Source organism: Oncorhynchus nerka, unplaced genomic scaffold, assembly GCF_034236695.1.
Source record: "Oncorhynchus nerka isolate Pitt River unplaced genomic scaffold, Oner_Uvic_2.0 unplaced_scaffold_696, whole genome shotgun sequence".
Classification (NCBI taxonomy): domain Eukaryota; kingdom Metazoa; phylum Chordata; class Actinopteri; order Salmoniformes; family Salmonidae; genus Oncorhynchus; species Oncorhynchus nerka.
Window position 1 is genome coordinate 156394 of NW_027040474.1, and position 72089 is coordinate 228482.

At 43.4% G+C, this 72089-nt stretch overlaps 2 protein-coding genes and 1 pseudogene across 2 annotated transcripts in view; all 3 read right to left on the reverse strand.

Moving 5' to 3' along the window:
- Positions 1–612, reverse strand: part of LOC135571204 (gastrula zinc finger protein XlCGF17.1-like) — a 4178-nt gene extending 3566 nt beyond the window's left edge. Inside the window, exon 1 of the mRNA XM_065016996.1 lies at positions 1–612. This exon is cut by the window's left edge and continues 94 nt beyond it. Coding sequence (XP_064873068.1) covers positions 1–336 — 336 coding nt within the window. The 5' untranslated portion in view covers positions 337–612.
- Positions 613–11026: 10414 nt separating this feature from the next.
- Positions 11027–28840, reverse strand: LOC135571202 (deleted in malignant brain tumors 1 protein-like). Its single transcript, XM_065016994.1, has 8 exons — positions 28693–28840; positions 15617–15646; positions 15077–15385; positions 14343–14648; positions 13940–14218; positions 13169–13483; positions 12977–13065; positions 11027–12853 (listed from the first exon to the last, which is right to left on the reverse strand). The coding sequence occupies exons 1-8, from the start codon at positions 28781–28783 to the stop codon at positions 12719–12721; spliced, it is 1554 nt and encodes a 517-aa protein (XP_064873066.1). The 5' UTR covers positions 28784–28840; the 3' UTR covers positions 11027–12718.
- A 17216-nt stretch (positions 28841–46056) lies between these two features.
- On the reverse strand, positions 46057–50387 carry LOC135571200 (deleted in malignant brain tumors 1 protein-like; annotated as a pseudogene).
- Between the last annotated feature and the right edge of the window lie 21702 nt (positions 50388–72089).

Sequence of the window (72089 nt, forward strand, 5' to 3'; positions counted from 1 at the left end):
GCCCAGATGTCCAGTTTCCTCCTCTTCGTCCTCCTCCTCCTTTTTCGATGTGACAGTCATCTCCCCCTCCCCCTCTTTCACTCCAAAAACTGCATCCTCCTCTCTCTCCGCTTCCTCTTCTTTTACTGTAACATCCTCCTCCTCTTTCACTCTGAACGAGTCTTCCTTTTCTTTCACTGAAACGTCTTTCTCTTCTTTCACGGGAACAGCCTCACCCTCTACTTGTTTTTGTATTGTAACATCCTTCTCTTCCTCCTCCTCTTTCAGGAGAACTTCTTTCTCCGTCCAGAAGACCTCCTCTTCTTTATCAGGAGGAGAGCAGCTTAGTGAACTCATGGTCGGAGATGTTCGCTAGCTAGCATTAGCGACTAGCCTAGTTCTAAGCTAATTTAGCAAACCAGCTAGCTGACAAACCACGTAAATATATAATTAAATGGGCCAACACGTACATACGACAGAAGTGTGTTTAATACACAGCGACGAATGTACACCAAAACAGTGTAAAGAGAGTGAATGTTGTAGCTATGTTTGCTAGAAAGCTACCGAGGTGTCTAACTGTTGTTGTTGAAGGAGCGTCCCGTCCACTAGATTATACGTCACACTGGCAGCGTCGCCTGAACGTAAAAGACGCACATCGCCATCTGCTGACTGGAGGGGCAACGCAGTTGAGGAACCAAAAGTTTATTTTTAATTTATTTCATTAAAGTTGATTATCATATTAAGTCGTTCAAAGAAAAGCATGTGTTGATTGATTCGTTTTTAATGAGTGATAATTTAAAACAAACTCAAGACCCACTACATATTTACATTGAACCATAGTTCTGACATGGATCATTTTGACCCCAGAGGCATATATTTTATCACAGCCAAAATGTGGTTCATTCAATTCATCCAACATAACACATTCAAATCCTTTGGAGTCATTTTGACTCCAGCCAAAAGCACCTTTGATAAATAGGACGTTTATTTCAAATCAAAATCACATTTTATTGGTCACATACACGTGTTTAGCAAATGTTATTGCAGGTGTAGCAAAATGCTTGTGTTTCTAGCTCCGACAGTGCAGTAATATCTAACAAGTAATATCTAATAATTTCACAACATATACCCAATACACACAAATCTAAGTATTTGAATGTAGGTTTCTCTGTAGACATGATCCATCCCACCAGAGGGTGGAGGGACACCTGTATCAGTGGTTTTGACCAGATAGACACCTGCAGACACACAGTATAGTGCCTCCCATGTTCTCTCCTAAGATTGGACTTTCTATACCACGTATCACCTGACTGTGTACAAAACTGCCAATGATAGAAACCTCTTCCAGTGGTATACAGTGTATTCATTAAGTATTCAGACCCTTCACTTATTCCACATTTAGTTACGTTACAGCCTCATTATAAAATAGAATGATTTCCCCCCTCATCAATCTAAACACAATACCCCATAATGACAAACCAAAAACTGGTTTTTAGACATTTTTGCAAATGTATTTACTTAAGTGTTCAGACCCTTTGCTATGAGACTCCAAATTGAGATCAGATGCATCCTGATTCCATTAATCATCCTAGAGATGTTTCTACAACTTGATTGGAGTCCACCTGTGTAAATTCAATATATTAGACATGATTTGGAAAGGCACACACCTGTCTATATAAGGTGTGTGCCTTTCCAAGACAATTGTCAAGTAATTTTAACATTCATTACAGACGTCAATTGTTGTACAACATCATGGCTACGCTGTTGGCATCACCTTTTACAGTGGATTTCTGCTGTTGTGGGCCTTTAACCATCTGTCTGACTTGTTGTTCACACAGGAGAGAGACGTGACTATCGTGGATCCTCTGGGGAGAATCAACATCATGATGCTAACGAGGCAGAGAAGAGTCTCTCCAGATCACATCACCTCAAGAAACAGCAGCAGAGACCCACAGGGAATAAATCTCATTGCTTCTCAGACTGTGGGAAAGGTTGCAAATCTTCATAAGAACTTAAAATCCACCAGCGAGTACACACAGGAGAGAAATCTCACCACTGTTTTGATTGTGGGAAGAGTTACTTAAGATCAGAATCACTAAACGTACACATGAGAATTCACACAGGAGAGAAATCGTATAGCTGTGATCAATGTGGGAAGAGTTTTACTCACTCAAGCTGCCTGACAGTACATCTGAGAGCACACAAGGGAGAGAAACCTTACCACTGCTCTGACTGCGGAAAGAGTTTTGTTAGTTCAACAGATCTAAAATCACACCAGAAAATACACACATTAGAGAAACCTTATAACTGTACTCAATGTGGGAAGTGGTTTAATCACTCAAGCTGGCTGATAGTACATCTGAGAGCACACACAGGAGTGAAACCTTATAGCTGTGATCAATGTGGGAAGAGTTTTGTTACATCTAGGCATCTGACTATACACCAGTGAACACACACAGGAGAGAAATCTTACAGCTGTAGTCAATGTGGGAAGAGTTTTATTCAGTCAAGTAGCCTGATATCACACCAGAGAACACACACAGGAGAGAAACCTCATAGCTGGGATCAATGTCACAAGAGATACTCTGATAAAATATCTCTGATCAAACATCAGAAAATACATACATGAAGTAGTTGTTTCATGATATCAATGAAATGTCACAATGTAGAATGTTTTAACATTGTAGTGGGAGTATTTTAATGATGTCACGATGTAGAATGTTTTAACATTGTAGTAGGAGTATTTTAATGATGTCACAATGTAGAATGTTTTAACATTGTAGTAGGAGTATTTTAATGATGTCACAATGTAGAATGTTTTAACATTGTAGTTGGAGTACAAAGGATTTGAATTTGTTAAAAGTCCATATTGATACAGAAACACTAAACCATGATTTAGATGTATTAAGAACAAGTTGATTGACAAAGTCATGAAAAATTAAATAAACCATATTTTGGCTGTGATAAAAGATATGCCTCTGGGGTCAAAATGATCCATGTCAGAACTATGGTTCAATGTAAATATGTAGTGGGTCTTGAGTTTGTTTTAAATTGTCACTCATTATAAATGAATCAATCAACACATACTTCTCTTTGAACGACTTAATACAATATTACACTTTTATGAAGTAAATGAAAATAAACTTTTGGTTCCTCAACTGTGTTGCCCCTCCAGTCAGCAGAAGACGATGTGAGTGTATTTTAATTTAAGTTGATATATTTATTTTCTTATTCAAAATACAGACATCATACAAAACAGAACTAGTATCAACTAGAAAATACTAAAACACACAAAATATCAATGAAGTAATAAACAATTCACTATTTTAGTGAAATTGTTATCACTCTGAAAAAATCTATAATGATTCAGGAAAATGTTTTTCTTGTTGTTATTCACTAGGGTTAATGTTTTAATAAAATATTTAAATTCAATCAGAACAATTGTAATTTTGGTATAGAATTTTGGAATGTTTGTTTGTGCATAAAGTATTTGGCAACAAGTATTAAAAAATGCACAATCAATTTCAGTGGTTTTGTTGTCATTGCAATAGTAACATATTATATCCTTCATGTTAAACATGGGCAGTGTTCATAATGGTAAATAAGTATCTTACAAGGTTTTCCCAAAATTCTGACACAAATGTACATTAAAGAACAAGTGGGACAGATTCTCACCTTTTTCACAGAAAACACAGATATCATCAACAGCCACATGTGGACATCATAGAATTACATGGATATATCTGATGTAACATGTTAAAGTGCTCTTCCTTAACCTTGTTTGTTATACAGTATTTGTAAAGCCTTAACCAGGCATGTTTCCAGACAAGGTCAGGAATAATAAGCAGGGTCCACAAACACTTTCCTCTCGGTGGAAGTTGCTTTTGTGAACGGAGAATTTGTCTTATATATTTATTACAACAAGATTTCTCAAGTAAACCCACGCCTTCCAATCTGAGTTCTGGATCAACTTTGTGATCATTACCAAAGATAAGATGGGTTTTCATTAGTGTAGTTAGACCCCTGGGAACGGCTCTGAGTTCTGGATCAACTTTGTGATCATTACCAAAGATAAGATGGGTTTTCGTTAGTGTAGTTAGACCCCTGGGAACGGCTCTGAGTTCTGGATCAACTTTGTGATCATTACCAAAGATAAGATGGGTTTTCATTAGTGTAGTTAGACCCCTGGGAACGGCCCTGAGTTCTGGATCAACTTTGTGATCATTACCAAAGATAAGATGGGTTTTCATTAGTGTAGTTAGACCCCTGGGAACGGCTCTGAGTTCTGGATCAACTTTGTGATCATTACCAAAGATAAGATGGGTTTTCATTAGTGTAGTTTAGACCCCTGGGAACGGCCCTGAGTTCTGGATCAACTTTGTGATCATTACCAAAGATAAGATGGGTTTTCGTTAGTGTAGTTAGACCCCTGGGAACGGCTCTGAGTTCTGGATCAACTTTGTGATCATTACCAAAGATAAGATGGGTTTTCATTAGTGTAGTTAGACCCCTGGGAACGGCCCTGAGTTCTGGATCAACTTTGTGATCATTACCAAAGATAAGATGAGTTTTCATTAGTGTAGTTAGACCCCTGGGAACGGCTCTGAGTTCTGGATCAACTTTGTGATCATTACCAAAGAGAAGATGGGTTTTCATTAGTGTAGTTAGACCCCTGGGAACGGCTCTGAGTTCTGGATCAACTTTGTGATCATTACCAAAGAGAAGATGGGTTTTCATTAGTGTAGTTAGACCCCTGGGAACGGCCCTGAGTTCTGGATCAACTTTGTGATCATTACCAAAGAGAAGATGGGTTTTCATTAGTGTAGTTAGACCCCTGGGAACGGCCCTGAGTTCTGGATCAACTTTGTGATCATTACCAAAGAGAAGATTAGTTTTCATTAGTGTAGTTAGACCCCTGGGAACGGCTCTGAGTTCTGGATCAACTTTGTGATCATTACCAAAGATAAGATGAGTTTTCATTAGTGTAGTTAGACCCCTGGGAACGGCCCTGAGTTCTGGATCAACTTTGTGATCATTACCAAAGAGAAGATGGGTTTTCATTAGTGTAGTTAGACCCCTGGGAACGGCTCTGAGTTCTGGATCAACTTTGTGATCATTACCAAAGATAAGATGAGTTTTCATTAGTGTAGTTAGACCCCTGGGAACGGCCCTGAGTTCTGGATCAACTTTGTGATCATTACCAAAGAGAAGATGGGTTTTCATTAGTGTAGTTAGACCCCTGGGAACGGCTCTGACCACAGAAATAAACTCTCTGAAAGGTATTGGAAACCCTTTCAATGTTATAAATTGTTCATATGTGAGAATATTACCTCTGTTGTCAAAAACATCAAGAACAAAGTCGTTATTCCTCTCATGCCAGCTGGGGTAGAACAAGGACTTATTCCTTACAGTTATGTCTGAATTATTCCACAAAGGAGCTTTATGTGGGGAAAAATGTGCAGGAAACCTATTTTCCAGGCCATTAAAGCTGGTTGGTGAAACCTAGACAATTTAGTGGGTAATCTTTCAGGAATATAATTACATTTCAGTAAAAATTGAAGACCTCTCAACTTATGAAACACATGATTTGGAATGAAATACCATATTGAATCAGTATTGATCAAACATCTTTTCAAACAGTTGATCTTGAAAGTGTTATTTATGTCACAAAGTCCAACACTTCCAGACCTCCTTCATCTCTTTTATTAGGGGACTGACTCTTTTAGTTTGTGAGATGTATTTTTCCAGATGAAGTCAAGAAAGGTCTTATTGATCTCTTTACAAGTAGCAGGATTTACACATAAAGATAATGAGGGGTCCACAAAACCAGCCAGTCCCTCTGCCTTGGACAGAAGTACTCTCCCAAGTATAGAAACATCTCTTTGTAGACAATTATTACATATATTTTTGGTAAAAACACACATTCTTAATTTTAGGAGAGAAATTCATATGTTGTCTGACTAAATGTTTTTTGACAGATGTATTCCTCAATATTTAACATAGACTTTTACAGGAATATTTTCTATTTCTTTATCATCAGAGTCAAATAAACATAAGATTTCTGTACTATATAAACACTGCTAATCCAACAATAGTGCTAGGTGTCTGTACTATAAAAACACTGCTAATCCAACAATAGTGTAGGTGTCTGTACTATATAAACACTGCTAATACAACAATAGTGCTAGGTGTCTGTACTATATAAACACTGCTAATACAACAATAGTGCTAGGTGTCTGTACTATATAAACACTGCTAATACAACAATAGTGCTAGGTGTCTGTACTATATAAACACTGCTAATACAACAATAGTGCTAGGTGTCTGTACTATATAAACACTGTTAATACAACAATAGTGCTAGGTGTCTGTACTATATAAACACTGCTAATCCAACAATAGTGCTAGGTGTCTGTACTATATAAACACTGCTAATCCAACAATAGTGCTAGGTGTCTGTACTACATAAATACTGCTAATTCAACAATAGTGCTAGGTGTCTGTACTATATAAACACTGCTAATACAACAATAGTACTAGGTGTCTGTACTACATAAATACTGCTAATACAACAATAGTGCTAGGTGTCTGTACTATATAAACACTGCTAATCCAACAATAGTGCTAGGTGTCTCTACTATATAAACACTGCTAATACAACAATAGTGCTAGGTGTCTGTACTATATAAACACTGCTAATCAACAAACTACTGTCTGTAATATAACACTGCTAATCCAACAATAGTACTAGGTGTCTGTACTATATAAACACTGCTAATACAACAATAGTGCTAGGTGTCTGTACTATATAAACACTGCTAATACAACAATAGTGCTAGGTGTCTCTACTATATAAACACTGCTAATACAACAATAGTGCTAGGTGTCTGTACTATATAAACACTGCTAATCCAACAATAGTGCTAGGTGTCTGTACTATATAAACACTGCTAATCCAACAATAGTGCTAGGTGTCTGTACTATATAAACACTGCTAATACAACAATAGTGCTAGGTGTCTGTACTATATAAACACTGCTAATCCAACAATAGTGCTAGGTGTCTGTACTATATAAATACTGCTAATACAACAATAGTGCTAGGTGTCTGTACTATATAAACACTGCTAATACAACAATAGTGCTAGGTGTCTGTACTATATAACCACTGCTAATCCAACAATAGTGTAGGTGTCTGTACTATATAAACACTGCTAATCCAACAATAGTGCTAGGTGTCTACGATATAAACACTGCTAATCCAACAATAGTGCTAGGTGTCTGTACTATATAAACACTGCTAATCCAACAATAGTACTAGGTGTCTGTACTATATAAACACTGGTAATACAACAATAGTGCTAGGTGTCTGTACTATATAAACACTGCTAATACAACAATAGTGCTAGGTGTCTGTACTATATAAACACTGCTAATACAACAATAGTGCTAGGTGTCTGTACTATATAAACACTGCTAATCCAACAATAGTGCTAGGTGTCTGTACTATATAAACACTGCTAATCCAACAATAGTGCTAGGTGTCTGTACTATATAAACACTGCTAATACAACAATAGTGCTAGGTGTCTGTACTATATAAACACTGCTAATCCAACAATAGTGCTAGGTGTCTGTACTATATAAATACTGCTAATACAACAATAGTGCTAGGTGTCTGTACTATATAAACACTGCTAATACAACAATAGTGCTAGGTGTCTGTACTATATAAACACTGCTAATCCAACAATAGTGCTAGGTGTCTGTTCTATATAAACACTGCTAATTCAACAATAGTGCTAGGTGTCTGTACTATATAAACACTGCTAATCCAACAATAGTGCTAGGTGTCTGTACTATATAAACACTGCTAATCCAACAATAGTGCTAGGTGTCTGTACTATATAAACACTGTTAATCCAACAATAGTGCTAGGTGTCTGTACTATATAAACACTGCTAATACAACAATAGTGCTAGGTGTCTGTTCTATATAAACACTGCTAATACAACAATAGTGCTAGGTGTCTACTATATAAACACTGCTAATACAACAATAGTGCTAGGTGTCTGTACTATATAAACACTGCTAATCCAACAATAGTGCTAGGTGTCTGTACTATATAAACACTGCTAATACAACAATAGTGCTAGGTGTCTGTACTATATAAACACTGCTAATACAACAATAGTGCTAGGTGTCTGTACTATATAAACACTGCTAATCCAACAATAGTGCTAGGTGTCTGTACTATATAAACACTACTAATCCAACAATAGTGCTAGGTGTCTGTACTATATAAACACTGCTAATACAACAATAGTGCTAGGTGTCTGTACTATATAAACACTGCTAATACAACAATAGTGCTAGGTGTCTGTACTATATAAACACTGCTAATCCAACAATAGTGCTAGGTGTCTGTACTATATAAACACTACTAATCCAACAATAGTGCTAGGTGTCTGTACTATATAAACACTGCTAATACAACAATAGTGCTAGGTGTCTGTACTATATAAACACTGCTAATCCAACAATAGTGCTAGGTGTCTACTATATAAACAGATAAATTCTGAAACCTGTTTCTTCGTCAGTCTCTCTGTTTCAATAATAGTAATACTATTATCCTACTGAACAGTACAGCTTTGGTTAGTCTACTATTATCCTACTGAACAGTACAGCTTGGGTTGGTCTACTATTATCCTACTGAACAGTACAGCTTGGGTTGGTCTACTATTATCCTACTGAACAGTACAGCTTGGGTTGGTCTACTATTATCCTACTGAACAGTACAGCTTGGGTTGGTCTACTATTATCCTACTGAACAGTACAGCTTGGGTTGGTCTACTATTATCCTACTGAACAGTACAGCTTGGGTTGGTCTACTATTATCCTACTGAACAGTACAGCTTGGGTGGGTCTACTATTATCCTACTGAACAGTACAGCTTGGGTTGGTCTACTATTATCCTACTGAACAGTACAGCTTGGGTGGGTCTACTATTATCCTACTGAACAGTACAGCTTGGGTTGGTCTACTATTATCCTACTGAACAGTACAGCTTGGGTGGGTCTACTATTATCCTACTGAACAGTACAGCTTGGGTTGGTCTACTATTATCCTACTGAACAGTACAGCTTGGGTGGGTCTACTATTATCCTACTGAACAGTACAGCTTGGGTTGGTCTACTATTATCCTACTGAACAGTACAGCTTGGGTGGGTCTACTATTATCCTACTGAACAGTACAGCTTTGGTTGGTCTACTATTATCCCACTGAACAGTACAGCTTGGGTTGGTCTACTATTATCCTACTGAACAGTACAGCTTGGGTTGGTCTACTATTATCCTACTGAACAGTACAGCTTGGGTTGGTCTACTATTATCCTACTGAACAGTACAGCTTGGGTTGGTCTGACTGTGAAAGACCAATATGTGATTCATCATTTAGGTCATTCAGAGTGTGTATCACTGTTTCTGGTGCTTTTCACACAGGGTGCCTTTCCTTCTCTGGGACGTTTGGAAAATGTTTTACTAAATTAGAGTACTGAACACCCCGACACCACTGACCTACACAGCAGCTTTCAACATACCAGTATTTAGTTTGGAAACTTTAAAAACAAATGCTGGTATAAATTATACAATATTAAAATACGTCAAATTATCAATAATTCTTCTAAACTGGTTGCAATGCTGTGAAAAACAGTTATACTGCACTACAGTGCTAAAATAATAGATATTCTCAAAGTTGAGCTTGTCTTTGCAGAGGGACTGATGATGTGCTGCCAGTATATTATCCTGTTAGGACAAAAGTAATACAGCATTTACTCTTGAATAATGTATGGTGTCCTGTGAGGTACAAATTGCACGGAGTGAGGAAGATCAACAAGAGGTTTTGGCTCCCTTTAACAACGGTAATTTGGAGATCCTCCGGCCAGGGGTGCGTCCCAAAAGTATTTACTGCTTCCTGAAGTGTGCACTCGTTCACTACTCCCCATAAAGTGTAGTAGCATTGGATTGGTGAAGGTATAGGTTATTGAGTGAGTTTCCATACTAATCTATTCCTGTCAAATCCTGTCCATGAAGGGAAGTGATCAAGCGCACACTTTGGGAGAAAGGAGAGATTATTGGGGCAGAGACCAGGTATGTAGACTGACCCTAACTTAAGGAAAGCTTTGACTATGTCCAGACTCAGTGAGCATAGCCTTGCTATTGAGAAAGGCTGCCGTAGGCAGACCTCAAATGAAATGAAATTGTTTTAGTTTCAAGCCCCTAACTAATAATGTAGTTAAAACAAATATGGATAAGAAGTCATTAAAGAGCAACAGTAAAATAACAATAGCAAGACTATATACAGGTCAGTACCTGGCTCTCCAGAGAAGACATGCTATGTGCACACAGCCCACAAAATGAGGTGGAAACTGAGATGCACTTCCTAACGTCCTGCCAAATGTATGACCAGTTAATTCATACTGTATGTTGTAGTCTGTCCAAGAGGGGAATCACACAGACTGATCTCAGTTAATTCATACTGTAAGTTGTAGTCTGTCCAAGAGGGGAATCACACAGACTGATCTCAGTTAATTCATACTGTATGTTGTAGTCTGTCCAAGAGGGGAATCACACAGACTGATCTCAGTTAATTCATACTGTAAGTTGTAGTCTGTCCAAGAGGGGAATCACACAGACTGATCTCAGTTAATTCATACTGTATGTTGTAGTCTGTCCAAGAGGGGAATCACACAGACTGATCTCAGTTCATTCATACTGTATGTTGTAGTCTGTCCAAGAGGGGAATCACACAGACTGATCTCAGTTAATTCATACTGTATGTTGTAGTCTGTCCAAGAGGGGAATCACACAGACTGATCTCAGTCAATTCATACTGTATGTTGTAGTCTGTCCAAGAGGAGAATCACACAGACTGATCTCAGTTAATTCATACTGTATGTTGTAGTCTGTCCAAGAGGGGAATCACACAGACTGATCTCAGTTAATTCATACTGTATGTTGTAGTCTGTCTAATAATTAAATCACACAAGATTGACAGCCTGTAATTTTATTAAAATCATCCAGTTGATTACATGGCAGTTTAGAGAGCAACATCATAACACTAATCTACATCATAATCAATATCATAACATTTATAATCAATAACATCATTATCTCTATACTACTAACAACATAACACTAATCTACATCATAATCAATATCATAACATTTATAATCAATAACATCATTATCTCTATACTACTAACAACATAACACTAATCTACATCATAATCAATATCATAACGTTTATAATCAATAACATCATGAGAGGTAAACAACAACAAACCCCTTTATTAAAAAATGTTTCAAAATACAAAGAATGAACAGATGATTATAATAATACCTGGACTAATAATGGAAACACTTCAAGATAAAGAATCTAAGAGACACTAAATAAGATAAAGAATCTAAGAGACACTAAATAAGATAAAGAATCTAAGAGACACTAAATAAGATAAAGAATCTAAGAGACACTAAATAAGATAAAGAATCTAAGAGACACTAAATAAGATAAAGAATCTAAGAGACATTAAATAAGATAAAGAATCTAAGAGACACTAAATAAGATAAAGAATCTAAGAGACATTAAATAAGATAAAGAATCTAAGATACACTAAATAAGATAAAGAATCTAAGAGACACTAAATAAGATAAAGAATCTAAGAGACATTAAATAAGATAAAGAATCTAAGAGACACTAAATAAGACAAAAAAATAAAGATAAGAAGCAATACTGGAACATGAAACAGACGTAATTGAGCTGCTCTCTTAAAATAATTAAAAACCGACCCATGTTACCGAATTCCCATGTTACCGAATCCCCATGTTACCCAAACCCCATGTTACCCAGAACCCCATGTTACCCAGAACCCCATGTTACCCAAACCCCATGTTACCCAAACCCCATGTTACCCAAACCCCATGTTACCCAGAACCCCATGTTACCCAAACCCCATGTTACCCAAACCCCATGTTACCCAAACCCCATGTTACCGAATTCCCATGTTACCGAATCCCCATGTTACCCAAACCCCATGTTTCCCAAAACCCCATGTTACCCAGAACCCCATGTTACCCAGAACCCCATGTTACCCAAACCCCATGTTACCCAGAACCCCATGTTACCCAGAACCCCATGTTACCCAAACCCCATGTTACCCAAACCCCATGTTACCCAGAACCCCATGTTACCCAAACCCCATGTTACCCAGAACCCCATGTTACCCAAACCCCATGTTACCCAAAACCCCATGTTACCCAAACCCCATGTAACCCAAACCCCATGTAACCCAAAACCCCATGTTACACAAACCCCATGTTAACCAAAATCCCATGTTACCCCAAGGTACCTCAAACCCCATGTTACCCCAAACCCCATGTTACCCCAAGTTACCTCAAACCCCATGTTAACTATAACCCCATGTTACCCAAAACACCTTGTTACCCAAAACCCCATGTTTCTCTGGTGGTAAAAACCAAACTAAATGAATAATGGTGGTTGCAGTCACTCCTTTTAGATTTCTTCCAAGGTTCTAGAAAGATAAACTAATTCTGAACTTGTTATTAAAATTAGAACCACTTCAGATTTGTCACCACATTTTAAACACCAGTCCACTGCTGACCATCAATTTAAAACACAAAACTGACCTACGATCAGAATGTAGGGTCAGATTCATTCTACTCCTACTCCGTCCCCTGGGCTGCTCTCTCCTCTCCCGGTCCAGCTTCAGCTCTGGAGCTCAGAGAGACCATCTCCATGGCATTGACATAAAGATCCATGCTGCTCACCCTGTTCACTCTCTTCTGCCTCCTGGTGGGCTAGAGAGACACAGCACCAACAGTCAGACATTTACTCTCTAGTATCTCCATTCTCTCTCCCTCACCCCCTCACCCTCTCCCTCTAGTTTAAATGACTTGTAACGTCTGAGTAAATGTCTTTACCTTGTAGTACAGGTAGGAGGTGGTGATGGCTGTCAGTAGGATCAGCAGCACTACAACGTGTCTGATGATGAAGGCTGGCAGAGGAGAGGCTGCAAACAGAAACACCTTTGATGAGGGGACTGATCATCATCACATAGATCTGTGGGAAATCTGTCAATGACAAAGTTATAAGTCTGGTTCATGTTCAGTTACCTGTGATGGTGAGGGAGAGGAGCTCACTCTCAGAGGAGAAGTTATGAGAGAAAACATAATTGTCATAAACACAGCTGTAGTTCCCTTGGTGGGAGTCATCTGCAGCAGGGAAGAGGAAGGCAGCAGAGTGATTGACAGCTGGCTGGGTTCTGTTGGAGCCGGTGAACGTGAGGAGGAAGGAGCCTCCTGGGTACTGTGGCTGAGTGGAGCAGGTGATGGTGAAGTTGTAGCCCCTGAACATCTCGGGCCCCTGGTGGCCCCTGGAGACCCCTCCCATTGGGTCAGTCAGGAAGATATCAGGCTGGACCAGGAGATCTGTAACAATAAAAGAGAACAAGAAAAACCTCTTCAACTAGTTTCCTATAGATATGACAATAACATCAGCATGTAACAGTGCCAGCCACCCTCCCTCACAGGGCAACATGAGTAGTGGGCCTACAGTCACTGAGACAACATATGTTGATATCAGGCTGAAGCAGGACATCTGGAACAAGAGGAGAGAAAAAGAAAACGTAGCTCCTCAACTACTTTCCTCATTTAGATGTGACAATAACATGACATGTGACAGTGGTAGAGAGTAGAGACGTTCACTGAGATAACACTCACATACAAAGCATTCTGGGATATTTAAGTTGTATTTGATTCCTACTTGACTGAGTGATCTATTTAGTAAAGCAGACTGACAATCTAAACAGTCATCATGAGAGGTGCAGAGGAAGTTGTATGAATGAAGGAAATCAGTTGAATATAATTATAATATGTTGTTATTACCTGAGCAGATCACTGTGAGTCCAGGAAGGAGATCATACGTTCTTATACACTCCCTCAGTGAAGAAACAGACCCATAACAGGAAACTCTAAACCCTCTAGTGGTGTTTCCAGGTAGTACTGAAACAGTGGAGCCACAACCCATCTGTCTACACACTACTGCAGCTACATTCTCCTGGTTCCACACTCCAACTCCCACAATCCTCCACTCTCCCTGGTCGTACCACTCCAATCCACCAGCACAGCGACTGCCTCCTCCCACCAGCCTCACATCATCAGGCTCTGAGAAAAGAAAGAGAGAGACAGTAATCTTACTATTTTCTCACTAAAACACACCTATATTGTCTCTCATATTCTTCACTCCAGATGAGAAACAATGTTGATTGAGTGACAAACTGTTTCTTACCTGAGCAGGTGAGTCCAACAGCATTACCAGGTAGGCAGGTGTTGTTCTCTCTGTCTGAGGTGTCACAGTCCAGGAGAAGGGACTCATTGCCTTTACACTGGAACTCTTTATCCCAGGTCTGACCCCCACCTCCTCCATAGAGCCCCCCCTGTAGAGCTGCAGGAGCCCCACAGCCAACATCCCTACAGACTACCTCTGCATCCTGCCGGTCAAAGTCAGCTTCACACACTGAGGCCCAGGACTGATTGGACTTCACCTCCACTCTCCCAGAGCAGAGACCAGCTCCATCCACAAGCCGCACAGACTCTGGAGAAAAAGAGTTGGTTGAACATTCAATCAGTTTTGTTGATGACACTGTTGAGGACTGAACACAAATATGTTGGATAAAAGATTGTAGTTTGCTATGTTTGATACTGTAAGAGGTAGAAATGGGTTCTTAGTCACTCAGGATCGGGTTGGGAATAATGCAGGCAGGAGACAGGAATAAGTTCACTTCACTTTATAGAAAATAAACAGCTGGACATCCATCAGGCAGCTTCACTTCAGTACCATCTGAACTACAATGATCTGCCCATGAACATCTCCCATAAACCAATATGACAAACACAAATATAATGTTTAAATACATCTGACATCTCTCCCTCTATTTAAATGAAATAAAAACACATAAAACATGATACATGGTAATATTGTATAATGTATAAATAAATCTGTCAATATGACCAGTCTCTTACCTGAACAGATCACATGATGATAATATCCACCATAACAGCCACCAGGTCCTCCTCTGATGTCACACTGTCTAATAGAAGACTCATTTCTCCTACAACTCCACATCGTGACTCCTCTTCTTTCATCTTCAAGCAGAGGTCCTCTAGATACAGTTACAGGATTCCCACAGTCCAGCTCTCTACACACAACCTTAACCTCTTTCATCATGCTCCACCAATTAGAACATACACCTGTCCACTCTCCTCTGTAGAAGACTTCCACTGTCCCAGAACAGGAAGTGGTTCCATTCACCAGTCTGACTGAGAGTTCAGCTGTAAACAGCAGAGAGGAAAACACAGTGGTGAGGACAGATGATGACAGTGATTCTGTTATTCTAACAGCAGTGATGCTTTGTGGTTGACAAGTATTAGTAGTTCCATAAAACACTACTTGTTATTGGGTTTTAGAATGGTTTGTATGGACACATGAATTTCTCCATGTGGGATAATAAAGTTGAATAATATTGAACTGCTATAATCACTGTAGATCTATACTCTACCTACCTGGTGGACTGACGCTTTGAGCCTGGAGATCTGAGGAGAAAGAGAGAGAGAGAGAGGAGAAAGAGAGAGAGAGAGAAAGAGAGAGAGAGACAGAGAGATAGTGAGAAACAAAGGAGAAAGGGAGGAGTCAGAGGAAGAGAGAGACAGAGGTTAAATGAACATCAACATGACCTTTCATGATGTGATGGAGAAGACAGGCTTATCGTTGGTATGGTGCAACAACACCCATGTGTACATACACTATATATACAAAAGTATGTGGACACCCCTTCAAATTAGTGGACTCTATTTCAGCCACACCCCTTCCTGACAGATGTATAAAATCAAGCAGTCAGCCATGCAATCTCCATAGACAAATATTGTCAGTAGAATTGAGTTAATGAACTCCCCCTCTCTTCTCCTCTCCTCCCCTCTCCCCTCCTCGCCCCTCTCCTCCCCTCTCCTCCCACCTCTACTCTTCTCCCCCTCTCTTCTTCTCTTCTCCCCTCTCCTCTCCTCTTCGTCCCTCTCCTCTACTCTTCTCCTCTTCTCCCCTCTCCTCCCACCTCTACTCTTCTCCCCTCCTCCTCCTCTTCAACCCCTCTCTTCTCCTCTTCTCCCCTCTCCTCTGCTCTTCTCCTCTTCTCCCCTCTCCTCCCACCTCTACTCTTCTCCCCCTCTCTTCTCCTCTCCTCTCCTCCCCTCTCCACTCCTCACCCCTCTCTTCCCCTCTCCTCCCCTCTCCTCCCACCTCTACTCTTCTCCCCCTCTCTCCTCCGCTTCAACCCCTCTCTCCTCCTCTTCTCCCCTCTCCACTCCTCGCCCCTCTCCTCCCTTCTCTACTCCTCTTCAACCCCTCTCTTCTCCTCTTCTCCCCCTTCTCCCCCTCTCTTCTCCCCTTCTCCCCCTCAACTTCTCCTCTCCTCCCCTCTCCTCTCCTCGCCCCTCTCCCCTCTCCTCTTCTCCCTTCTCTTCTCCCTCCTCTTCTCCCCCTCGCTTCTCCTCTCCTCCCCTCTCCCCCTCTCCTCTACTCCTCTCCCTTCTCTTCACCCACCCCTCTTCTCCCCTCTTCTCCCATTTCCTCTTCATCGTAGCCCCCCTCTCCTCTTCTCCCCTTCTCCCCCTCTCACTTCATCTTCTCCCCTCTCCTCTTCTCCCCCTTCTCCCCCTCTCTCTTCATCTTCTCCCCCTCTTCTCCCCCTTCTCCCTCTCTCGTCTTCTCCCCTCCCCTCTCCTCTCGTCTTCTCCCGTCCCCTCTCCTCCAGCCTCTTCTCCCTCCCTCTCTTCTCCTCTTCTGACCCTCTCTTCTCCTCTTCTCCCCCTCTCCTCTTCTCCCCCTCTCTTCTCCTCCCCTCCCCTCCCCTTTCCTCTTCTCCTCTCTCTTCTCCCAGTCTCTATTCTCCTCTTCACCCCCTTTTCTCCCCCTCTCCTCTTCTCCCCCTCTCCTCTCCTCTCTCCCCTTCTCCTCTTCTGACCCTCTATTCTCCTCTACTCATTTACCAGTCTCTCTTCTCCTACCCCTCCCCTATTCTCCCCCTCTCCTCTCCTTTTCTCCCAGTCTCTCTTCTCCTATTCTCCCCCTCTCTTCCCTCTACACTTCTCTCCCCTTCTCCTCTCCTCTTCTCCCTCTCTGTTCTCCTCTTCTCCCAATCTCTCTTCTCCCCCTATTTTCTCCTCTTCTCCCCCTTCTCCCTTTCTCCTCTCCCTCTCCTCTTCTTCCCCCTCCCTCCCATCCCTCCCCTCCTCTCTCTCCTCTTCTCCTCTTCTCCCCCTCTCTCTTGTCCTCTTCTCTTCTCCTATTCTGCCTATTATCTACTCTTCTGCCCCTATCTTCCCCCTCATCTCCCCCTCTCCCCCCCTCTTATCCCCCTCTGCCCTTCTCCCCCTCTCTTCTCCTCGTCACCCCTTCTCTTCTCCTCTTCTCCCCCTCTCCTCGCTTCTCCTCTCCTCCACTTCTCCTCTCCTCTACTCCCCCTCGCTTCTCCTCTCCTCCCTTTCTCCTCTCCTCTACTCCCCCATGCTTCTCCTCTCCTTCTCCTCTCCTTTCCTCTATTCTCCTCTTCTCCCCCTCTCTTCTCCTCTCCTCCCCTCCCCTCTCCTCTCCATTTCATTCTGTACTCCAACATCTGCCTGGTATTCAAGATAACACACAACATTGCAGCACCAAATTTGTTTTCTTCAACCTCAGACTTAAATATCAGTGTTCCAATAACCTCCACCAGGACAAACTGCCTTCTCACACAAATCAATAAAGACACGGAATGGTCTCACCTCAACATGGATCTAGTCCAATCAGACGTGTCTCACCTCAACATGGATCTAGTCCAATCAGTCCAATCTAGTCCACGTGTCTCACCTCAACATGGATCTAGTCCAATCAGACGTGTCTCACCAACATGGATCAACATGGATCTGGATCTAGTCCAATCAGACGTGTCTCACCTCAACATGGATCTAGTCCAATCAGACGTCTCACCTCAACATGGATCTAGTCTCACCTCAACAACATGGATCTAGTCCAATCAGATGTGTTCACAACTGATCTAGTCCAATCAGATGTGTTCACACTGATATTGATCTAATAGGCAACAGTGATTTTTTTAATGACACAGAATAAACACTAAAAAGCGCATTACATTTAAATAGCTGTAATAACTCAGCTCTGTACACTATTCTGATTAGATGCTATTTAATGCTGAGTTTGGACACAGGTTTCTATAGGAACACTAAGACACCTGGACCACATATTGAGATGTGCCTTTAGTTAAGTAAATCAGTTGTTACATAAGGTGACAGTTGTAGGTGTCACGACTATCGCCGAAGTCGGTCTCTGTCCTTGTTCTGGCGGTGAAGAAGGATGGCGGTCTGCGCCCGTGCATTGACTATCAAGGTATCAACCAAATCACTGTGAGGTACAGCTACCTGCTGCCTCTCATATCCAGTGCGATAGAGTCAATGCACAGGGCTTCTTCACAAAATTGGATCTCAGTAGCGCTTACAACCTGGTGAGTATCCGGGAGGGGGACGAGTGGAAGACGGCATTTAGTACCACCTCAGGTTTATCCAGGGTTTTGGTCAGGTAGCCAACTACTACCGGAGGTGGATCCAGGGCTTTGGTCAGGTAGCCAACTACTACCGGAGGTTTATCCGGGGCTTTGGTCAGGTAACCAACTACTACCGGAGGTTGATCCAGGGCTTTGATCAGGTAGCCAACTACTACCGGAGGTTTATCCGGGGCTTTGGTCAGGTAGCCAACTACTACCGGAGGTTTATCCAGGGCTTTGGTCAGGTAGCCAACTACTACCGGAGGTTTATCCGGGGCTTTGGTCAGGTAGCCAACTACTACCGGAGGTTAACCGGGGCTTTGGTCAGGTAGCCAACTACTACCGGAGGTTTATCCAGGGCTTTGGTCAGGTAGCCAACTACTACCGGAGGTTGATCCAGGGCTTTGGTCAGGTAGCCAACTACTACCGGAGGTTTATCCGGGGCTTTGGTCAGGCAGCCAACTACTACCGGAGGTTTATCCGGGGCTTTGGTCAGGTAGCCAACTACTACCGGAGGTTTATCCAGGGCTTTGGTCAGGTAGCCAACTACTACCGGAGGTTTATCCAGGGCTTTGGTCAGGTAGCCAACTACTACCGGAGGTTTATCCGGGGCTTTGGTCAGGTAGCCAACTACTACCGGAGGTTTATCCAGGGCTTTGGTCAGGTAGCCAACTACTACCGGAGGTTTATCCGGGGCTTTGGTCAGGTAGCCAACTACTACCGGAGGTTTATCCATGGCTTTGGTCAGGTAGCGACTCCCATTACCCCACTGCTGAAGGGGGGACCGGTGCGACTGCAGTGGACGGCTAAGGCGGACAGGGCTTTTGGTCACCTGAGGGCTCTGTTTACCTCGGCTCCCCTGCTGGCTCATCCGGATCTGGGATAGGAGCCGTGCTCTCTCAGCGCTCGGGTACGCCACTAAAGCTCCGCCCCTGTGCTTTCTTTTCGAAGAAGCTCTGCCAGGCGGAGCGAAACTATGATGTGGGGGACCGGGAGCTGTTGGCTGTTGTCAAGGCTCTGAAGGTGTGGAGACATTGGCTTGAGGGGGCTAAACACCCTTTTCTCATCTGGACTGACCACCGCAATCTGGAGTCCATCCGGGCAGCAAGGAGACTGAACCCTCGCAAGGCAAGGTGGAGACTGAACCCTCACCAGGCAAGGTGGAGACTGAACTCTCGCCAGGCAAGGTGAAGACTGAACCCTCGCCAGGCAAGGTGGAGACTGAACCCTCGCCAGGCAAGGTGGAGACTGAACCCTCGCCAGGCAAGGTGGAGACTGAACCCTCGCCAGGCAAGGTGGAGACTGAACCCTCGCCAGGCAAGGTGGAGACTGAACCCTCGCCAGGCAAGGTGGGCCATGTTTTTTTACCCTTTTTGTTTTCACTGTCCTACAGACCAGGTTCCCAGAATGCTAAGGCAGACACACTGTCCTACAGACCAGGTTCCCAGAACGCTAAGGCAGACGCACTGTCCTACAGACCAGGTTCCCAGAACGCTAAGGCAGACACATTGTCCTACAGACCAGGTTCCCAGAACGCTAAGGCAGACACATTGTCCTACAGACCAGGTTCCCAGAAGGCAGACTAGACCAGGTTCCCAGAACACTAAGGCAGACACACTGTCCTACAGACCAGGTTCCCAGAACGCTAGAAGACACACTGTCCTACAGACCAGGTTCCCAGACACAGACACACTGTCCTACAGACCAGGTTCCCAGAACGCTACGGCAGACACACTGTCCTACAGACCAGGTTCCCAGAATGCTAAGGCAGACGCACTGTCCTACAGACCAGGTTCCCAGAACGCGTGATTTGTGCGTGATTGTTTTATGTATGTTTGGTCTGTTACTGTGGGCTCGGTATTTACGACACGTTATTGGAATATTTGAGTAAAGTTACATGTGTTACTCATCTCTACTGTCCTGACTCCTCTGCACCAGCTACACCCAGAACATTACAGTAGGACTGTTAACCAAGTAGCTGAATTGTCAAAGGCTGAGGTCACCCAAAGAAAAGTAATTCAGAACTTTCTCTGGTGAACAGAATGTCTTGGAAAGACAGACCTTTAGACCTCATAGTTCTGTCCAATATATTGTGGATTTTGTATTATTTATTCTTTCCTTACAAGTCGGGATTTAAATTGATGGACACTCCATGATGTCTCAGTGAAAATGTATTATATATATATTATTATGAAAACAATTTAGAAAACTTCACTCAAATCCTGTTCAAATGTATATAGAGGTATTAGTCTCATGATAGAGTATATAACTGATATTATTCCATTTTAAACAGCCTAACAGGCTCCACCATCTCTAATGATCTGGTCTGCTTGATGATGAACAAAACGTAGACCACAGGATGATTATTATATGACTACCACATCTCTCTACCCCTCACACACAATCCATGTTTGGCAGATGCTCTTTACACACAATCCATGTTTGGCAGATGCTCTTTACACACAATCCATGTTTGGCAGATGCTCTTCACACACAATCCATGTTTGGCAGATGCTCTTTACACACAATCCATGTTTGGCAGATGCTCTTCACACACAATCCATGTTTGGCAGATGCTCTTCACACACAATCCATGTTTGGCAGATGCTCTTCACACACAATCCATGTTTGGCAGATGCTCTTTACACACAATCCATGTTTGGCAGATGCTCTTTTCACACAATCCATGTTTGGCAGATGCTCTTTTCACACAATCCATGTTTGGCAGATGCTCTTTTCATACAATCCATGTTTGGCAGATGCTCTTTTCATACAATCCATGATCTAGGACACACTAACATGACCCCACTATGGAAAGGTGAGTCTCTCAGGAACACAGACAGGTTGTTGTGATCTAGGACACACTAACATGACCCCACTATGGAAAGGTGAGTCTCTCAGGAACACAGACAGGTTGTTGTGATCTAGGACACACTAACATGACCCCACTATGGAAAGGTGAGTCTCTCAGGAACACATACAGGTTGTTGTGATCTAGGACGTCCACAAGCTTTACAAGACTCGTCTGAAGGTCTCCTGGTACCAGTTTAACACATTTATGGAAGTAGATATGGAGTTTAGTTCTTAACAATAAGGGGTTACATTCAAGTAATAAATGATAGTTTCCTGATCTGTCTTATATCTCTCAGATAAAAAACATGATTCAAAAAACAACAACTAAAATCCAAGGTTGAAAAATGTCACAGTGGATGAAAGACAGAGGACACGAAAGTCTCTTCATATCTGGACTTAACAATAAGATATACGGGCCATTTCTGCTGTCAATCAACTGAAAGAGGAAGGAAGAAGGACTTTTCAAAAGACAAATTCAAATGGACCAATTAGAACCTCACACAAAGTATCCAAATCTACACTTGAACCAATTGCCCTTTGTGGGAGTGAAGTGTTAGGTCCACTAACCAATCAAGATTTTTTAAATGGGGCCAACATCCAATTGACATTCTGCAAAAACATTCTCAGAGAAAAAGGCCCAAATAATGCATGTAGGGCAGAATAAGGCCAATATCCGTCACTAATTAATATCCATCACTAATTAATATCCATCACTAATTAATATCAACCACTAATTAATATCCATCACTAATTAACATCCATCACTAATTAATATCCATCACTAATTAATATCCATCACTAATTAATATCCATCACTAATTAATATCCATCACTTCCTAACCTCCTGCCAAATGTACGATGATATAAGATACACATATTTCCCTCAGATTACAAAGACCCCAAAATAATTTGAAAACAAATATAATATTGACAAGCTCCTGTATCTGTTAGGTGAAATACCACAGTGTGTAATCATGTCAGCAGAATGTGTGACCTGTTGTGATGAGAACAGGGTAACCAGTGGAGAACAAACACCACAGTAAATAAAACCTAGGACTAGATTTATCACTTTAGTTCATTTCCCTTGACATTTGTACTTCTACTTTTTGTACACAGAGTTCACGCTCTCCTACACACACCAGCTGGTTGAGAGGACCTTAGTGGAGCAGGCTGGCTGAGAGGGACCTAGTGGAGCAGGCTGGCTGAGAGGGACCTAGTGGAGCAGGCTGGCTGAGAGGGACCTAGTGGAGCAGGCTGGCTGAGAGGGCCCTAGTGGAGCCAGATGGCTGAGAGGGACCTAGTGGAGCAGGCTGGCTGAGAGGGACCTAGTGGAGCAGGCTGGCTGAGAGGGACCTAGTGGAGCCTGGTGGCTGAGAGGGGCCTAGTGGAGCCTGGTGGCTGAGAGGGCCCTAGTGGAGCCTGGTGGCTGAGAGGGGCCTAGTGGAGCCTGGTGGCTGAGAGGGGCCTAGTGGAGCCTGGTGGCTGAGAGGGCCCTAGTGGAGCCTGGTGGCTGAGAGGGGCCCAGTGGAGCCTGGTGGCTGAGAGGGCCCTAGTGGAGCCAGGTGGCTGAGAGGGCCCTAGTGGAGCCAGGTGGCTGAGAGGGCCCTAGTGGAGCCAGGTGGCTGAGAGGGCCCTAGTGGAGCCAGGTGGCTGAGAGGGTCCTAGTGGAGCCAGGTGGCTGAGAGGGCCTATGGTGGCAAAATTATGTTTATGTTTATCTGTTATGTTTATCTAGTGTATCTATGTATTTAATTAAAGTCACATGATGTTCTGATGAGATTTGCTCCCTCTGCTAGAACACTTCCCCTTTGTCTACATGACTGACTCATGGTTCTGGACTCACAGCCAAATGCTGTTTCTCCATATCCTGTTATTTAGCAGTAGACTGAACTAAGCTGTGAGAGACGAGCAGGACAAATGGTTGTGGTTCTCTTGAGAAACAGTGTTGAGACATTGAGCACTGAGAAATGGTGTGACATTTCTCAACAAGACCTCACCACAAAAGTCACAATGTGGAAAGATGAACATCTCTCTGCAAAGGAGTTTATATATAATTTAATACATTTGCTTTCTTATATTTCTGTTTCCTCAATTCTTCAGTTCCATAGGTCAGGGTCAAGCTGAGCTGAGCCAATAGTGGAAGAGGTTACTGGTTATGATGAAATCACTACTGGTTATGATGACATCACTACTGGTTATGATGACATCACTACTGGTTATGATGACATCACTACTGGTTATGATGACATAACTGATGAGAAGTCTGTAGTGAAAAGATATTCAGTTGACTTCATGTTAGTCTGTCAGCCCTATATCTGTTGACATCTCCCACCCTCTCCTCCCCTTATCTCTCGCCCTCCCCACCCCCTCCTCTCTCTCTTTTGACATCTCCCTCCCTCCCTCTCCTCCCCTTATCTCTCGCCCTCCCCACCCCCTCCTCTCTCTCTTTTGACATCTCCCTCCCTCTCCTCCCCTTATCTCTCGCCCTCCCCACCCCCTCCTCTCTCTCTTTTGACATCTCTCGCCCCCCACCCCCTCTCTCTTTTGACATCTCCCTCCCTCTCCTCCCCTTATCTCTCGCCCTCCCCACCCCCTCCTCTCTCTCTTTTGACATCTCCCTCCCTCTCCTCCCCTTATCTCTTGCCCTCCTCACCCCCTCCTCTCTCTCTCTTTTGACATCTCCCTCCCTCTCCTCCCTTTATCTCTTGCCCTCCCCCACCCCCACCCCCTCCTCTCTCTCTTTTGACATCTCCCTCCCTCTCCTCCCCTTATCTCTTGCCCTCCCCACCCCTCCTCTCTCTCTCTTTTGACATCTCCCTCCCTCTCCTCCCCTTATCTCTTGCCCTCCCCACCCCCTCCTCTCTCTCTCTTTTGACATCTCCCTCCCTCTCCTCCCCTTATCTCTCGCCCTCCCCACCCCCTCCTCTCTCTCTTTTGACATCTCCCTCCCTCTCCTCCCCTTATCTCTCGCCCTCCCCACCCCTCCTCTCTCTCTTTGACATCTCCCTCCCTCTCCTCCCCTTATCTCTCGCCCTCCCCACCCCCTCCTCTCTCTCTCTTTTGACATCTCCTTCCCTCTCCTCCCCTTATCTCTTGCCCTCCCCACCCCCTCCTCTCTCTCTCTTTTGACATCTCCCTCCCTCTCCTCCCCTTATATCTCGCCCTCCTCACCCCCTCCTCTCTCTCTGCTCCTCTCAATTAGATTCAATTTAAGTTTTTTTTTTGGCATGGGAAACATATTAACATTGCCAAAGCAAGTTAACTAGTTAATATACAAAAGTGAACTAAACAATGAAAATGAACGGTAAACATTACACTGACAGAAGTTCCCAAAGAATAAAGACATATCAAAGGTCATATTATATATATACAGTATTGTAACGATGTGCAAATGGTTAAAGTCCACAAGGGAAAAGAAATAAACAAATATGGGTTGTATTACAATGGTGTTTGTTCTTCACTGGTTGACCTTTTCTTGTTGCAACAGGTCACAAATATTGCTGGCTATGCTCACTGAGTCTGTACATAGTCAAAGCTTTCCTTAAGTTTGGGTCAGTCACAGTGGTCAGGTATTCTGCCACTGTGTACTCTCTGTTTAGGGCCAAATAGCATTCTAGTTTGCTCTGTTTTTTGTTGTTGTTAATTCTTTCCAATGTGTCAAGTAATTTTATTTTTGTTTTCTCATGATTTGGTTGGGTCTAATTGTGTTGCTGTCACAGACATCTAGGTTCCCCCTGATCTAACATAACCCCAATATAATATATAATATATCCTCTCATTCATTTACATAGAGACAGATCCAATCAATCATTGACACACTGAATATACAACAGTCAGATGCATGACATCATCACCAATGTTCCCTCTAACTTTCTCCGTCACTGAGCAGATTTCAGGTCTTCCAGTGTGTGTTTACTGTGAACACTGAGGCTGTACCCCCTTTAACTTACAGTTCTAACAGTGTGTGTTTACTGTGAACACTGAGGCTGTACCCCCTTTAACTTACAGTTATAACAGTGTGTGTTTACTGTGAACACTGAGGCTGTACCCCCTTTAACTTACAGTTATAACAGTGTGTGTTTACTGTGAACACTGAGGCTGTACCCCCTTTAACTTACAGTTCTAACAGTGTCTGTTTACTGTGAACACTGAGGCTGTACCCCCTTTAACTTACAGTTCTAACAGTGTGTGTTTACTGTGAACACTGAGGCTGTACCCCCTTTAACTAACAGTTAACAGTGGACAAGTGGGCTACTGTGGCTATTTGATCATAATGTAGATCTACCAGAGTGACCTACCATCAAAAACTATGGAGAAAATACATCCCATAACATTTAAACATGGAAACAGCTGTTCTGTCATTCAGTCTACAGTAGCAGCCAATGTGTGGTGTTCAACGTAGACCTACATCCCATAACATTTGAACATGGAAACAGCTGTTCTGTCATTCAGTCTACAGTAGCAGCCAATGTGTGGTGTTCAACGTAGACCTACATCCCATAACATTTAAACATGGAAACAGCTGTTCTGTCATTCAGTCTACAGTAGCAGCCAATGTGTGGTGTTCAACGTAGACCTACATCCCATAACATTTTAACATGGAAACAGCTGTTCTGTCATTCAGTCTACAGTAGTAGCCAATGTGATGGTATTATCAGGGAAACTCTAGAACAGTGATGGTGTTAACAAGGAAAACTCTAGAACAGTGATGGTGTTAACAGGGAAAACTCTAGAACAGAGATGGTGTTAACAGGGAAAACTCTAGAACAGTGATGGTGTTAACAGGGGAAACTCTGGAACAGAGATGGTGTTAACAGGGAAAACTCTAGAACAGTGATGGTATTAACAGGGAAACTCTAGAACAGTGATGGTGTTAACAGGGAAAACTCTAGAACAGAGATGGTGTTAACGGGGGAAACTATAGAACAGTGATGGTGTTAACAGGGAAAACTCTAGAACAGTGATGGTGTTAACAGGGAAAACTCTAGAACAGAGATGGTGTTAAAAGGGAAAACTCTAGAACAGTGATGGTGTTAACAGGGAAAACTCTAGAACAGAGATGGTGTTAAAAGGGAAAACTCTAGAACAGTGATGGTGTTAAAAGGGAAAACTCTAGAACAAAGATCTAAAGCAAAGATTTTTTGTTGATTGATTGACAATTAATAACTGTAGTTATACAATTCCAGGTTACTATGACTAGACCATATCAACACCATACCACTCCTGGTTACTATGACGACACCATGTCAACACCATACCATTCCAGGTTACTATGACTAAACCATATCAACACCATACCACTCCTGGTTACTATGACTAGACCATATCAACACCATACCACTCCTGGTTACTATGACTAGACCATATCAACACCATACCACTCCTGGTTACTATGACTACACAATATCAACAGCATACCACTCCTGGTTACTATGACTAGACCATATCAACACCATACCACTCCTGGTTACTATGACTAGACCATATCAACACCATACAACTCCTGGTTACTATGACTACACAATATCAACACCATACCACTCTTGGTTACTATGACTGCACCATATCAACACTATACCACTCCTGGTTACTATGACTACACCATATCAACACCATACCACTCCTGGTTACTATGACTAGACCATATCAACACCATACCACTCCTGGTTACTATGACTACACAATATCAACACCATACCACTCCTGGTTACTATGACTGCACCATATCAACACTATACCACTCCTGGTTACTATGACTACACCATATCAGCACCATATCAACACTATACCACTCCTGGTTACTATGACTACACCATATCAACACCATACCACTCCTGGTTACTATGACTAGACCATATCAACACCATACCACTCTTGGTTACTTTGACACAAGGCTTTATCGTGGGTTTTTACAGAAGTGTTTGTCGATCCACTAGGAATACCATGGAGATCGACCAGTTCGCGATCAACCGGTTGGTGACCAGCTGCTCTAGAAAAGTTAGTGAAGTTCAATCTCGTGCTTCTCGCTATTGGCTGATTTATCTGCAGCTTAGAGAGAACATTGTGTCACACCCTGATCTGTTTCACCTGTCTTTGTGATTATCTCCACCCCCTTCCAGGTGAAGCCCATCTTCTCCATTATCCCCTGTGTATTTATGCCTGTATTTATGCTTTTTCCCAGTCTCTGTTTTCTTGTCCTCCTGGTTTTGACCCTTGCCTGTCCTGACTCTGAGCCCACCTGCCTGACCACTCTGCCTGTCCAGACTCTGAGCCCGCCTGCCTGACCACTCTGCCTGTCCTGACTCTGAGCCCACCTGCCTGACCACTCTGCCTGTCCTGACCCTGAGCCCACCTGCCTGTCCTGACTCTGAGCCCACCTGCCTGACCACTCTGCCTGTCCTGACTCTGAGCCCACCTGCCTGACCCTGAGCCTGTCCTGACTCTGAGCCCGCCTGCCTGACCACTCTGCCTGTCCTGACTCTGAGCCCACCTGCCTGACCACTCTGCCTGTCCTGACTCTGAGCCCACCTGCCTGTCCTGACTCTGAGCCCACCTGCCTGACCACTCTGCCTGTCCTGACTCTGAGCCCACCTGCCTGACCACTCTGCCTGTCCTGACTCTGAGCCCACCTGCCTGACCACTCTGTCTGTCCTGACTCTGAGCCCACCTGCCTGACCACTCTGCCTGTCCTGACTCTGAGCCCACCTGCCTGACCACTCTGCCTGTCCTGACTCTGAGCCCACCTGCCTGACCACTCTGCCTGTCCTGACTCTGAGCCTGCCTGCCTGACCACTCTGCCTGTCCTGACTCTGAGCCCACCTGCCTGACCCTGAGCCTGCTTGCTGATCTGTACCTCTGCCCTCGTCTGGATTACAGACCTCTGCCTACCCTGAGGATGCCTGCCGTCCTGTACCTTTGCCCCCTGACTCTGGACTATCGACCCCTGCCTGCCTTGACCTGTCTTTGCCTGAACCCTGTTGTCTGCATTTGGGTCTTACCTTGGTTCTAATAAGACTGACCATCACACCTTAACTGATATTAGTGCCTGTCCCCAGATGGACAGTTAGACTACAGTAAAGTACATTTACAGGTGATCACATCATTGTCCTGCTTTGAGACACATTTTTACTGTCTGCTTCCAGCTGGATGTTATTTTCTAGCTGCACAAATTGTAATATATCTTACAATTTCGAAACATACCTGTGCTCCAGAACAGGATCACCAATATCACTGCAGGTATCATATCTTTCTCTAACTGGGGCTCCACTGAGCGAAACACGTCTACTGTCATGAAGAGAGGACTGAAGAGTGAGAAATACTGCTAGGCTATATGATTTCTAACTCATTACTTCCTTACTTCAATTATGTGGCAAACTGTTAAGCAAATCAGAAGGAAACACTGACATCAGAAAAACTCCACAGGAAACTGCTGTCAGAGCAGCAGTTACACATAGTGTCCTATAATATCTTACCTAATTGTCAGTGATTGACTTGGGAAAGTCACCTCTAACTTTCTGTGTTGTAGAAGCTAGAGGTCTGTTACCCAAGTCAACTCAACAGGTGTGGTGGTAAATGAGACATGCTGTACTGTTTTTTTACTTAGAGAATTGTCTGTTAAATGCTAGTGTTTTTCCACTGATACAAACTTGTCTTGTGTGACTTAGTGTTAAGTCTGGGCGTACAGCAAAGAGCTGTTTGGGTGTGACCACAGTGTGACACATCCTGTTTTTCACAATCTGCAGGGACTCCACTGTGTGGAAATCTGTTAGAAATCATCAATGACATCACATCAACTCACAAGTATCACAGTAGGATAGAAATTAACACTTGGTAGACTATATAACTTCTACATCCATGGTGGTGACATTAACACTTGGTAGAATATATAACTTCTACATTCATGGTGGTGACATTAACACTTGGTAGAATATATAACTTCTACATTCATGGTGGTGATATTAACACTTGGTAGACTATATAACTTCTACATCCATGGTGGTGATATTAACACTTGGTAGACTATATAACTTCTACATTCATGGTGGTGACATTAACACTTGGTAGAATATATAACTTCTACATTCATGGTGGTGACATTAACACTTGGTAGACTATATAACTTCTACATCCATGGTGGTGACATTAACACTTGGTAGACTATATAACTTCTACATTCATGGTGGTGACATTAACACTTGGTAGACTATATAACTTCTACATCCATGGTGGTGATATTAACACTTGATAGACTATATAACTTAAACATGTAGTGACATTAACACTTGGTAGACTATATAACTTCTACATCCATGGTAGTGACATTAACACTTGGTAGACTATATAACTTCTACATTCATGGTAGTGACATTAACACTTGGTAGACTATATAACTTCTACATCCATGGTGGTGACATTAACACTTGGTAGACTATATAACTTCTACATTCATGGTGGTGACATTAACACTTGGTAGACTATATAACTTCTACATTCATGGTGGTGACATTAACACTTAGTAGACTATATAACTTCTACATTCATGGTGGTGACATTAACACTTGGTAGACTATATAACTTCTACATTCATGGTGGTGACATTAACACTTGGTAGACTATATAACTTAAACATCCATGGTGGTGACATTAACACTTGGTAGACTATATAACTTCTACATTCATGGTGGTGACATTAACACTTGGTAGACTATATAACTTAAACATCCATGGTGGTGACATTAACACTTGGTAGACTATATAACTTAAACATCCATGGTAGTGACATTAACACTTGGTAGACTATATAACTTCTACATTCATGGTGGTGACATTAACACTTGGTAGACTATATAATTTCTACATCCATGGTGGTGACATTAACACTTGGTAGACTATATAACTTAAACATTCATGGTGGTGACATTAACACTTGGTAGACTATATAACTTCTACATTCATGGTGGTGACATTAACACTTGGTAGACTATATAACGTAAACATGTAGTGACATTAACACTTGGTAGACTATATAACTTCTACATTCATGGTGGTGACATTAACACTTGGTAGACTATATAACTTCTACATCCATGGTGGTGATATTAACACTTGGTAGACTATATAACTTCTACATCCATGGTGGTGACATTAACACTTGGTAGACTATATAACTTCTACATCCATGGTGGTGATATTAACACTTGGTAGACTATATAACTTCTACATTCATGGTGGTGACATTAACACTTGGTAGAATATATAACTTCTACATTCATGGTGGTGACATTAACACTTGGTAGACTATATAACTTCTACATTCATGGTGGTGACATTAACACTTGGTAGAATATATAACTTCTACATTCATGGTGGTGACATTAACACTTGGTAGACTATATAACTTCTACATTCATGGTGGTGATATTAACACTTGGTAGACTATATAACTTCTACATCCATGGTGGTGACATTAACACTTGGTAGACTATATAACTTCTACATTCATGGTGGTGACATTAACACTTGGTAGACTATATAACTTCTACATCCATGGTGGTGACATTAACACTTGGTAGACTATATAACTTCTACATCCATGGTGGTGACATTAACACTTGGTAGACTATATAACTTCTACATTCATGGTGGTGACATTAACACTTGGTAGACTATATAACTTCTACATTCATGGTGGTGACATTAACACTTGGTAGACTATATAACTTCTACATTCATGGTGGTGACATTAACACTTGGTAGACTATATAACTTCTACATCCATGGTGGTGACATTAACACTTGGTAGACTATATAACTTAAACATTCATGGTGGTGACATTAACACTTGGTAGACTATATAACTTCTACATTCATGGTGGTGACATTAACACTTGGTAGACTATATAACTTAAACATGTAGTGACATTAACACTTGGTAGACTATATAACTTCTACATTCATGGTGGTGACATTAACACTTGGTAGACTATATAACTTCTACATCCATGGTGGTGATATTAACACTTGGTAGACTATATAACTTCTACATCCATGGTGGTGACATTAACACTTGGTAGACTATATAACTTCTACATCCATGGTGGTGATATTAACACTTGGTAGACTATATAACTTCTACATCCATGGTGGTGACATTAACACTTGGTAGAATATATAACTTCTACATTCATGGTGGTGACATTAACACTTGGTAGAATATATAACTTCTACATTCATGGTGGTGATATTAACACTTGGTAGACTATATAACTTCTACATCCATGGTGGTGATATTAACACTTGGTAGACTATATAACTTCTACATTCATGGTGGTGACATTAACACTTGGTAGAATATATAACTTCTACATTCATGGTGGTGACATTAACACTTGGTAGACTATATAACTTCTACATTCATGGTGGTGACATTAACACTTGGTAGACTATATAACTTCTACATTCATGGTGGTGACATTAACACTTGGTAGACTATATAACTTCTACATCCATGGTGGTGATATTAACACTTGATAGACTATATAACTTAAACATGTAGTGACATTAACACTTGGTAGACTATATAACTTCTACATCCATGGTAGTGACATTAACACTTGGTAGACTATATAACTTCTACATTCATGGTAGTGACATTAACACTTGGTAGACTATATAACTTCTACATCCATGGTGGTGACATTAACACTTGGTAGACTATATAACTTCTACATTCATGGTGGTGACATTAACACTTGGTAGACTATATAACTTCTACATTCATGGTGGTGACATTAACACTTAGTAGACTATATAACTTCTACATTCATGGTGGTGACATTAACACTTGGTAGACTATATAACTTCTACATTCATGGTGGTGACATTAACACTTGGTAGACTATATAACTTAAACATCCATGGTGGTGACATTAACACTTGGTAGACTATATAACTTCTACATTCATGGTGGTGACATTAACACTTGGTAGACTATATAACTTAAACATCCATGGTGGTGACATTAACACTTGGTAGACTATATAACTTAAACATCCATGGTAGTGACATTAACACTTGGTAGACTATATAACTTCTACATTCATGGTGGTGACATTAACACTTGGTAGACTATATAATTTCTACATCCATGGTGGTGACATTAACACTTGGTAGACTATATAACTTAAACATTCATGGTGGTGACATTAACACTTGGTAGACTATATAACTTCTACATTCATGGTGGTGACATTAACACTTGGTAGACTATATAACGTAAACATGTAGTGACATTAACACTTGGTAGACTATATAACTTCTACATTCATGGTGGTGACATTAACACTTGGTAGACTATATAACTTCTACATCCATGGTGGTGATATTAACACTTGGTAGACTATATAACTTCTACATCCATGGTGGTGACATTAACACTTGGTAGACTATATAACTTCTACATCCATGGTGGTGATATTAACACTTGGTAGACTATATAACTTCTACATTCATGGTGGTGACATTAACACTTGGTAGAATATATAACTTCTACATTCATGGTGGTGACATTAACACTTGGTAGACTATATAACTTCTACATTCATGGTGGTGACATTAACACTTGGTAGAATATATAACTTCTACATTCATGGTGGTGACATTAACACTTGGTAGACTATATAACTTCTACATTCATGGTGGTGATATTAACACTTGGTAGACTATATAACTTCTACATCCATGGTGGTGACATTAACACTTGGTAGACTATATAACTTCTACATTCATGGTGGTGACATTAACACTTGGTAGACTATATAACTTCTACATCCATGGTGGTGACATTAACACTTGGTAGACTATATAACTTCTACATTCATGGTGGTGACATTAACACTTGGTAGACTATATAACTTCTACATCCATGGTGGTGACATTAACACTTGGTAGACTATATAACTTCTACATTCATGGTGGTGACATTAACACTTGGTAGACTATATAACTTCTACATTCATGGTGGTGACATTAACACTTGGTAGACTATATAACTTCTACATCCATGGTGGTGACATTAACACTTGGTAGACTATATAACTTAAACATTCATGGTGGTGACATTAACACTTGGTAGACTATATAACTTCTACATTCATGGTGGTGACATTAACACTTGGTAGACTATATAACTTAAACATGTAGTGACATTAACACTTGGTAGACTATATAACTTCTACATTCATGGTGGTGACATTAACACTTGGTAGACTATATAACTTCTACATCCATGGTGGTGATATTAACACTTGGTAGACTATATAACTTCTACATCCATGGTGGTGACATTAACACTTGGTAGACTATATAACTTCTACATCCATGGTGGTGATATTAACACTTGGTAGACTATATAACTTCTACATTCATGGTGGTGACATTAACACTTGGTAGAATATATAACTTCTACATTCATGGTGGTGACATTAACACTTGGTAGACTATATAACTTCTACATTCATGGTGGTGACATTAACACTTGGTAGAATATATAACTTCTACATTCATGGTGGTGACATTAACACTTGGTAGACTATATAACTTCTACATTCATGGTGGTGATATTAACACTTGGTAGACTATATAACTTCTACATCCATGGTGGTGACATTAACACTTGGTAGACTATATAACTTCTACATTCATGGTGGTGACATTAACACTTGGTAGACTATATAACTTCTACATCCATGGTGGTGACATTAACACTTGGTAGACTATATAACTTCTACATCCATGGTGGTGACATTAACACTTGGTAGACTATATAACTTCTACATTCATGGTGGTGACATTAACACTTGGTAGACTATATAACTTAAACATCCATGGTGGTGACATTAACACTTGGTAGACTATATAACTTCTACATCCATGGTGGTGACATTAACACTTGGTAGACTATATAACTTCTACATCCATGGTGGTGACATTAACACTTGGTAGACTATATAACTTCTACATTCATGGTGGTGACATTAACACTTGGTAGACTATATAACTTCTACATCCATGGTGGTGACATTAACACTTGGTAGGCTATATAACTTCTACATTCATGGTGGTGACATTAACACTTGGTAGACTATATAACTTCTACATCCATGGTGGTGATATTAACACTTGGTAGACTATATAACTTCTACATCCATGGTGGTGACATTAACACTTGGTAGACTATATAACTTAAACATTCATGGTAGTGACATTAACACTTGGTAGACTATATAACTTAAACATTCATGGTGGTGACATTAACACTTGGTAGACTATATAACTTAAACATGTAGCGACATTAACACATGGTAGACTATATAACTTCTACATCCATGGTGGTGACATTAACACTTGGTAGACTATATAACTTAAACATCCATGGTGGTGACATTAACACTTGGTAGACTATATAACTTCTACATCCATGGTGGTGACATTAACACTTGGTAGACTATATAACTTAAACATCCATGGTGGTGACATTAACACTTGGTAGGCTATATAACTTCTACATCCATGGTGGTGATATTAACACTTGGTAGACTATATAACTTCTACATCCATGGTGGTGACATTAACACTTGGTAGACTATATAATTTCTACATCCATGGTGGTGATATTAACACTTGGTAGACTATATAACTTCTACATCCATGGTGGTGACATTAACAGGTTCCTTGTTCCTTGTCAATCATTTACTTATTGGTGAAATCAGCAACCAGACAATATCTTTAAGTAAATCAATCATTCATTTATTAATGTGGTTGCAGACAGAAGTTGACAACGGGAACACAGCATGTATGTTTCAGAGTAAGTTCTGCAACCCACCTAAGGGCACAGCTGATTATATACATGTGGTCACTACCTGGTGGTATAATCACCTACGTCAATGTATGTGTGTATCAATAAGCTGAGGTTACCTTATAAAGTAACCTGGTACAGTAGCTTCTCTGAATTCATTAGCATTGTCCACTGTCACACAATATCAACATGTCAAAACCAGACAGTGGTTACTTCTCTTTATCTAGTTTCAGTCTGACTCAGACCCAGCCTGCAAGCCCACTCTCACAACAGCCAGGGCTTAACCACAAAGACTAATATAGACTCAGACCCAGCCTGCAAGCACACTCTCACATCAGCCAGGGCCTAACCACAAAGACTAATATAGACTCAGACCCAGCCTGCAAGCCCACTCTCACATCAGCCAGGGCCTAACCACAAAGACTAATATAGACTCAGACCCAGCCTGCAAGCACACTCTCACATCAGCCAGGGCCTAACCACAAAGACTAATATAGACTCAGACCCAGCCTGCAAGCCCACTCTCACATCAGCCAGGGCCTAACCACAAAGACTAATATAGACTCAGACCCAGCCTGCAAGCCCACTCTCACATCAGCCAGGGCCTAACCACAAAGACTAATATAGACTCAGACCCAGCCTGCAAGCCCACTCTCACATCAGCCAGGGCCTAACCACAAAGACTAATATAGACTCAGACCCAGCCTGCATGCCCACTCTCACAACAGCCAGGACTTAACCACAAAGACTAATATAGACTCAGACCCAGCCTGCAAGCCCACTCTCACATCAGCCAGGGCCTAACCACAAAGACTAATATAGATGCTTGTACAACGTATAGTGGCAGAGTTTTAGACACATAGAAACAGTATCTATTATAAGGCCTGCAGCAAAACATATGAATCTTCAAGTCCCCTTAATCACTAATGGAGAGGGTCTTTGGGACCCACCCTATACAATGACATTAACACTTGGTAGAATATATAACTTAAACATATTGGTTGTTCCTGTTGGGTAGCAACTTCACCAGCTTGTTGTTGTTGTTGTTGTTCTGAAGCATCTTGTGTGATGTTGGTCTTGAGGGGAGAAGGTGAGAGAAGATGGATTCTATTCATATGCTGTCCAGCTTCTGAAGAACGTATGGTGCTAGAATGGAGAGGAGATCAGTAAACAACAGAACGTATGGTGCTAGAATGGAGAGGAGATCAGTAAACAACAGAACGTGTGGTGCTAGAATGGAGAGGTGAGGAGGTCAATAAACAACAGAACGTATGATGCTAGAATGGAGAGGAGATCAGTAAACAACAGAACGTATGGTGCTAGAATGGAGAGGAGATCAGTAAACAACAGAACGTATGGTGCTAGAATGGAGAGGAGGTCAGTAAACAACAGAACGTATGGTGCTAGAATGGAGAGGAGATCAGTAAACAACAGAACGTATGGTGCTAGAATGGAGAGGAGATCAGTAAACAACAGAACGTATGGTGCTAGAATGGAGAGGAGATCAGTAAACAACAGAACGTATGGTGCTAGAATGGAGAGGAGATCAGTAAACAACAGAACGTATGGTGCTAGAATGGAGAGGATATCAGTAAACAACAGAACGTATGGTGCTAGAATGGAGAGGAGGTCAGTAAACAACAGAACGTATGGTGCTAGAATGGAGAGGAGATCAGTAAACAACAGAACGTATGGTGCTAGAATGGAGAGGAGATCAGTAAACAACAGAACGTATGGTGCTAGAATGGAGAGGAGATCAGTAAACAACAGAACGTATGGTGCTAGAATGGAGAGGACATCAGTAAACAACAGAACGTATGGTGCTAGAATGGAGAGGAGATCAGTAAACAACAGAACGTATGGTGCTAGAATGGAGAGGAGATCAGTAAACAACAGAACGTATGGTGCTAGAATGGAGAGGTGAGGAGGTCAATAAACAATACATTTAGATTCTCTCCACAACTAGACAGTTACAGTACATTTGACCTTAAAGTAACATCCTAATTGTATATATACTTACCTATATAGACACACTTCCCAGGTTTGACAGAAAAAAACTTGCTACAAAGACTATTTTCCTGACTGTCTCTACTGATGGCCTCTAACAGCAGAATAAAATAAGTGGGATATTTTAAACAGCACTGAAACAGAGCAGGTTGCTAGTTGACGATGTGTTGTAAATGGTTTCAATGCTTCCGTCTACAGATCTTCTAATGTATTGTAATACCACATGTACCAATACAGTAGAATAGACAGTGACACTGTGTACAATGACCCTCCATCCAATGTTCTGCTGCTGTTGTGCAACATTGTGACGCCACTGACATGTTTACAGGTTGCCATGCCGACGAAAGAGAAGGTGTTTTCATTCTGTAACAAGGCCTTACATTTACATTTACATTTAAGTCATTTAGCAGACGCTCTTATCCAGAGCGACTTACAAATTGGTGCGTTCACCTTAAGACATCCAGTGGAACAGCCACTTTACAATAGTGCATCTAAATCTTTTAAGGGGGGTGAGAAGGATTACTTTATCCTATCCTAGGTATTCCTGAAAGAGGTGGGGTTTCAGGTGTCTCCGGAAGGTGGTGATTGACTCCGCTGTCCTGGCGTCGTGAGGGAGTTTGTTCCACCATTGGGGGCCAGAGCAGCGAACAGTTTTGACTGGGCTGCGCGGAACTGTACTTCCTCAGTGGTAGGGAGGCGAGCAGGCCAGAGGTGGATGAACGCAGTGCCCTTGTTTGGGTGTAGGGCCTGATCAGAGCCTGGAGGTACTGAGGTGCCGTTCCCCTCACAGCTCCGTAGGCAAGCACCATGGTCTTGTAGCGGATGCGAGCTTCAACTGGAAGCCAGTGGAGAGAGCGGAGGAGCGGGGTGACGTGAGAGAACTTGGGAAGGTTGAACACCAGACGGGCTGCGGCGTTCTGGATGAGTTGTAGGGGTTTAATGGCACAGGCAGGGAGCCCAGCCAACAGCGAGTTGCAGTAATCCAGACGGGAGATGACAAGTGCCTGGATTAGGACCTGCGCTGCTTCCTGTGTGAGGCAGGGTCGTACTCTGCGGATGTTGTAGAGCATGAACCTACAAGAACGGGCCACCGCCTTGATGTTAGTTGAGAACGACAGGGTGTTGTCCAGGATCACGCCAAGGTTCTTAGCGCTCTGGGAGGAGGACACAATGGAGTTGTCAACCGTGATGGCGAGATCATGGAACGGGCAGTCCTTCCCGGGAGGAAGAGCAGCTCCGTCTTGCCGAGGTTCAGCTTGAGGTGGTGATCCGTCATCCACACTGATATGTCTGCCAGACATGCAGAGATGCGATTCGCCACCTGGTCATCAGAAGGGGGAAAGGAGAAGATTAATTGTGTGTCGTCTGCATAGCAATGATAGGAGAGACCATGTGAGGTTATGACAGAGCCAAGTGACTTGGTGTATAGCGAGAATAGGAGAGGGCCTAGAACAGAGCCCTGGGGGACGCCAGTGGTGAGAGCGCGTGGTGAGGAGACAGATTCTCGCCACGCCACCTGGTAGGAGGGTAGGACGCAATCCAAGCGTGGGCCGCGCCAGAGATGCCCAACTCGGAGAGGGTGGAGAGGAGGATCTGATGGTTCACAGTATCGAAGGCAGCCGATAGGTCTAGAAGGATGAGAGCAGAGGAGAGAGAGTTAGCTTTAGCAGTGCGGAGGGCCTCCGTGATACAGAGAAGAGCAGTCTCAGTTGAATGACTAGTCTTGAAACCTGACTGATTTGGATCAAGAAGGTCATTCTGAGAGAGATAGCGGGAGAGCTGGCCAAGGACGGCACGTTCAAGAGTTTTGGAGAGAAAAGAAAGAAGGGATACTGGTCTGTAGTTGTTGACATAGGCCTTCACTTCAGTCTGGATGGCTGGTTGACTGCAGACAGGTTACACAGTATCAGTGGAGGTGTTAGGGCCTAACAGGGGTGTCAAACTCATTTCGCATCGTGGGCCACATACGGCCTAGGGAGATGTCAAGTGGGCCGGACCATTAAAATTATACCATACTCTGCTACACTGCTCCACGAAATTGAAAATTTATGGAGTTGTATGAACAGTAGAATTCCATCACACAACTTTTGTTTTGAAGCTGCTGACTAACATTAAAGTGCACATTTTTTAAATCACCACAGTAAGGATTCATCTTCACAGAGCTGTATTCTTTCAATGCAAACAGTATCTAAGGCAGCATTTTAAAGGTGTTAGTCTAGTCTGGACTTGTATTTGTTCCTGAAACTTGGCATCTTTTGGCCTGTACAAGTGCATCAACACCAGGTGTCATGTCCTGACTAGCTGTCACTTTCAGAATGTCATTTAAGTGCTTGTTTGTGAGCCTTGAACGCATTTTTGTTTTATTGATATTCATCACTGAGAAAATTTGTTCACAAAGGTAGGTCGTCCCAAACATGCACAAAATTTTAGCAGCCAGGGCTGTTAATTTGGGGTACCCTGGTAGTAGATACTGATAAAATCTGTCCAGACCTACAGAGGCAAATTTGCCCTTCAAATCTGCATCACACTGCAAATCAATTATCTCTAGCTGAATTTCGACCGGCAGATCAGAAGCTTTAACTGTGAAAGGTGAGCGAAAAACTGAAAATTCTGTCTCAAGTTCACCAAATACCTGAAAACGTTTCTCAAACTCCCGCAGTAGTCCTGCAATTTTGTCTTTGTACCGTTTCATGTCCGCATCAGGTCTGGTCACACACATCTCTCAGACAGGGGAAATGAGCAGGGTTGCCATTTGCCAGTTGCATCTCCCACAAAGTCAGCTTCAACTTAAATGCATGTATGTTGTCAGAAAACTGTGTGACAACTTTTTTGCGGCCTTGCAACATTTTGTTCAGATTGTTCAAGTGTTCAGTAATATCAACCAAGAATGCAAGGTCCCGTAGCCATTCCTGAGATTGTAATTCCAACACCGGTTTTCCTTTTTTCTCCATGAACTGTCCGATTTCCTCTCGTAGATCAAAGAAATGCCTCAGCACAGCGCCTCGGCTTAACCATCTCACTTCAGTGTGGTATGGCAGGCTGTGGGTAATGTTGCTGTCGCTGAGAAGTTTGTCAAACTGACGATGGTTCAGACCTCTGGACCGGATGAAATTTACAGTGCGAACAACCACCTCCATGACGTGGTCCATTTTCAGCGACTTGCAACACAATGCCTCCTGGTGCAAAATACAGTGAAATGTCCAGAAACGATCTCCTCCATTAAGGGCTTGTACTTTGTCTTTGAACTTTGTCGCGACACCTGCTTTCTTTCCGACCATGGATGGCGCGCCGTCTGTAGCCAGGCTGACAGCGCGGGACCAGTCCACTCCAACTCTGTCCAATGCAGCAACGACAGAGCCGAAAATGTCCTCGGCTGTTGTGGTGTCCATCATTGGCACCAACTCAAGAAACTCTTCAGTAACAGTCAATGTCTCATCAACTCCTCGAATAAATATGGCCAGTTGGGCCACGTCTGTGATGTCAGTGCTCTCGTCAATTGCCACGGAAAATGCAATAAATGACTTGACTCTCTGTTTCAATTGACTGTCTAAATCTGCCGATAGTTCCGAAATCCTCTCTGCTATAGTATTCCTCGTCAGGCTAATATTGGCAAAAGCTTGTCGCTTCTCGGGACATACAAGTTCAGCCGCCTTCATCATGCATCGTTTAACAAAGTCACCGTCGGAATACGGCTTCGATGCTAATGCTATTTCGCTAGCAATTAGGTAGCTGGCTTTTACCGCTGCTTCACTGACTTCTCGGCTCTGGATGAAAGTTGACTGCTGTTTCCTCAGACCCGCCAGCAATTCGTTAATCTTATCTCTTCTCAGTTGTCCTTGCAAGCCGTCATATTTTTCGCTGTGATGAGTCTCGTAGTGGCGTCGAATATTATATTCCTTCAATACCGAAACTTGTTGCAAACACACCAAGCACGAAGGTTTTCCGTGCATCTCTGTAAATAAATAGGACGTGGTCCATTTTTCTTTGAAAATTCTACACTCCTTATCTACTTTTCTCCGTTTGGATAACGACATTTTGGCTAATGAGGGTGTAGCGGAGAGGTAGAGACCAAGGTATTAACAACGTCGTAACAAGCAGCAGATGGCGCATTGATACCGTCTGCTGTTTTCAGTCTGTCTCAGTGATGCGGCTTGTCTTCTACTCTGATGGAAAGAGTGCGCCCCTTAGCGGATAATCCATGAATTGCAGCGAATTAAAAATATTAATTCCATGTCTTTTATGCATTTTTTCCACTTTCAAATTATCCTGCGGGCCTGATCGAACCTCCTTGGGGGCCGGTTCCGGCCCGCGGGCCGTATGATTGACACCCCTGTGTTAGGCTGTTTCTGCTCTCCTCCCAACTACTAATGGAATTGTCCTGCCAATGCAACGTATGAAAATGTATCCAGTCACTACTGTAAGTCTCTCTGGATAAAAGCGTCTGCTAAATGACTCACATGTTCAATGTAATATTCAGTTTGACAATATCAATGGAATAGACCAAAGCAGAGCCATGTATTTAGATATGAACAGATATCGCGATTGAGGATAATGTCAGTATTTAGCTACGTTATTAGCTGTTTTGCTCACCAAAGGTGGAACAAAGTGAAACTGTTGACGTCAAAGCCTCAGTTCCGGGAGAGTAGTGGGTGAAACCATTCACCTCAGGAAAAGGGGTGATATAATTAACGTTTCCTTTCATTATGTGTTACTGAATTCATTAAAATATTTGCTGCCATTGTAGTAAGGTTGGTAATACGAGAGGTCTTCGGACCTACCATTTTTGTATAATTTTCTTTGAAAGAACAACTAGTGTGTTTTGAGTGCTTCTCCCCTATTTGGGAAGTTGGTCTGCCCGCTCCTCAGTCTGACAGATATTCTGAGAGCAGGTTCGAGTCCTCTTCCTCTGTACATAAAAACTGTTTCAAACTGTATAACACAATAGTGCTTTTGGAAAACTGGTTCATATATCCTAAAGTCAATAGCGAATGTGTCTCTGTATATATTTATTTAGCCGTTCATGAATTGAAGACCTATTTCAGCCAGTTAACCAAGTTGTTGCTGTCTTAGCTAGCCGTGTTAATGACGAGCTAACGAGCACCGTTGGTCTCTGCACTACAATGTCACGCTAGTTATTACCAGCAGGTGATTTACTAGCAGGGGACTTATTGAAATATTAAGTGAATGTTTATTTTCTTACTACCTTAAAAGGTTTATATAAAAGGGTTGTACTTGTGCTCTGTATTTATGGATTAATATCACTTCACATTGAGGGTTTGTATCAATAACGTTACTGTTGTTCCTATCTAACAGATATCTTGTGTCCTACCTAACCATGTATCACTACTGTTGTTCCTATCTAACAGATATATTGTGTCCTACCTAACCATGTATCACTACTGTTGTTCCTATCTAACAGATATCTTGTGTCCTACCTAACCATGTATCACTACTGTTGTTCCTATCTAACAGATATCTTGTGTCCTACCTAACCATGTGTCACTACTATTGTTCCTATCTAACAGATATCTTGTGTCCTACCTAACCATGTATCACTACTGTTGTTCCTATCTAACAGATATCTTGTGTCCTACCTAACCATGTATCACTACTGTTGTTCCAATCTAACAGATATCTTGTGTCCTACCTAACCATGTATCACTACTGTTGTTCCTATCTAACAGATATCTGGTGTCCTACCTAACCATGTGTCACTACTGTTGTTCCTATCTAACCATGTGTCACTACTGTTGTTCCAGTCTAACAGATATCTTGTGTCCTACCTAACCATGTATCACTACTGTTGTTCCAGTCTAACAGATATCTTGTGTCCTACCTAACCATGTATCACTACTGTTGTTCCTATCTAACAGATATCTTGTGTCCTACCTAACCATGTATCACTACTGTTGTTCCTATCTAACAGATATCTTGTGTCCTACCTAACCATGTATCACTACTGTTGTTCCTATCTAACAGATATCTTGTGTCCTACCTAACCATGTATCACTACTGTTGTTCCTATCTAACAGATATCTTGTGTCCTACCTAACCATGTATCACTACTGTTGTTCCAATCTAACAGATATCTTGTGTCCTACCTAACCATGTATCACTACTGTTGTTCCTATCTAACAGATATCTGGTGTCCTACCTAATCATGTGTCACTACTGTTGTTCCTATCTAACCATGTGTCACTACTGTTGTTCCAGTCTAACAGATATCTTGTGTCCTACCTAACCATGTATCACTACTGTTGTTCCAGTCTAACAGATATCTTGTGTCCTACCTAACCATGTATCACTACTGTTGTTCCTATCTAACAGATATCTTGTGTCCTACCTAACCATGTATCACTACTGTTGTTCCTATCTAACAGATATCTTGTGTCCTACCTAACCATGTATCACTACTGTTGTTCCTATCTAACAGATATCTTGTGTCCTACCTAACCATGTATCACTACTGTTGTTCCTATCTAACAGATATCTTGTGTCCTACCTAACCATGTATCACTACTGTTGTTCCTATCTAACAGATATCTTGTGTCCTACCTAACCATGTATCACTAACATTACTGTTGCTAACCAGGTGTTCTCTGTCTCTCTAGAGAAGACGGGCTATGTGCCCACAACCCACAAAATGAGGTGGAAACTGAGATGCACTTCCTATCCTCCTGCCAAATGTATGACCAGTTAATTCATACTGTATGTTGTAGTCTGTCCAAGAGGGGAATCACACACTGATCTCAGAATTCATACTGATCTCAGTTCACACAGACTTCTCAGTTAATTCATACTGTATGTTGTAGTCTGTCCAAGCGGGGAATCACACAGACTGATCTCAGTTAATTCATACTGTATGTTGTAGTCTGTCCAAGAGGGGAATCACACAGACTGATCTCAGTTAATTCATACTGTATGTTGTAGTCTGTCCAAGAGGGGAATCACACAGACTGATCTCAGTTAATTCATACTGTATGTTGTAGTCTGTCCAAGAGGGGAATCACACAGACTGATCTCAGTTAATTCATACTGTATGTTGTAGTCTGTCCAAGAGGGGAATCACACAGACTGATCTCAGTTAATTCATACTGTATGTTGTAGTCTGTCCAAGAGGGGAATCACACAGACTGATCTCAGTTCATTCATACTGTATGTTGTAGTCTGTCTAATAATTAAATCACACCAGACTGACAGCCTGTAATTTTATTAAAAGCATTCAGTTGATTACATGGCAGTTTAGAGAGCAACATCATAACACTAATCTACATCATAATCAATAATCAATATCATAACATTTATAATCAATAACATCATTATCTCTATACTACTAACAACATAACACTAATCTACATCATAATCAATATCATAACATTTATAATCAATAACATCATTATCTCTATACTACTAACAACATAACACTAATCTACATCATAATCAATATCATAACATTTATAATCAATAACATCATTATCTCTATACTACTAACAACATAACACTAATTAAATCATAATCAATAATAACATTTATAATCAATAACATCATGAGAGGTAATAATGGAAACCCTTTAAGAAAAAATGTTTCAAACACTAAATAAGATAAAGAATCTAAGAGACACTTGTAATAATATACTAATAATGGAAACACTAAATCAAGATAAAGAATCTAAGAGACACTAAATAAGATAAAGAATCTAAGAGACACTAAATAAGATAAAGAATCTAAGAGACACTAAATAAGATAAAGAATCTAAGAGACACTAAATAAGATAAAGAATCTAAGAGACACTAAATAAGATAAAGAATCTAAGAGACACTAAATAAGATAAAGAATCTAAGAGACACTAAATAAGATAAAGAATCTAAGAGACACTAAATAAGATAAAGAATCTAAGAGACACTAAATAAGATAAAGAATCTAAGAGACACTAAATAAGATAAAGAATCTAAGACACTAAATAAGATAAAGAATCTAAGAGACACTAAATAAGATAAAGAATCTAAGACACTAAATAAGATAAAGAATCTAAGAGACACTAAATAAGATAAAGAATCTAAGAGACACTAAATAAGATAAAGAATCTAAGAGACACTAAATAAGATAAAGAATCTAAGAGACTCTAAATAAGATAAAGAATCTAAGAGACACTAAATAAGATAAAGAATCTAAGACACTAAATAAGATAAAGAATCTAAGAGACACTAAATAAGATAAAGAATCTAAGAGACACTAAATAAGATAAAGAATCTAAGAGACACTAAATAAGATAAAGAATCTAAGAGACATTAAATAAGATAAAGAATCTAAGAGACACTAAATAAGATAAAGAATCTAAGATAAATAAAGACAAAAATGACACTAAATGACAAAAAAATAAAGATAAGATATACAATACTGGAACATGAAACAGACGTAATTGAGCTACTCTCTAAAATAATTAAAAGCTGATTGTTACCGAATTCCCATGTTAACAAAACAACATGTTCCCCCAAACCCCATGTTCCCCCAAACCCCATGTTACCCTAAGTTACCCAAAACCCCATGTTCCCCAAAACCCCATGTTACCCCAAACCCCATGTTACCCCAAGTTACCCAAAACCCCATGTTCCCCAAAACCCCATGTTCCCCTAAATCCCATGTTACCCCAAGTTCTCCAAAACCCCATGTTCCCCAAAACCCCATGTTCCCCAAAACCACATTTAAACACCAGTCCACTGCTGAGCATCGATTTAAAACACAAAACTGACCTAAGATCAGCATGTAGGGTCAGCTTCATTCTACTCCTACTCCGTCCCCTGGGCTGCTCTTTCCTCTCCCGGTCCAGCTTCAGCTCTGGAGCTCAGAGAGACCATCTCCATGGCATTGACATAAAGATCCATGCTGCTCACCCTGTTCACTCTCTTCTGCCTCCTGGTGGGCTAGGGAGACACAGCACCAACAGTCAGACATTTACTCTCTGGTATCTCCATTCTCCCTCCCCCTCACCCTCTCCCTCTAGTTTAAATGACTTGTAACGTCTGAGTAAATGTCTTTACCTTGTAGTACAGGTAGGAGGTGGTGATGGCTGTCAGTAGGATCAGCAGCACTACAACGTGTCTGATGATGAAGGCTGGCAGAGGAGAGGCTGCAAACAGAAACACCTTTGATGAGGGGACTGATCATCATCACATAGATCTGTGGGAAATCTGTCAATGACAAAGTTATAAGTCTGGTTCGTGTCCAGTTACCTGTGATGGTGAGGGAGAGGAGCTCACTCTCAGAGGAGAAGTTATGAGAGAAAACATAATTGTCATAAACACAGCTGTAGTTCCCTTGGTGGGAGTCATCTGCAGCAGGGAAGAGGAAGGCAGCAGAGTGATTGACAGCTGTCTGGGTTCTGTTGGAGCCGGTGAACGTGAGGAGGAAGGAGCCTCCTGGGTACTGTGGCTGAGTGGAGCAGGTGATGGTGAAGTTGTAGCCCCTGAACATCTCAGGCCCCTGGTGGCCCCTGGAGACCCCTCCCATTGAGTCAGTCAGGAAGATATCAGGCTGGACCAGAAGATCTGTAACAATAAAAGAGAACAAGAAAAACCTCTTCAACTAGTTTCCTATAGATATGACAATAACATCAGCATGTAACAGTGCCAGCCACCCTCCCTCACAGGGCAACATGAGTAGTGGGCCTACAGTCACTGAGACAACATATGTTGATATCAGGCTGAAGCAGGACATCTGGAACAAGAGGAGAGAAAACGAAAACGTAGCTCCTCAACTACTTTCCTCATTTAGATATGACAATAACATGACATGTGACAGTGGTAGTGAGTAGAGACGTTCACTGAGGTAACACTCAAATACAAAAGCATTCTGGGATATTTAAGTTGTATTTGATTCCTACTTGACTGAGTGATCTATTTAGTAAAGCAGACTGACAAGTTAAACAGTCATCATGAGAGGTGCAGAGGAAGTTGTATGAATGAAGGAAATCAGTTGAATATAATTATAATATGTTGATATTTCCTGATCAGATCACTGTGAGTCCAGGAAGGAGATATAATACATGGACAAAAGTATGTGGAACTCAGCAGTGAGTTTTTAAAAAACTAGACTATTTTTACACTTTATGCTGCGGTTCTGTGAATTTTTGTGGTCTACCACTTCAAGGCTGAGGCGTTGTTGCTCCTTGACGTGCCACGTTAATTCACTGAGACCTTCAGTAAGGCCATTCTACTGCCAATGTTTGTCTATTGAGATTGCATGGCTGTGTACTCAATTTTATACACCTGTCACCAACAGGTGTGGCTGAAATAGCCAAATCCACTAATGTCCACATACTTTTGGCCATATAGTGTATCTTGTTATTACCTGAGCAGATCACTGTGAGTCCAGGAAGGAGATCATACGTTCTTCTACACTCCCTCAGTGAAGACTCAGACCCAGAACAGGAAACTCGAAACCCTCTAGTGGTGTTTCCAGGTAGTGCTGAAACATTGGAGCCACAACCCAACTGTCTACACACTACTACAGCTATAGCCTTCACGTCAGAGAAAGATCCCACAATCCTCCACTCTCCCTGGTCGTACCACTCCACTCCACCAGCACAGCGACAGCCTCCTCCCACCAGCCTCACATCCTCAGGCTCTGAGAAAAGAAAAGAGAGAGACAGTAATCTTACTATTTTCTCACTAAAACACACCTATATTGTCTCTCATATTCTTCACTCCAGATGAGAAACAATGTTGATTGAGTGACAAACTGTTTCTTACTTGAGCAGGTGAGTCCAACAGCATTACCAGATAGGCAGGTGTTGTTCTCTCTGTCTGAGGTGTCACAGTCCAGGAGAAGGGACTCATTGCCTTTACACTGGAACTCTTTATCCCAGGTCTGACCCCCACCTTCTCCATAGAGCCCCCCCTGTAGAGCTGCAGGAGCCCCACAGCCAACATCCCTACAGACTACCTCTGCATCCTGCCGGTCAAAGTCAGCTTCACACACTGAGGCCCAGGACTGATAGGACTTCACCTCCACTCTCCCAGAGCAGAGACCTGCTCCGTCCACAAGCCGCACAGACTCTGGAGAAAAAGAGTTGGTTGAACATTCAATCAGTTTTGTTGATGACACTGTCGAGGACTGAACACAAATATGTTGGATAAAAGATTGTTGTTTGCTATGTTTGATACTGTAAGAGGTAGAAATGGGTTCTTAGTCACTCAGGATCGGGTTGGGAATAATGCAGGCAGGAGACAGGAATAAGTTCACTTCACTTTATAGAAAATAAACAGCTGGACATCCATCAGGCAGCTTCACTTCAGTACCATCTGATCTACAATGATCTGACCATGAACATCTCCCATAAACCAATATGACAAACACAAATATAATGTTTAAATACATCTGACATCTGTCCCTCAATTTAAATGAAATAAAAACACATAAAACATGATACATGGTAATATTGTATAATGTATAAATAAATCTCTCAATATGACCAGTCTCTTACCTGAACAGGTCACATGATGATAATATCCACCATAACAGAAACCAGGTTTTTCTATGATGTTACACTGTCTAATAGAAGACTCATCTCCACTACACCTATATAGTCTGACTCCTCTTCTTCCATATTCAATCAGATGTCCTCTAGATTCAGCTACAGGATTCCCACAATCCAGCTCTCTACACACAACCTTAACCTCTCTCATGCTCCACCAACTAGGACATAGACCCAACCACCCTCCTCTGTAGAAGACTTCCACTGTCCCAGAACAGGAAGTGGTCCCATTCACCAGTCTGACTGAGAGTTCAGCTGTAAACAGCAGAGAGGAAAACACAGTGGTGAGGACAGATGATGACAGTGATTCTGTTATTCTAACAGCAGTGATGCTTTGTGGTTGACAAGTATTAGTAGTTCCATAAAACACTACTTGTTATTGGGGTTTAGAATGGTTTGTATGGACACATGAATTTCTCCATGTGGGATAATAAAGTTGACTAATATTGAACTGCTATAATCACTGTAGATTTATACTCTACCTACCTGGTGGACTGACGCTTTGAACCGGGAGATCTGAGGAGAAAGAGAGAGACAGAGGAGAAAGAGAGAGACAGAGACAGAGAGATAGAGAGACAGAGGAGAAAGAGAGAGACAGAGGAGAAAGAGAGAGACAGAGAGACAGAGGAGAAAGAGAGAGACAGAGGAGAAAGAGAGAGACAGAGGAGAAAGAGAGAGACAGAGGAGAAAGAGAGAGAGAGAGACAGAGGTTAAATGAACATCAACATGACCGTTCATGATGTGATGGGGAAGACAGGCTTATCGTTGGTATGATGTGGGGGATCGGGAGCTGTTGGCTGTTGTCAAGGCTCTGAAGGCGTGGAGACATTGGCTTGAGGGGGCTAAACACCCTTTTCTCATCTGGACTGACCGCCGCAATCTGGAGTACATCCGGGCAGCGAGGAGACTGAACCCTCGCCAGGCAAGGTGGGCCATGTTCTTCACCCGTTTAATTTTCACCCTTTCCTACAGACCAGGTTCCCAGAACGCTAAGGCAGACACACTGTCCTACAGACCAGGTTCCCAGAACGCTAAGGCAGACACACTGTCCTACAGACCAGGTTCCCAGAACACTAAGGCAGACGCACTGTCCTACAGACCAGGTTCCCAGAACGCTAAGGCAGACACACTGTCCTACAGACCAGGTTCCCAGAACGCTAAGGCAGACACACTGTCCTACAGACCAGGTTCCCAGAACACTAAGGCAGACGCACTGTCCTACAGACCAGGTTCCCAGAACACTAAGGCAGACGCACTGTCCTACAGACCAGGTTCCCAGAACGCTAAGGCAGACACACTGTCGTACAGACCAGGTTCCCAGAACGCTAAGGCAGACACACTGTCCTACAGACCAGGTTCCCAGAATGCTAAAGCAGCCACACTGTCCTACAGACCAGGTTCCCAGAACGCTAAGGCAGACACACTATCCTACAGACCAGGTTCCCAGAACACTAAGGCAGACGCACTGTCTCGGATGTATGACACAGAGGAGCGGTCCATAGATCACACTCCCGAAATTCCGGCCTCTTGCTTGGTGGCACCGGTAGTGTAGGAGCTGGACGTGGACATCGAGCAGGTGTTACGTACAGAGCCCACTCCCCTCCACCTGCCCAGAGGGACTTTACAGCCCTTACCCATTCCACAATGACCTTGGTCCCACCTTTCTGTGGACTTCCTCAGGATCTCCCTCCCTCACGATCCTGGTCGTTGTGGATCGGTTCTCTAAGTCCTGCGGTCTCCTTCCTTTTCCCGGTCTCCCTACGTTCCTACAGACTGAGGAGGCCCTGTTTACACATGTCTTATGGGCAGTATGGGGTGCCAGAGGATATAGTGTCTGATCGAGGTCCCCAGTTCACGTCAAGGGTCTGGAGGGCGTTCATGGAACGTCTGGGGGTCTCGGTCAGCCATACCTCTGGTTTTCACCTCCGCCATCGGATTTTCACCGGTCTGGCTCTCGACCCGAAACCTGCCCCTCCGCCTGCCCTGCCGGAAGCTGGGCCCGCGGATTGTGGGGACATTCAAAGTCCTGAGGAGACTGAACGAGGTTTTCTACAGGTTACAGCTTCCCCCCGATTACCGTATTAACCCCTCGTTCCATGTGTCTCTCAGGCCGGTGGTGGCTGGTCCACTCCAGGAGTCTGAGGTGCAGGTGGTTCCTCCACCCCCTCTGGACATCGAGAGGGCCCCGGTGTATGCTTTTCGAGCCATACTGGATTCGAGGCATCAGGCGAAAGTCCTTCAGTACATTGTGGAGTGGGAGGGGTACATTTACATTTAAGTCATTTAGCAGACGCTCTTATCCAGAGCGACTTACGGTCCGGAGGAGAGATGCTGGGTGCCAGTGGAGGACGTTTTGGACCCTTCGTTGCTGCGGGGGTTCCACCATCTCCATCCGGATCACCCTGCCCGTCAAGGGGGGGTACTGTTACAACTTCCACAGAAGTCGGTCCCGCTGCTTGTTCGGGCAGCGACGTCATCGTCCTTCTAGCCTTCGCCGATCCACATTTCATTTTCTATTTGTTTTGTCTTTGTTTTACACGCCTGGTTCCAATTCCAAAAGACATGTTCATTATTTAACCCTCTGTTTTCCCCATGGTTTTTGTGCGGGATTGTTTTATGTATGTTTGGTCTGTTACTGTGGGCTCGGTATTTACGACACGTTATTGGAATATTTGAGTAAAGTTACATCTCCTCTCTACTGTCCTGACTCCTCTGCACCAGCTACACCCAGAACATTACAGTAGGACTGTTAACAAAGTAGCTGAATTGTCAAAGACTGAGGTCACCCAAAGAAAAGTAATTCAGAACTTTCTCTGGTAAAGAATTACAAATCTACCACTTTCATATAAACCCCTCGATACACAGCAGAACATCTACACTGAATCCTTCCACCAAACATCCTGATCTGTTTTAATGAACACTTTTTATGACACTAAAATAACCTTCAACTACAGTATATATGAAGGGATGATTGTCATTGTTACATTATATAGGCTACAGGAAGTTATATTCTTCCATTGTAAATAACAGGTTCTCCCTCCATCTACAATCATCAGGTCTGCTTGCAGATGAACAGAATGTCTTGGAAAGACAGACCTTTAGACCTCATAGTTCTGTCCAATATATTGTGGATTTTTTTCATATTTATTCTTTCCCTACAAGTTGGGATTTAAATTGATGGACACGCCATGATGTCTCAGTGGAAAATGTATAACGTAGTATCTACCATTTCCATTACTATTTATCTAGCATACACACTCACACTCTTTCAAACATTATTATTTGGGAAAGTTATCAGGGGTAGTAACTAGCATAACTTATTTGACTATTTCTTTCACACACACCTCATTGGCTAGGTTAGCAAGCTAGCTAACTAGCCACATTTAGCACAAGCTCACGACTAAACTGACCTGGCGATCCTACTATCATGGACACTTGTCTCCAGGCAGCATGTTTGTGTTTATGTCCCTGTAGCTGTCAGCAGTTGTTTCAAAAAGACACGGTTTTGAGGAAACTGAGAAAATGATTCTCTCCTCCATGTGTCCAACCGCATACGACCACCTGCAAAAGGTACCTGCATCAGTATAGTTGCCTAGCTGTGTAAAAGGTACCTGCATCAGTATAGGTGCCTAGCTGTGTAAAAGGTACCTGCATCAGTATAGTTGCCTAGCTGTGTAAAAGGTACCTGCATCAGTATAGTTGCCTAGCTGTGTAAAAGGTACCTGCATCAGTATAGTTGCCTAGCTGTGTAAAAGGTACCTGCATCAGTATAGTTGCCTAGCTGTGTAAAAGGTACCTGCATCAGTATAGTTGCCTAGCTGTGTAAAAGGTACCTGCATCAGTATTGTTGCCTAGCTGTGTAAAAGGTACCTGCATCAGTATAGTTGCCTAGCTGTGTAAAAGGTACCTGCATCAGTATAGTTGCCTAGCTGCGCAAAATGTTATGCAGCTGTGATGCAGTCGGTGTGTTTGAAGCGATAGGAAGTAGTTTGGGGCTGTAGAAATACAGATAAACCTAGGGTATGGCTAAATGGGGTGTGTAGAAATACAGATAAACCTAGGGTATGGCTAAATGGGGTGTGTAGAAATACAGATAAACCTAGGGTATGGCTAAATGGGATGTGTAGAAATACAGATAAACCTAGGGTATGGCTAAATGGGATGTGTAGAAATACAGATAAACCTAGAGTATGGCTAAATGGGATGTGTAGAAATACAGATAAACCTAGGGTATGGCTAAATGGGGTGTGTAGAAATACAGATAAACCTAGGGTATGGCTAAATGGGGTGTGTAGAAATACAGATAAACCTAGGGTATGGCTAAATGGGGTGTGTAGAAATAGAGATAAACCTAGGGTATGGCTAAATGGGGTTTGTAGAAATACAGATAAACCTAGGGTATGGCTAAATGGGGTGTGTAGAAATACAGATAAACCTAGGGTATGGCTAAATGGGATGTGTAGAAATACAGATAAACCTAGGGTATGGCTAAATGGGGTGTGTAGAAATACACGGGGAGAGAGTTGAGTTATGTACTAGACTGGTGGGGGTCAGGGAGAGAGTTGAGTTATGTACTAGACTGGGGGGTCGGGGAGAGAGTTGAGTTATGTACTAGACTAGTGGGGGTCAGGGAGAGAGTTGAGTTATGTACTAGACTGGGGGTCGGGGAGAGAGTTGAGTTATGTACTAGACTGGTGGGGGTCAGGGAGAGAGTTGAGTTATGTACTAGACTGGGGGGTCGGGGAGAGAGTTGAGTTATGTACTAGACTGGTGGGGGTCAGGGAGAGAGTTGAGTTATGTACTAGACTGGGGGGTCGGGGAGAGAGTTGAGTTATGTACTAGACTGATCGGGGTCAGGGAGAGAGTTGAGTTATGTACTAGACTGATGGGGGTCAGGGAGAGAGTTGAGTTATGTACTAGACTGATAGGGGTCAGGGAGAGAGTTGAGTTATGTACTAGACTAGTGGTTGTCGGAGAGAGGGTTGAGTTGTGTTCTAGAGAGCTGGGGGTCAAGGAGAGAGCTCAGTAGTGCACTAGACTTGTTGGGGTCGGGAGGATCATTTAGTTATTTACTAGACAGGTTTGGTTCAGGGAGAGAGTTGAGTTATGTACTAGACTGGTGGGGGTCCGGGAGAGAGTTGAGTTATGTACTAGACTGATGGGGGTCAGGGATAGAGTTGAGTTATGTACTAGACTAGTGGGAGTCAGGGAGAGAGTTGAGTTATGTACTAGACAGGTTTGGTTCAGGGAGAGAGTTGAGTTATGTACTAGACTGTTGGGGGTCCGGGAGAGAGTTGAGTTATATAACAGACCAGTGTGGGTCAGGGAGAGAGATGAGTAATACACTAGACTGGTGGGGGTCAGAGCGAGGGTTGAGTTCTGTACTAGACTAGTGGGGGTCAGGGAGAGAATTGAGTTATATAACAGACCAGTGTGGGTCAGGGAGAGAGATGAGTAATACACTAGACTGGTGGGGGTCAGAGCGAGGGTTGAGTTCTGTACTAGACTAGTGGGGGTCAGGGAGAGAATTGAGTTATATAACAGACCAGTGTGGGTCAGGGAGAGAGATGAGTAATACACTAGACTGGTGGGGTTCAGAGCGAGGGTTGAGTTCTGTACTAGACAGGTGGGGGTCAGAGAGAGGGTTGAGTTCTGTACTAGACAGGTGGGGGTCAGGGAGAGGGTTGAGTTCTGTACTAGACAGGTGGGGTACTAGACAGGTAGACAGGTAGAAAACACATGTTGACTCCCCCTGTAGAGAAACATCAACGCCATCCTCCTCTTTGATGTATCTTACATGTCTATGACTCTGTCATACAGGACACCAATGCTATGGGTGACAATATAATCAACCCACACAGTATCTAGAACTACACAATTATTAAATATTTACTGACTAGAAATATAATAAACCACACAGTATCTAGAACTACACAATTATTCAATATTTACTGACTAGAAATATAATAAACCACACAGTATCTAGAACTACACAATTATTAAATATTTACTGACTAGAAATATAATAAACCACACAGTATCTAGAACTACACAATTATTAAATATTTACTGACTAGAAATATAATAAGCCCACACCGTGGATTGATGGCAGCATTCGCGTGAAACTGAAAGCACGAACCACTGCTTTTAATCAGGGCAAGGTGTCTGGTAATATGTCCGAATATAAACAATGCAGCTATTCCCTCCGCAAGGCTATTAAACAAGCTAAGCGTCAGTACAGAGACAAAGTGGAATCTCAATTCAATGGCTCAGACACAAGAGGCATGTGGCAGGGTCTACAGTCAATCACGGACTACAAGAAGAAACCCAGCCCAGTCACGGACCAGGATGTCTTGCTCCCAGGCAGACTAAATAACTTTTTTGCCCGCTTTGAGGACAATACATTGCCACTGACACGGCCTGCAACGAAAACATGCGGTCTCTCCTTCACTGCAGCCGAGGTGAGTAAGACATTTAAACGTGTTAACCCTCGCAAGGCTGCAGGCCCAGACGGCATCCCCAGCCGCGCCCTCAGAGCATGCGCAGACCAGCTGGCCGGTGTGTTTACGGACATATTCAATCAATCCCTATACCAGTCTGCTGTTCCCACATGCTTCAAGAGGGCCACCATTGTTCCTGTTCCCAAGAAAGCTAAGGTAACTGAGCTAAACGACTACCGCCCCGTAGCACTCACTTCCGTCATCATGAAGTGCTTTGAGAGACTAGTCAAGGACCATATCACCTCCACCCTACCTGACACCCTAGACCCACTCCAATTTGCTTACCGCCCAAATAGGTCCACAGACGATGCAATCTCAACCACACTGCACACTGCCCTAACCCACCTGGACAAGAGGAATACCTATGTGAGAATGCTGTTCATCGACTACAGCTCGGCATTCAACACCATAGTACCCTCCAAGCTCGTCATCAAGCTCGAGACCCTGGGTCTCGACCCCGCCCTGTGCAACTGGGTTCTGGACTTCCTGACGGGCCCCAGGTGGTGAGGGTAGGCAACAACATCTCCTCCCCGCTGATCCTCAACACGGGGGCCCCACAAGGGTGCGTTCTGAGCCCTCTCCTGTACTCCCTGTTCACCCACGACTGCGGGGCCATGCACGCCTCCAACTCAATCATCAAGTTTGCGGACGACACAACAGTGGTAGGCTTGATTACCAACAACGACGAGACGGCCTACAGGGAGGAGGTGAGGGCCCTCGGAGTGTGGTGTCAGGAAAATAACCTCACACTCAACGTCAACAAAACTAAGGAGATGATTGTGGACTTCAGGAAACAGCAGAGGGAACACCCCTATCCACATCGATGGATCAGTAGTGGAGAGGGTAGCAAGTTTTAAGTTCCTCGGCATACACATCACAGACAAACTGAATTGGTCCACTCACACTGACAGCGTCGTGAAGAAGGCGCAGCAGCGCCTCTTCAACCTCAGGAGGCTGAAGAAATTCGGCTTGTCACCAAAAGCACTCACAAACTTCTACAGATGCACAATCGAGAGCATCCTGGCGGGCTGTATCACCGCCTGGTACGGCAACTGCTCCGCCCTCAACCGTAAGGCTCTTCAGAGGGTAGTGAGGTCTGCACAACGCATCACCGGGGCAAACTACCTGCCCTCCAGGACACCTACACCACCCGATGTTACAGGAAGGCCATAAAGATCATCAAGGACATCAACCACCCGAACCACTGCCTGTTCACCCCGCTATCATCCAGAAGGCGAGGTCAGTACAGGTGCATCAAAGCTGGGACCGAGAGACTGAAAAACAGCTTCTATCTCAAGGCCATCAGACTGTTAAACAGCCACCACTAACATTGAGTGGCTGCTGCCAACACACTGTCATTGACACTGACCCAACTCCAGCCACTTTAATAATGGGAAATGATGTAAATATATCACTAGCCACTTTAAACAATGCTACCTTATATAATGTTACTTACCCTACATTATTCATCTCATATGCATATGTATATACTGTACTCTAGATCATCGACTGCATTCTTATGTCACTAGCCACTTTAACTATGCCACTTTGTTTACTTTGTCTACATACTCATCTCATATGTATATACTGTACTCGATACCATCTACTGTATGCTGCTCTGTACCATCACTCATTCATATATCCTTATGTACATATTCCTTATCCCCTTACACTGTGTATAAGACAGTAGTTTTGGAATTGTTAGTTAGATTACTTGTTGGTTATCACTGCATTGTCGGAACTAGAAGCACAAGCATTTCGCTACACTCGCATTAACATCTGCTAACCATGTGTATGTGACAAATAAAATTTGATTTGATTTGATTTGATTTGAACTACACAATTATTAAATATTTACTGACTAGAAATATAATAAACCTACACAGTATCTAGAACTACACAATTATTAAATATTTACTGACTAGAAATATAATAAACCTACACAGTATCTAGAACTACACAATTATTCAATATTTACTGACTAGAAATATAATAAATCTACACAGTATCTAGAACTTCACAATTATTCAATATTTACTGACTAGAAATATAATAAACCTACACAGTATCTAGAACTACACAATTATTAAATATTTACTGACTAGAAATATAATAAACCTACACAGTATCTAGAACTACACAATTATTAAATATTTACTGACTAGAAATATAATAAACCACACAGTATCTAGAAGTCGCTCTGGATAAGAGCGTCTGCTAAATGACTTAAATGTAAATGTAAATGTAAACTACACAATTATTAAATATGTACTGACTAGAAATATAAAAAACCCATACAGTATCTAGAACTACACAATTATTAAATACTTACTGACTAGAAATATAATAAACCTACACAGTATCTAGAACTACACAATTATTAAATATTTACTGACTAGAAATATAATAAACCCATACAGTATATAGAACTACACAATTCTTAAATATTTACTGACTAGAAATATAATAAACCTACACAGTATCTAGAACTACACAATTATTAAATATTTACTGACTAGAAATATAATAAACCACACATTATCTAGAACTACTGTCTGACCATAGTATTCTTTGTTTTCCTTGTTATTTTCGTTAGGTCAGGGTGTGACATGGGTGATGTATGTGTTTTTTGGCTTGTCTAGGGGTTTTGAATGTTTATGGGGCTGGGACCTTTCTAGGTATATTGTATGTCTATGGTTGCCTAGATTGGTTCTCAATTAGAGGCAGCTGTCTATCGTTGTCTCTGATTGGGAACCATATTTAGGCAAACATATTCTGTGGGTACTTTGTGGGTGATTGTTTCTGTGTCTGTGTTTGTTTCAGCCACACGGTACTGTTTCGGTTTGGTATTTGTACGTCCTCGTTTATTGTTTTGTATTTCATTAGTGTTCAGTGCTTGTCTTATTAAAATCGTCATGAACACGTACCACGCCGCATCTTGGTCCGATCCTTCCTCCTCTTCAGACGAAGAGGAGGAAATCAGCCGTGACAACTACACAACTATAAAATGTCAAAGTGAATTAAATGCTGTTTGGCCCTAAACAGACAGGACACGATGGCAGACTATCTGACCACTGTGACTGATAGAAAACAGACAGGACATGGTGGCAGACTATCTGACCACTGTGACTGATAGAAAACAGAGAAACAAATGGAAAATGTAGAGACAATGTGAGCATGGCCTTGCTATTGAGAGAGGTCACCATATGCAGAGAGAAGACAGGCTATGTGCCCACTACTCACAAAATGAGGTGGAAACTGAGCTGCACTTCCTAACCTCCTGACAAATGTACGTCGATATAAGAGACACATATTTCTCTCAGATTACAAGGCACCCAAAATATAATATTGTTATCTGTTAGGTAAAATACCACAGTGTGCAATCATGTCAGCAGAATGTGTGACCTGTTGTGATGAGAACAGGGTAACCAGTGGAGAACAAACACCACAGTAAATAAAACCTAGGACTAGATTTTTCACTTTAGTTAATTTCCCTTGACATTTGTACTTCTACTTCTTGTACACACATCTCACATTCTCCTACACACCAGCTGACTGAGAGGACCTTAGTGGAGCAGGCTGGCTGAGAGGGCCCTAGTGGAGCCGGCTGGCTGAGAGGGCCCTAGTGGAACAGGCTGGTTGAGAGGGCCCTAGTGGAGCCGGCTGGCTGAGAGGGTCCCAGTGGAACCAGGTGGCTGAGAGGGCCCTAGTGGAGCAGGCTGGTTGAGAGGGCCCTAGTGGAGCCAGCTGGCTCAGAGGGCCCTAATGGAGCAGGCTGGCTGAGAGGGCCCTAGAGGAACAGGCTGGCTGAGAGGGCCCTAGAGGAGCCGGCTGGCACAGAGGGCCCTAGTGGAGCCGGCTGACTGAGAGGGCCCTAGTGGAGCCGGCTGACTGAGAGGGCCCTAGTGGAGCCGGCTGGCTGAGAGGGCCCTAGTGGAACAGGCTGGCTGAGAGGGCCCTAGTGGAGCCAGGCTGGCTGAGAGGGCCCTAGTGGAGCCCTTCCCTTACTCTTTCTCTCTTCTCTACAAATCTCTCTCTACTCGACTCAGCTCATAGACCTCTATCATCTACATCCCTCCCTTCTCCTACTCTAACATAACACCAATATAATATATAATATATACTCTCATTCATTTACATAGAGACAGATACAATCAATCATTGACACACTGAATATACAACAGTCAGATGCATGACACCATCACAACTTAACTGACATTAGTGCCTGTCCCCAGATGGACAGTTAGACTACAGTAAAGTACATTTACAGGTGATCACATCATTGTCCTGCTTTGAGACACATTTTTACTGTCTGCTTCCAGTTGTATGTTATTTTACTAACCCTGCAAATTATAATGTATCTTACAATATCAAAACATATCTCAGTAACTGTCACAAGTGTATATCAGTGTAACAAAATCCTACCTGTGCTCCACAACAGGGTCATCAGTACCACTGCAGGTATCATATCTGTCTCTAACTGGGGCTCCACAGTCTGCTGTCATAAAGAGTGGACTGAAGAGTGGAAAATACTGCTAGGCTATATGACTTCTCTCTCATTACGTCCTAACGTCAAGGATGTGAGATTAACTTCTTAGCAACTTATCTTGGATCAGTGGTTGAACACACGACAGCAAACTGATATGTTAAAAAAAACTCCACAGGAAACTGCTGACAGAGCAGCAAAGTTACACATAGTGTGTCCTATAATATCACCTCTAACTTTCTACTGCTTGAGTTCACCTCTTATAGAATATTGGCTTAATGTTCCAGCACCTAAATATAAACAGTACCAGCACCCAAAATGAGTACTGATGAGGTCTCATGTTAGAGCAGGAGAAGGGGGGATGTGGTGTAGAAGCTGGAGGTCTGTTACATTAGCGTTAGCGTAGCCTCTTGTGTAGCCTGTCAACTATGTGTCTGTCTATCCCTGTTCTCTCCTCTCTGCACAGACCATACAAACGCTCCACACCGCGTGGCCGCGGCCACCCTAATCTGGTGGTCCCAGCGCGCACGACCCACGTGGAGTTCCAGGTCTCCGGTAGCCTCTGGAACTGCCGATCTGCGGCCAACAAGGCAGAGTTCATCTCAGCCTATGTCTCCCTCCAGTCCCTCGACTTCTTGGCACTGACGGAAACATGGATCACCACAGACAACACTGCTACTCCTACTGCTCTCTCTTCGTCTGCCCACGTGTTCTCGCACACCCCGAGAGCTTCTGGTCAGCGGGGTGGTGGCACCGGGATCCTCATCTCTCCCAAGTGGTCATTCTCTCTTTCTCCCCTTACCCATCTGTCTATCGCCTCCTTTGAATTCCATGCTGTCACAGTTACCAGCCCTTTCAAGCTTAACATCCTTATCATTTATCGCCCTCCAGGTTCCCTCGGAGAGTTCATCAATGAGCTTGATGCCTTGATAAGCTCCTTTCCTGAGGACGGCTCACCTCTCACAGTTCTGGGCGACTTTAACCTCCCCACGCCTACCTTTGACTCATTCCTCTCTGCCTCCTTCTTTCCACTCCTCTCCTCTTTTGACCTCACCCTCTCACCTTCCCCCTACTCACAAGGCAGGAAATACGCTCGACCTCATCTTTACTAGATGCTGTTCTTCCACTAACCTCATTGCAACTCCCTCCAAGTCTCCGACCACTACCTTGTATCCTTTTCCCTCTCGCTCTCATCCAACACTTCCCACACTGCCCCTACTCGGATGGTATCGCGCCGTCCCAACCTTCGCTCTCTCTCCCCGCTACTCTCTCCTCTTCCATCCTATCATCTCTTCCCTCTGCTCAAACCTTCTCCAACCTATCTCCTGATTCTGCCTCCTCAACCCTCCTCTCCTCCCTTTCTGCATCCTTTGACTCTCTATGTCCCCTATCCTCCAGGCCGGCTCGGTCCTCCCCTCCCGCTCCGTGGCTCGACGACTCATTGCGAGCTCACAGAACAGGGCTCCGGGCAGCCGAGCGGAAATGGAGGAAAACTCGCCTCCCTGCGGACCTGGCATCCTTTCACTCCCTCCTCTCTACATTTTCCTCTTCTCTCTCTGCTGCTAAAGCCACTTTCTACCACTCTAAATTCCAAGCATCTGCCTCTAACCCTAGGAAGCTCTATGCAACCTTCTCCTCCCTCCTGAATCCTCCTCCCCCTCCCCCCCATCCTCCCTCTCTGCAGATGACTTCGTCAACCATTTTGAAAAGAAGGTCGACGACATCCGATCCTCGTTTGCTAAGTCAAACGACACCGCTGGTTCTGCTCACACTGCCCTACCCTGTGCTCTGACCTCTTTCTCCCCTCTCTCTCCAGATGAAATCTCGCGTCTTGTGACGGCCGGCCGCCCAACAACCTGCCCGCTTGACCCTATCCCCTCCTCTCTTCTCCAGACCATTTCCGGAGACCTTCTCCCTTACCTCACCTCGCTCATCAACTCATCCCTGACCGCTGGCTACGTCCCCTCCGTCTTCAAGAGAGCGAGAGTTGCACCCCTTCTGAAAAAACCTACACTCGATCCCTCCGATGTCAACAACTACAGACCAGTATCCCTTCTTTCTTTTCTCTCCAAAACTCTTGAACGTGCCGTCCTTGGCCAGCTCTCCCGCTATCTCTCTCAGAATGACCTTCTTGATCCAAATCAGTCAGGTTTCAAGACTAGTCATTCAACTGAGACTGCTCTTCTCTGTATCACGGAGGCGCTCCGCACTGCTAAAGCTAACTCTCTCTCCTCTGCTCTCATCCTTCTAGACCTATCGGCTGCCTTCGATACTGTGAACCATCAGATCCTCCTCTCCACCTTCTCCGAGTTGGGCATCTCCGGCGCGGCCCACGCTTGGATTGCGTCCTACCTGACAGGTCGCTCCTACCAGGTGGCGTGGCGAGAATCCGTCTCCACACCACGTGCTCTCACCACTGGTGTCCCCCAGGGCTCTGTTCTAGGCCCTCTCCTATTCTCGCTATACACCAAGTCACTTGGCTCTGTCATAACCTCACATGGTCTCTCCTATCATTGCTATGCAGACGACACACAATTAATCTTCTCCTTTCCCCCTTCTGATGACCAGGTGGCGAATCGCATCTCTGCATGTCTGGCAGACATATCCGTGTGGATGACGGATCACCACCTCAAGCTGAACCTCGGCAAGACGGAGCTGCTCTTCCTCCCGGGGAAGGACTGCCCGTTCCATGATCTCGCCATCACGGTTGACAACTCCATTGTGTCCTCCTCCCAGAGCGCTAAGAACCTTGGCGTGATCCTGGACAACACCCTGTCGTTCTCAACTAACATCAAGGCGGTGGCCCGTTCCTGTATGTTCATGCTCTACAACATCCGCAGAGTACGACCCTGCCTCACACAGGAAGGGGCGCAGGTCCTAATCCAGGCACTTGTCATCTCCCGTCTGGATTACTGCAACTCGCTGTTGGCTGGGCTCCCTGCCTGTGCCATTAAACCCCTACAACTCATCCAGAACGCCGCAGCCCGTCTGGTGTTCAACCTTCCCAAGTTCTCTCACGTCACCCCGCTCCTCCGCTCCCTCCACTGGCTTCCAGTTGAAGCTCGCATCCGCTACAAGACCATGGTGCTTGCCTACGGAGCTGTGAGGGGAACGGCACCTCAGTACCTCCAGGCTCTGATCAGGCCCTACACCCAAACAAGGGCACTGCGTTCATCCACCTCTGGCCTGCTCGCCTCCCTACCACTGAGGAAGTACAGTTCCCGCTCAGCCCAGTCAAAACTGTTCGCTGCTCTGGCCCCCCAATGGTGGAACAAACTCCCTCACGACGCCAGGACAGCGGAGTCAATCACCACCTTCCGGAGACACCTGAAACCCCACCTCTTTAAGGAATACCTAGGATAGGATAAAGTAATCCCTCTCACCCCCCCTCCCCCTTAAAAGATTTAGATGCACTACTGTTCCACTGGATGTCATAAGGTGAATGCACCAATTTGTAAGTCGCTCTGGATAAGAGCGTCTGCTAAATGACCTAAATGTAAATGTAATGTAAATGTTACCCAAGTCAACTCAACAGGCCTGATGCTATATGTCAGGGTCAGGCTGGGCCAAGAGAGGAACAGGTTACTGGTTATGATGACATCACTGGTGAGAAGTCAGTGACAAAAATATATTCATTTGATTTAAATGTTTGTCCCTCTCTCTCTCCTCCCCTGTCTTCTTCTACCAACCCAGTCTGTTAGTAAGAACTATCTCTCTCTCTCCCTCCTCCCCTGTCTCCTCCTCAGTCTGTCAGTGAGTAAGAACTATCTCTCTCTCCCTCCTCCCCTGTCTCCTCCTCAGTCTGTCAGTGAGTAAGAACTATCTCTCTCCTATCTCTCTCTCTCCCTCCTCCCCTGTCTCCTCCTCAGTCTGTCAGTGAGTAAGAACTATCTCTCCTATCTCTCTCTCTCTCCCTCCTCCCCTGTCTCCTCCTCAGTCTGTCAGTGAGTAAGAACTATCTCTCTCTCCTATCTCTCTCTCTCCCTCCTCCCCTGTCTCCTCCTCAGGCTGTCAGTGAGTAAGAACTATCTCTCTCTCCTATCTCTCTCTCTCCCTCCTCTCCTGTCTCCTCCTCAGGCTGTCAGTGAGTAAGAACTATCTCTCTCTCCTATCTCTCTCTCTCTCCCTCCTCCCCTGTCTCCTCCTCAGGCTGTCAGTGAGTAAGAACTATCTCTCTCTCTCTCCCTTCTCCCCTGTCTCCTCCTCAGGCTGTCAGTGAGTAAGATCTCTCTCTCCCTTCTCCCCTGTCTCCTCCTCAGGCTGTCAGTGAGTAAGAACTATCTCTCTCTCTCTCCCTTCTCCCCTGTCTCCTCCTCAGTCTGTCAGTGAGTAAGAACTATCTCTCTCTCCTATCTCTCTCTCCCTCCTCCCCTGTCTCCTTCTCAGTCTGTCAGTGAGTAAGACCTCTCTCTCCCTCTTCCCCTGTCTCCTCCTCAGTCTGTCAGTGAGTAAGAACTGTCTCTCTCTCTCCCTCCTCCCCTGTCTCCTCCTCAGTCTGTCAGTGAGTAAGAACTACCTCTCTCTCCTATCTCTCTCCCTCCTCCCCTGTCTCCTCCTCAGTCTGTCAGTGAGTAAGAACTATCTCTCTCTCCCAGCCTTGTGGTTGATTAAAGACCCCCCATCCACAAAAGGGGACACACAGTGCCTTGCGAAAGTATTCGGCCCCCTTGAACTTTGCGACCTTTTGCCACATTTCAGGCTTCAAACATAAAGATATAAAACTGTATTTTTTTGTGAAGAATCAACAACAAGTGGGACACAATCATGAAGTGGAATGACATTTATTGGATATTTCAAACTTTTTTAACAATTCAAAAACTGAAAAATTGGGCGTGCAAAATTATTCAGTCCCTTTACTTTCAGTGCAGCAAACTCTCTCCAGAAGTTCAGTGAGGATCTCTGAATGATCCAATGTTGACCTAAATGACTAATGATGATAAATACAATCCACCTGTGTGTAATCAAGTCTCCGTATAAATGCACCTGCACTGTGATAGTCTCAGAGGTCCGTTAAAAGCGCAGAGAGCATCATGAAGAACAAGGAACACACCAGGCAGGTCCGAGATACTGTTGTGAAGAAGATTAAAGCCGGATTTGGATACAAAAATATTTCCCAAGCTTTAAACATCCCAAGGAGCACTGTGCAAGCGATAATATTGAAATGGAAGGAGTATCAGACCACTGCAAATCTACCAAGTCCTGGCCGTCCCTCTAAACTTTCAGCTCATACAAGGAGAAGACTGATCAGAGATGCAGCCAAGAGGCCCATGATCACTCTGGATGAACTGCAGAGATCTACAGCTGAGGTGGGAGACTCTGTCCATAGGACAACAATCAGTCGTATATTGCACAAATCTGGCCTTTATGGAAGAGTGGCAAGAAGAAAGCCATTTCTTAAAGATATCCATAAAAAGTGTCGTTTAAAGTTTGCCACAAGCCACTTGGGAGACACACCAAACATGTGGAAGAAGTTGCTCTGGTCAGATGAAACCAAAAATTGAACTTTTTGGCAACAATGCAAAACGTTATGTTTGGCGTAAAAGCAACACAGCTCATCACCCTGAACACAACATCCCCACTGTCAAACATGGTGGTGGCAACATCATGGTTTGGGCCTGCTTTTCTTCAGCAGGGACAGGGAAGATGGTTCAAATTGATGGGAAGATGGATGGAGCCAAATACAGGACCATTCTGGAAGAAAACCTGATGGAGTCTGCAAAAGACCTGAGACAGGGACGGAGATTTGTCTTCCAACAAGACAATGATCCAAAACATAAAGCAAAATCTACAATGGAATGGTTCAAAAATAAACATATCCAGGTGTTAGAATGGCCAAGTCAAAGTCCAGACCTGAATCCAATCGAGAATCTGTGGAAAGAACTGAAAACTGCTGTTCACAAATGCTCTCCATCCAACCTCACTGAGCTCGAGCTGTTTTGCAAGGAGGAATGGGAAAAAATGTCAGTCTCTCGATGTGCAAAACTGATAGAGACATACCCCAAGCGACTTACAGCTGTATTCGCAGCAAAAGGTGGCGCTACAAAGTATTAACTTAAGGGGGCTGAATAATTTTGCACGCCCAATTTTTCAGTTTTTGATTTGTTAAAAAAGTTTGAAATATCCAATAAATATCGTTCCACTTCAATTGTGTCCCACTTGTTGTTGATTCTTCACAAAAAAATACAGTTTTATATCTTTATGTTTGAAGCCTGAAATGTGGCAAAAGGTCGCAAAGTTCAAGGGGGCCGAATACTTTCGCAAGGCACTGTATCTGCGTATGTTGTGGTCTTGTGAATTCTGTCTGAATTCTGGTAAACAGGATGCTCTTTTATCTCAGCATGTCTACAGATTCTCTTTTCTCCCTGTATTTGTTGGATTGGAAATGTTGATACCGGAGACAGTTATCAGAAGAAACTGTGTAACCAAGCATTTATAGAGGCTGAGAAATGCATTATAATGAATTGGAGGGTTGGTTATCCTCCAACAATGTCACAATGGACGGCAGAAATGTCTCGTTATGTATCACTAGATTTGATTTACTGGTCAACGTTCATGAGGTCAGGATGCCTTATATGGAAAACTGTAGGACAAAAGGATTCTGTATAAAAACATGACCACTTCCTGTTTTCAACAGCTGTTGGGTTGTTCAGTCCTGTGGTCTGCTGTCCTGTGTGTTGTCACTCTGGCCTTGACCTAACACACCTGAAACCAATAGTGAATGTTTCACTAAGATCCTAAAGCTGAGTGGGATGTGTTGGGTTGGGGCTCTGTCCTTGACCTAACACACCTGAAACCAATAGTGAATGTTTCACTAAAACCCTAAAGCTGAGTGGGATGTGTTGGGTTGGGTTGGGGTGGTGGAGGACGGGCCGATCCAGATACACCTTACAGTATGTACAAAAGTATGTGGACACCCCTTCAAATTATTGGATTTGGTTATTTCAGGCACACCCCTTCCTGACCTGTGAAAAAAAAATAGAGCACACCGCCATGCAATCTCCATAGACAAACAATACCAGTACAATGGCCTTACTGAAGAACTCAGTGACAATCAACACGTCACCATCATAGTAAGCTACCTTTCCAACAAGTCTGTTGGTCTAATTTCCACCCTGCTTTAGCTGCCCCGGTCAACTGTAAGTGCTGTTATTGTGACGTGGAAGCGTCTAGGAGCAGCAGTGGTTTAGCCTCGAAGTGGTAGCTCACACAAGCTCACAGAACGGAACCGCGAGTGCTGAAGTTCGTTGCGTGCAAAAATCATCTGTCCTCGGTTGCAACACTCACTTCCGAATTCCAAACTTCCCCTGGAAGAAACTTCAGCACAAGAACTGTTCATCTGGAGCTTCATGAAATGGGTTTCTACAGCAGAGCAGCAGCACACAAGCCTAAGATCACCATGTGCAATGCCAAGCGTCTGCTGGAGTGGAAACACTTTCTCTGGAGTGTTGAATCACGTTTCACCATCTGGCAGTCCGTACCACAAACCTGGGTTTGGCAGATGCCAGGAGAACGCTACCTGCCCCAAAGCATAGTGCCAACTGTAATGTTTGGTGGAGGAGGAATAATGGTCTGGGGTTGTTTTTAATGGATCGTGTTAGGCCCCTTAGTTTCATTGAAGGGAAATCTAATCGCTACAGCATACAATGACATTCTAGACTATTCTGTGCTTCCAACTTTGTGGCAACAGTTTGGGGAAGACCCTTTCCTGTTTCAGCATGACAATGCCCCTGTACACAAAGCGAGGTCCATACAGAAATAGTTTGTTGAGATCGATGTGGAAGAACTTTACTGGCCTTCACAGAGCCCTGACCTAAACCCCATTGAATACCTTTAGGGATGAATTGAAACGCCGACTGAGAGCCAGGCCTAATCGCCCAACCTCACTAATGCTGTTGTGGCTGAATGGAAGCAAGTCCCCGCAGCAATGTTCCATCATCTAGTGGAAAGCCTTCCCAGAAGACTGGAGGCTGTTATAGTAGCAATGTTCCAACATCTAGTGGAAAGCCTTCCCAGAAGAGTGGAGGCTGTTATAGCAGCAATGTTCCATCATCTAGTGGAAAGCCTTCGCAGAACAGTGGAGGCTGTTATAGCAGCAAAGGCGGGACCAACTCCATATTAATGCCCATGATTTTGGAATGAGATGTTAGATGAGCAGGTGTCCACATACTTTTGGTCATGTAGTGTACATTCCCCTTCCATGCAAATGTGTAACTTTCTTTGCAGAAGAGATTAAATCTAATTTAAAAAAATATATATATCATTTTTAAAGCATTAATTTCAGAGGTCAGGGTCAAGCTGAGCCGGACCAAGAGTGGAAAAGGTTGCTGGTTATGATGACATCACTGGTGAGAAGAAAATGCGAGAAGACAAGATATTCAGTTGGCTGCATGTTAGTCTGTCAGCCCTATCTCTGTTGACATCTCACTTTCTCTCCACGCCTTCTCTCTCTCTCTCTGTTCCTCTCTCTCTCTTCCTGACAGATAGCATCAGACCTGTTGCCTTGGTAACAGACCTCTATCATCTACACCCCCCTTCTCCTACTCTAACATCAGACCAATATAATATATAATATGTCAAGTATAAGTAGTTCCATAAAACACTACTTGTTATTGGGGTTTAGAATGGTTTGTATGGACACATGACTTTCTTCATGTGGTATAATAAAGTTTACTAATATTGAACTGCTATAATCACTGTAGATTTATACTCTACCTACCTGGTGGACTGACGCTTTGAGCCTGGAGATCTGAGGAGAAAGAGAGAGACAGAGGAGAGAGAGAGAGAGACAGAGAGAGAGAGAAAGGGAGGAGTCAGAGGAAGAGAGAGGCAGAGGTTAAATCAACATAACATGACCTTTCATGATATGATGGGGATGACAGTGGTATGGTGCAACAACACCCATGTGTAAACACATTCGCCATCTCTCCTCCACCCTCTTCTCTCCCCTACCCTCTTCTCTCCTCCGCAAATCTCTCTATCCCCTCCCTCCCATCATCTATACTCTACCCTTCTCTCTCCTATCCTCCACTCTCCCCTTCCCTCCTTTCTCCCCTCCCCTTCTCTACCCTACCCTCTATCCCCTACCCTCCTCTCTCCTCTACCCTTCTCTCATATCTACCCTCCTCTCTCCTCTACCCTTCTCTCATATCTACCCTCCTCTCTCCTTCTCTCATATCTACCCTCCTCTCTCCTTTACCCTTCTCTCATATCTACCCTCCTCTCTCCTCTACCCTTCTCTCATATCTACCCTCCTCTCTCATCTACCCTTCTCTCATATCTACCCTCCTCTCTCCTCTACCCTTCTCTCATATCTACCCTCCTCTCTCATCTACCCTTCCCTCTTTTCTCCTTCTCAAATCTCTCTCCCCTACCCTCCTCTCTCAACTATCTTGCTCTATGCCCTCCTTTCCCATCGCCCCTCCCTTTCTCTCTCCCCTCCCTTTCTCTCTCCCCTCCCTTTCACTCTCCCCAACCCTCCTCTCTCCCTACCCTCTCTCTCCCCAACCCTCCTCTCTCCCTACTCTCTCTCTCCTCCTCCTCAAATCTCTCTCCCCACCCCTCCTCTCTTCTCATCTCTCTCTCTCTCTCTCTCTCTCTCATTCTCTCTCTCTTCGTGACTTATAGTGTTGAACCTGTTGATCTTGACTCAGCTCATAGACCTCTATCATCTACACCCCTCCCTTCTCCTACTCTAACATAACACCAATACAATATATAATACATCATATATACTCTCATTCATTTACATAGAGACAGATACAATCAATCATTGACACACTGAATATACAACAGTCAGATGCATGACACCATCACAACTTAACTGACATTAGTGCCTGTCCCCAGATGGACAGTTAGACTACAGTAAAGTACATTTACAGGTGATCACATCATTGTCCTGCTTTGAGACACATGTTTACTGTCTGCTTCCAGTTGCATGTTATTTTACTAAACCTGCAAATTATAATATATCTTATAATATCAAAACATATCTCAGTAACTGTCACAAGTGTATATCAACATAACATCATCCTACCTGTGCTCCACAACAGGGTCATCAGTACCACTGCAGGTATCATATCTGTCTCTAACTGGGGCTCCACAGTCTGCTGTCATAAAGAGTGGACTGAAGAGTGGAAAATACTGCTAGGCTATATGACTTCTCTCTCATTACGTCCTAACGTCAAGGATGTGAGATTAACTTCTTAGCAACTTATCTTGGATCAGTGGTTGAACACACGACAGCAAACTGATATGTTAAAAAAACTCCACAGGAAACTGCTGACAGAGCAGCAACGTTACACATAGTGTCCTATAATATCACCTCTAACTTTCTACTGCTTGAGTTCACCTCTTATAGAATATTGGCTTAATGTTCCAGCACCTAAATAGAAACAGTACCAGCACCCAAAATGAGTACTGATGAGGTCTCATGTTAGAGCAGGAGAAGGGGGGATGTGGTGTAGAAGCTAGAGGTATGTTACCCAAGTCAACTCAACAGGTCTGATGCTATATGTCAGGGTCAGGCTGGGCTGGGCTGGGCCAAGAGAGGAACAGGTTACTGGTTATGATGACATCACTGGTGTGAAGTCAGTGATACAAATATATTCAGCTGATTTAAATGTCAGTCTTTCTCTCCCTCCTCCCCTGTCTCCTTCTATCAACCCAGACTGTCAATAAGTCCTATCTCTCTCATCGCTCTCTCCCTCCTCCCCTGTTTCCTTCTACCAACCCAGTCTGTCAATAAGTCCTATCTCTCTCTCATCTCTCTCTCCCTCCTCCCCTGTCTCCTTCTACCAACCCAGTCTATAAATAAGTCCTATCTCTCTCTCATCGCTCTCTCCCTCCTCCCCTGTTTCCTTCTACCAACCCAGTCTGTCAATAAGTCCTATCTCTCTCTCATCGCTCTCTCCCTCCTCCCCTGTCTCCTTCTACCAACCCAGTCTGTCATTAAGTCCTATCTCTCTCATCGCTCTCTCCCTCCTCCCCTGTCTCCTTCTACCAACCCAGTCTGTCAATAAGTCCTATCTCTCTCCCATCTCTCTCTCCCTCCTCCCCTGTCTCCTTTTACCAACCCAGTCTATAAATAAGTCATATCTCTCTCTCATCTCTCTCTCCCTCCTCCCCTGTCTCCTTCTACCAACTCAGTCTGTCAATAAGTCATATCTCTCTCTCATCTCTCTCTCCCTCCTCCCCTGTCTCCTTCTACCAACTCAGTCTGTCAATAAGTCATATCTCTCTCTCATCTCTCCCTCCTCCCGTCTCCTTCTACCAACTCAGTCTGTCAATAAGTCATATCTCTCTCATCTCTCCCTCCTCCCGTCTCCTTCTACCAACTCAGTCTGTCAATAAGTCCTATCTCTCTCTCTCTCTCATCTCTCCCTCCTCCCGTCTCCTTCTACCAACCCAGTCTGTCAATAAGAACTAAACTCAGCAAAAAAAGAAACGTCCTCTCACTGTCAACTGCGTTAATTTTCAGCAAGCTTAACATGTGTAAATATTTGAATGAACATAAGATTCAACAACTGAGACATAAACTGAACAAGTTCCACAGACATGTGACTAACAGAAATTGAATAATGTGTCCCTGAACAAAGGGGGGGTCAAACTCAAAAGTAACAGTCAGTATCTGGTGTGGCCACCAGCTGCATTAAGTACTGTAGTGCATCTCCTCCTCTTGGACTGCACCATATTTGCTAGTTCTTGCTGTGAGATGTTACCCCACTCTTCCACAAAGGCACCTGCAAGTTCCCAGACATTTCAGTTCCCAGACATGCCCTAGCCCTCACCCTCCGATCCAACAGGTCCCAGACGTGCCCTAGCCCTCACCCTCCGATCCAACAGGTCCCAGACGTGCCCTAGCCCTCACCCTCCGATCCAACAGGTCCCAGACGTGCCCTAGCCCTCACCCTCCGATCCAACAGGTCCCAGACGTGCCCTAGCCCTCACCCTCCGATCCAACAGGTCCCAGACGTGCCCTAGCCCTCACCCTCTGATCCAACAGGTCCCAGACGTGCCCTAGCCCTCACCCTCCGATCCAACAGGTCCCAGACGTGCCCTAGTCCTCACCCTCCGATCCAACAGGTCCCAGATGTGCTCAATGGGATTGAGATCCGGGCTCTTCGCTGGTCCATGACAGAACACTGATATTCCTGTCTTGCTGGAAATCACGCACAGAACGAGCAGTATGACTGGTGCCATTGTCATGCTGGAGGTCAT

Coding starts and splice junctions, on each gene's coding strand:
- LOC135571202 (XM_065016994.1), bottom strand. CDS start 28,783: ATGACAGTAGACGTGTTTCGCTCAGTGGAGCCCCAGTTAGAGAAAGAT. Junction 15,386..15,616: donor TCAAAGCGTCAGTCCACCAG/GTAGGTAGAGTA, acceptor TGCTGTTTACAG/CTGAACTCTCAGTCAGACTG. Junction 14,219..14,342: donor TGTTGGACTCACCTGCTCAG/GTAAGAAACAGT, acceptor TTCTTTTCTCAG/AGCCTGATGATGTGAGGCTG.